The sequence below is a fragment of the Lissotriton vulgaris genome, chromosome 2_1 (assembly GCF_964263255.1).
Source record: "Lissotriton vulgaris chromosome 2_1, aLisVul1.2, whole genome shotgun sequence".
Classification (NCBI taxonomy): Eukaryota; Metazoa; Chordata; class Amphibia; order Caudata; family Salamandridae; genus Lissotriton; species Lissotriton vulgaris.
Genome location: NC_141687.1, coordinates 1,888,444,127 through 1,888,516,215, shown reverse-complemented (window position 1 = coordinate 1,888,516,215; position 72,089 = coordinate 1,888,444,127).

Here is a 72,089-nt window from a genome sequence, read left to right as displayed (position 1 = left end):
GAGTGGACCACAATTCCCAGCGTGCCTAGCTGAACCCACCGCCCACTTCCTGCACAAGCGCCAGGAGGCGCTACAAAAGGCGTCAGCTCCCGGAGAGGAGCGGGGGACAGAATCTGAACTTACCGGCTCCAGGAGGGGTCGCTTGCTTCTACACCACCGCACAGCGCCACTGGGTCCCTGACGTTGTGGCCACCCCCGCCGCTGTGCAGCACCATCGCACGGCCGTGGAGCGGAGCGGACCACAACTCCCAGCGTGCCTAGCTGAACCCACCGCCCACTTCCTGCACAAGCGCCAGGAGGCGCTACAAAAGGCGTCAGCTCCCGGAGAGGAGCGGGGGACAGAATCTGAACTTACCGGCTCCAGGAGGGGTCGCTTGCTTCTACACCACCGCACAGCGCCACTGGGTCCCTGACGTTGTGGCCGCCCCCGCCGCTGTGCAGCGCCATCGCACGGCCGCGGAGCGGAGCGGACCACAACTCCCAGCGTGCCTAGCTGAACCCACCGCCCACTTCCTGCACAAGCGCCAGGAGGCGCTACAAAAGGCGACAGCCCCCTCCGCATCGCGGACGCGCGCGGGCGGCGCCGGGCGGAGCCCGGGTAGAGGGCGGGCCGTCTGTGGCCGTCAGGGGACGACAGAGGACAGGACAGGCCGGTCCTCTAACATCCACAGTCCAGAAATGGGTAAGAGAAAACTCCAGACATCGCTTACAGGGGGAACTAGCAAAGTAAAAATTGCACGCAAAACTAGTGCTCCTGAGAGCATCCTGACTTACCTAACATCTGCCGTGGGGAAGCTCAATAAAGAAATCGCCGAGAAAGAACGTGAACTCGGCTTAGAGGGTGTTACGATTGAACACAATAAGTCAAGGGTACCTTTAGAACCCAATATTGTCATTACTAGTGCCTGTGATACTCTACCCAACGATCAACACCCAGTGCATCATGAGCACCCTACAGTGGCACCTGACTCCCCTGTGAGTGCCCAAACCCTGGTGGGGGATGCCAAAACATGTAAAAGTAGGAAAAGAGTAAGATCTCATAAAACTCTACCCTTTCAATACAGAGCCAATATTAAATCACGACAATCTTCAGCTAAGCTCGAAGGCTCAATTAAAGACATGATAGAAAGGGTATTAACAGACACCATTGAATCCACACTCATCAAGATCTCGAGTGACATAGTCGAAACCCTTAAAGACTGTGTAGCAGGTATTATGACCCGATGTGAGAGGATGAACTCCATGTTGCTCCAAAAAGTGACAGAGCATCTAGCTTTAGATCCATCACATGCCACAGGGCAAGCTAGCCAACCTATGGAGGTGACCAACAATGGAAATACAATGTCCAACGCAGCACATTTGCCACTCATCCCGACAGTGATCCCTGCAAACAATCCTACATCTGTCGGAAATACTTTGCAATCTAGCAGACAGATCAACTTGGATCCCAACACAAACAATAGCGAGGCAATGGACGAGGCTGCTGATAATACATCCCACAAGAGAACGGGGAATGGATTGTATCCCAAGCCTATGGTAAACTTACCCCCTGAGGCAACTCCTTTTGTGGCAGTTCTGGTTAATGTCCCAAGACTCAACCCGGGAGTATTTGAAACACAATTAACTCTTATGGAAAATGTCAAGAGCTGGTGCGACAAAAACTGCACAGGTCCTAGTGATGTTTCTACACATATAAGCTTGGCGAGAAGAGTTACTTGGCTGGGCCCGACGGCCAAACGCTTCTCTGATGATTGCGTCATTATCAATTTCAGGAATCCACACGTCTGCACAAGACTTTTTTGGGACGCAACTGACATTATCCAAGGGCAAATACGTGCGGTCCCACTGGGCTTTTTCTATCCCCGCCCAATAAAACAAGCCAACCGGGACATAGCATACAGGAAAAATACCCCAAGACATAAAGTGCAACTAGCTAACTGGGCCACTCAACCACTTAGCTCTCAACTGTCCCTAGACTGCAATCACCAGGTGGCTATGACTCCTGGCCTGGAGCTAAGAAACCGTTTTGATGCCCTTACAAACCTTGATACTAACACCTGACTGGGCACCAAGACGGGGCTGCAGGAACCCCCAGGAACTAAAGGGGCTAACAGAACAGTGAAGCTAATGACATGGAACATTTCCGGCCTTCAAGCCAAAAGAGATGATAAAGAATGGCTTGAAATCATTAAGCAACAGGATGTGATTGCACTTCAAGAAACTTGGGACACTGAATGTAACTTCTGGGTAGAAGGATACGTATCCTACTTTAAAGCTGCTCAAAAGACCACTAGGGGCAGAAGTAAGGGAGGCCTAGCACTATTAATTTCAGTTAGCCACATGGGGGCGATGAAAATTATAAATATCAACTCCCCTAACTGTTTAATTCTAGAGGTCTCGATGAATATGGGGGAAAAACTCTTATATGTAAATTTTTATAATTCAACAGAAGGGTCACAAGGAAGTGAAAATATCCTAATGTTGGCTGATTTTTTAGATAATTATAAGAAGAGTCAATCTACTTTGGTTCACTATATTGTTTTTGGTGATTTTAACACACACCTCTGTCAACTCAACTGTTTTAACGACAGTTCCCATGATGATGACTATTTGACTCATCCGCACTTCGAACACTCTGCAAAAGGGGGCGCTTTAGAAGAACTGTTGATAGATATGGATATGTCTGAACCCGCTTTTGTGAACCCGAGAGATAGAGTGGTAACTTATAGTGCAAGAGGTAGTAATACTATCATTGATTATATCTTTGGGTCACCTAGTGTTCTCACAAATGTCATCTCATACAATGCCATTATAACGGCATTCAGTGACCATAATCCGGTCGTTATGGTACTGACTAATATATAAATCCAACCATAATAAACCATGACCAACAGTTAACCTACCCCACTGTAGTCCGGGCCCACGACCAAGGTAGACGAGTTAAATGGTCTAGGATTAACTTTGCGAATTTTTTACTAATTTGTGTGATAAACTAAGTGTTGAACTAAATATATGCAGGGACCCTTTGACCACAGGAGGAAATGTCACAAAAGCCTTTGAAACCATATGTAAAAATGTCGCTGAGGCCCTTACAAGCAAACTTGCTGATAAGCCACGAAGGGCACAGGGATGGTTTAATGCCGATTGCTCAAAGGCACATAAAAAACTTCTAGAAGCCCTAAAACGTAAGCCACGTAACATAATTGAAGTGTCACAACTAAGGAAAGAATATAGGAGTACGACCGAGGCTTGTAAAAGAGAAATAAAACACAAAGCCTGGGAAGCACTTTATGACAATCTTACTTTAAGGGATAGTGCAAAATTTTGGTCTATAGTGAACTCTCCTTTGTTTAGTGGCAAAGAGAATGAATCAGAGGTTAATATCACCGAAAAACAAGGGTTAGATCACTTTGAAAACATCTACGGAAGTAAGACCATCACTACCCCTTATACCCTTATAGATCCTTTACCTACAGACACTCCATTAAGGGTAACGGTAAAAGAAGTATTAAATGCAATTGAGAATACTGCCGGCGGGAAAGCCCCAGGCCCGGATGGGGTCCCCGCTGATATGTATAAAGCACATCCCTACATATGGTCTATAGTACTTGCGAATGTTTTTAACTTAGCATGTATGAATTTGTCTGACACTCCGACCACTTGGTCACATTCGGTTATCATTCCAATTTTTAAGAAGGGGCAAAGGGGTGACCCCAGGTGTTATAGACCAATATCGCTACTTGATTCCTCATTTAAGATTCTTGGTAAAGTCATTTTAAACAAAATTAACTTGTGGGAAAAGGAAAATGAAATTTTATGCAACACTCAATATGGATTCAGAACAGGGAGGGGTACTGAGGAGCAGTGTCTTAATTTATACATGACTGTTTGTAAATATACTGTCGCTTCCAGCGGGTCAATCCACCTAGCTTTTATGGACCTGTCCACAGCGTTCAACCTAGTAAATAGGTCGAAGCTGTGGACGATTCTCTCGGAGCTGGGTCTGGACCTTGCTTTGATAAACTTTTTAGCTTTCCTGCATAGCGACCTGACAGCATCAGTACGGATGACTATAGGAGGCAAGTGCACCACTGGGTTTAGATCAGTAAGAGGGGTTAGACAGGGGTGCATTTTGGCCCCCATGTTATTTTCTTTGTATATTAACTCTCTGTACTCCGTCCTAAAAACAGCTACCCCAGATATACCCAATATGGGAGGGTCACCGTTGCCGGTGCTGATGTACGCCGATGACACGGTCCTCATTGCCAGAACCCCCAATGGTTTACAGTTGCTCCTTGACTCGTTTGGGGCTTTTATGCAAAAACTAGACTTGGTTGTAAATATGGAAAAATCGCACGTTATGTCCATTGGGAAAGGAAAAAACACCACAAAAACCCTACGATGCAATGGAGTGATTTTATCCAAAGTCAAAACATTTACATACCTTGGAGTCATCTTCGATGACACGGGCACCTGGACCCCACAGGTTGTAAATAAAGCAATGGCCATACGGCGGTCATTTGCAGCAATACAGAGTTTCGCTAAAAGACTGGGGGGTAAACCAACTGAAGCCATTCTCAACCTGTATAGAGCCAAAACCCTGGCTCTGGCTAGATACGGGGCTGGGATTTGGGGTTTCAGGACCTGGCCCTGATACAGAAGGAAGAGAACAGGTCCATGCGCTCACTATTAGGCTTACCACAGTCAACACCCATCTTCTCTGTCTTGACAGAATTAGGGCAAGGATATATTGAGGATACTCTTAACCTGGCCCCACTACTTCTTTGGGTGAAAATGTGGCTGAACCCGAACCTGATGCTAAATCGCCAAATTATTACTGACTGCATGGGGAGAGACAGAGCTAAAGATATTAAATGGCTGAGCTATATCAAGTCTGTTGCTACTCATCTGGGCCGTGCTGACTTGTATAGTAATCCCGAGAGGCTATGTAAAGAGGATGTCACATGGATTAAAACACAGTTTATAGAGTCTAGGAACATGCTTCGTGAAGCCCAAGAAATAGAGAAAACAACTGTTAGGGCTCACTACACTGTTGTATCAACCATGACCATCCAGCCTTATTTGAGGGTAGTGAATAGGCCATATCATTGGTGGCTTCTCACAAAATTCTGTTTCAATCAGATGCACCTCCTTCTGGGTGATTATCCGAAATGGAACAAGCCAAGGGATCATGCCCCATGTAAATGCGATTCTTTCTCCGACCAAGACCAGACCCATTTTGTATTTTTTTGTCCCTTTTTTGCGGAGGGGAGAAAAAAATATATACTACCACTTTTGAGAAACAGGGGATTCATGCAAGTGAAGCCCGCATTGTTGTTTTTACAAACTATGGAGACCCCTATTGTAATGTATGGGGTTGCAAGTTTTTTGGTAGCAGCTATGAGAGCTAAACGACTTAGATCACTGAATACCTCAACAACTGAATGAATTATGTAAATATTGAGATGTAGCATACTATACAACCTATTTCCTTATGATTTGCATAATAAATTTGCTCCGTATAGTTTTAAAGTATTCTGAATATGGCAATGAACTACCTATAGAACCTAAAAGTGATGTCTTAATCAAGGGGTTTGATCTACCCTACAAAATAAAAAATAACACCTGAACCCGATTTATCCTACATAAATGTTCTTTTTAACGTCTTTTTTAAACATCTTTTTAATTGTATACTACATGCTGTACTGTATTGATCGAAAAATGAATGAAATGTATGCTTACCCCATTCTTATATGTGTTTGTAGTATACTTTTATGATTTTAATTAATCGAATAAAGTATTTTTGACTTGACTTGACTTGAAACTCTCCTGTGCGTAAACACGAGTATATGCCACTTTGCCTGAACATGAAATAGTCACATGTCAGGATACTCTGTAATGAAATCTGTTATGATATAGTTTGCATCACACACCACTAGGATGATTGAGTGGATGAGGGCTTTTGCTGTTTCAAAATGGGACCATGGGTTCTATCAATACATCCCATTACATGACGAAATTAGGCAATCTGGTAAAAGTTCAACTTGGATAACTGCAACTCCTGTAATGTGAGCATCCAGGAAAGTCTTTAAAAACCTAGAAAGGGCACTCTGTCATATCCAACCTGCAGCAGCAATGACATCCCTGTAAACTCCAAGAGGCAAAAAAAGTTAGTGAGGGTAGTACCTGCACATGGGTTTGGTGGTTGTGGCACAGATTGATTTTCTCAAGCTGAGTCCTTATTTCCACAATTAGATCTAAAATAACTGCACTACTCAGCCTGCATTTATCTTATATTTCCTTTTCTGTTTGTTGATAAGTGTAACCCTCACTCTGAATATCCACTTCTGTCTCCTCGTTCTTCTTCTCAAAAGGCCATTGAGAATCTGCATCATCCTTCCAATCACATACAATCCTGCCATAAAATTGCGGATAGGTATTAGGGAATCGGTGAAAAAGATGCCAAACTCTGGTTGCTGAAAAAAACAATTAAGTAACACGTCGATTTGGTAGAATAGCACAACAGATGCTTTTAGTACGTTAAAAAACACAATTTTTGCAGTCAGTAACGAGTTTGCGACTGGTTGCTGATTCGTTGAGGCTTCATATATCTATCCAAAATTATCCAGAAAAACCAAGTATAAAGATGATATCTATATTCCTACTGAAGCAGCACTACGGCTGATTTGCATATAGCTGATTCCTGTCTAAGGTGGGGTTGTGGGCAAAAAAACAATGGTTTGGAATGTGTCTTGCGTAATTACCAGTGGCTGAGAGTAGTTCAAGCATTCATCCCATCACTTTTGAATATGCCTCAGTGCAATGCCCTTCGTGTGACAGGTATTCCTAGATGCAGATCCTGTACTCACTGTGCTACTGGAGCCAAGCTTCACACTTCTTAGAAGTTGAGTTGGGAGTAGCTCACATAATTTGCTGTAGCATAATTACTTGAAGTTACAGCAAAATTACACGTGATTCTGGTAGGAGCGTAAACCAGCATTAAACTATATTTTCTTGGTGCAAAAGGTGCCCTTGTGTCCAAAATGGACCCAACGATGCATTTTGTCCAAAAACAATGGTGCTAAATACAACAGAACATGAACAGTATCCAGCAACAGCTCATGCTCTGTTTCTGTACTCTTGTGGGAGACATTTTTCCCCCATACTCTAAAATACACGAGCCAGGATAATCGTGTAATTTTCTGTAATTTCCACAAGATTAACGCAAAATTACAATTACTAAAGTTACTTTGATTTCTCCAGCGTATTTAAAATTTCACACAGACTTACTGAAAAGGCTCAGCAATGGCGAAACTGGTCTTGGGTTACTTGTGTTGTGAAGGACCTTGCCTGGCAGTTCAGATTGGACTGTTCATATTGGAGTAGGGCCAAGTCTGATTTAGAATGTGGCTGGATCCTGTCTGAGGTGGGATGGTGGGCAAAAAAATGATGGTCTGAGATTCGGCAGAGTAATTACCAGAAGCTGAGGTTCATTCAAGCATTCCCACCAAACGCGTTTCTGTATTCATCATATTGTAGAGGGAATTGGCTAGAAATCTCAGCATTAACTGTGTTAAGAAAAAATCCCTAGTGAGGTTACTCCTTAACTTTTCCATCCATACAAAGGCAGAAGCTGAAAGCAAAGAGCCAAGACATTTCAAAACATGAACTACTTGCTGGTTTTGAACATAAAGAAACTCTAAAGAATCTATAGCCACCATGCGTCAACTCTTTAATGCCATTTCCAAAATGTTCTGAGTTTAAAGTAACATCTGCTCTTATGGCTGGGCTATGTGAACTGGGCTTGGACAACAACAACAAAAAGACAAACATTTATTAGTGAACAAACACTGTTGTTAAGTTTTCGGGAGGTCTGAAGTTAATGGAGCGCCGGGTAAGCCAGTCATGGACCACTTTCACGATACACAGTTGGCAAGAGGAATCTAGAGATATGTGTTGGAGCCCGGATACTCTCAATGGTACGTCCTACTATACACAATCCACAGAAATGCCACACATACATCACCAGTTATGTACAGCGGCCAATCGCAAGAGAATGTATTCATGCATATTGACAAAAAGGTAGCATCTTCATAATATGATGCTGCTGAGCGTTGAATGGCAACACAATTGTCCTTAAAGTGGCACTGGTAAAAATTACTTTGGCACTTTCACTACTAAAACTGTCAGCGTTCACTTCCAATCACACATGCTTCGACCAAAATAACACTGTATTTCAGACATGCTAAGGATCACAATGCGGATGATTGTCTGCCTTGCCTGTAAAATTGTGTGAAAATAGAGGTCATATTTGAGAGATAAAATAACGCCTAAAAGACACATTATGAATAATTACAAAGTAGTGAAGTGACAAAAGGCAGAAAGGTGCTTGCATTGCTGATAGTTGCTGGTGGTTGCTAAAAGCAAGAAAAGCTGCTGCCTCTACTTGAATGAAGAAGAGGGACTTACTTCCCAACTTCACAATTTACTTTTAGCAGCCATCTTACCAGGGGCGTAGCTTCAGGGGAGTGTAGTTGGGTACAGGTGCTTTCGGTTCGGTATGAAGAGTTGTCTGTTGGATTTCACTAGGACTGTTTACATTCACACAGACGAAAACGCACAATACACTCTTTCTCGCCATGTTTTGAAAGTCCACGGAAATGTTGGTTATTTTGCAAAATATTGTGTTCTCTTGCTTAGTACTCCTATTAATCTGCATACCTCTCCCTTTCCACTGCCCATAAGGCCCCTGCCATGTACCCGGCTGGCCCTATAATCTATTATATGCCAACGGGACTGTTGGGAAAATCTGAAGCTCCCCCCCCACCCGATCTTACTACCAAGCTACGCACCTGACCTTAATGGAACATATACGTTTTTTTTTGTTATCAGCCAATACAATGTCACACATGCTAAAGGCACTAACAAATAAAGTGGCAAAGCAAAAACAAAACTTTTTTAAATCAATGCAGCAAGATAGAATTTTATTGCAGAAGCATGACGTTAGGCACATTAGAGCTCTGAGTCAAGCGTGCGCATTTATTACATATACACATTTTTAGGTCAAGCCTGGGCAGCGCATGTGCTGCTCTGTGAGCCATGCTGTATTGGAGTATGCACTTGAAGACCCACCCACTTTCCGCCCATATTTGTAATTGGCTTGTGCCATTGTCCTTCGTAAATGCTGGCATCTGATTCATTATTAGGCTTGTTACTCCCTCCTAAGTACCTCCTTGTCTTCATTTGTAACCTCCCATGAGGACTGGCCCTTTTACTTTGGTTGTTACATGGTATATCTTATTTAGTCTGTAAGCACTATTTTCTTTAAGCAGTTTTTCTTACTGCAGGAGGGTCTTGTGCGCAGTTGTGACCACCAGCTTGTTAATTTAACTCGTAGCCAACGAGGACCTCTGCAGGGACCACGGCAGACAGAGGGGTCAACTCAGGATGCCTTCAAGCATTTGAAATGCAATAGGTCTCGCATTTGCGAGAGTTTAAGCTAATGGCTTTGTAAATGACAACGCCTTTTATTTACGTTTTAAAACCCAAACATAAATAAGAGGCATTATCATTTACAATGCCACTAGATCAAAATCGCGTAAATGCGAGACCTGTTGCATTAAAGATGCTTATTCTTTTTGTTATCAATTGTTTGGGGGAATTGGAGGTCTTGAACTCGGGTAGGCTCTATTCACGCTTCCACGCTGTGAACAGTTTGGCACATTAGCATACCTTCTCATTATTATATGCAATATGCATTCAACCACTCATCTGTGCAATTGATATCTGTGAGTTTGGGGGGGCGAAGAGCATATTTCTGGCTCGGAGAACAGATAAGTACAGCAGCATCTCTAACGCATCCTACTATGCATGTTTTAAAGCACCTTCGCCTAAGACTGTCACGTGCCAGGGTCGGCTCTAGGCTCATGGCGGCCCTGGGCAGGGAGCATTGGTAGGGGGCCCGGAAGAAGGGGTATGGGCGGGGCGGAGCGCGGAGGCCATTGAAGTGGGGGGGGTCAGGGTATTTAGAAGTAGAACAGAGCTGGAGGCCACCGCCACGCAAATATGTATCCATCCTCAGAGGATTATTATATTAAGGATTTATATTGGCGTGGTGGCCCCTGGGGTTTGGTGGCCCGGTGCAGGTGCACAGCTTGCACATGCCTAAGGCTGCCCCTGCACGTGCGAAGGCATTTTAGAGATGCTTGGTGCTTTCATTTGAGCCACATGATTCTCTTACATGGAATCTTCAAAACGAACATTAAAACACTAATTTAATGTATCGCTGCAGACGGACAGGAAATCTGAAATTATGATGTGAAAAATCCTCCCGGAGCAGAACCGAAACCTTTTGTCTGATAACTTCAGCCGTAGCACCGCAGTTTTCGCTAATACATAAAAAATGTGTTCTCTCATCAGAATTATCGCAGTAAATCTAAAGTGTTTGTAATGGAGTATTCCATGTCCTCCCCATAAAGGTCTGAAACATGACAAGTTCTCATCTTTACAGTCGGGACTGGCATGTTTTGCTGGCGGAATACTCTCTCCTCGTGAAATGTTACGCCCCTGATTTATGGCCCATTGTCTCATACTGAGTGCTCGAGAAACCTTTCACTTACCAGACACAAAAGGCGAACGTGCCTCTGCCAGGAAGGAAATGACAAAAGTGATGTGATGCACACCATATTGGTATTAGGTGGTGTTAAAAAAAAAAAAATTGGCAGTTGCAGGGTCTGATGTCTCAGTGGACTAATACGTCCCCTGCAGGGGCCTGTGTTCGACCTCATGCTCACATTTTCAAATCCTGGCAGGTCCACTCAGCCTTTCATCCATCTGAGGTCCATAAAATGAGTAAAATTGAGTTGGGTAACAATAAGCATATGTTATTCAGGGCCAAGATACATACAGGTGAACATTCGCTTTGCAAATACACGTGTTTTGTTATTTAAACAGTTTCCTTAGGGTATGACTCCAAAAGATAGTTTGTTGGGAAATCAAATGGTACAATTTAACCTAGATTTTTTTTGTTTAATTTTGAATGATTATAGGCAGAGATAAATTGTGGATCATTAACGAGAGAGTGAAGGAAAGACTGACAATGGAGACTTATATATAACTTTTTACTTGTTTTGGTTAAAAATATCCATCTTATTACTTTTGAATTGTCTGCCTTTTGGTGCGACAAGTTGATTGTGTTACATTATGCAAATTAAGTGATAGTCATAATGGAAGCTGCGTTTGTCATGCTTGGATTTGACCTATTACCTGCTGGTTACACACATATCACAGTAGCATAAGCCTAACCCACTGAGTGATCTAAGTAGGACATATACAACACTGTGAACGTGATTGACGTTGCATCATATAAATGGCAGTAAGGTGCTACACAAATCAGTAAATATAAAATAAAAGTCATTGACTTCTACTTTCCTGGATATAGCACGATGTCTACAACATGATGGGATTTAATAAGTTATTCTCATGTTGTGTTATATGAGGGATTTTCAGTGGGTGCTATTGGGGTAAAACAGAGGGGCATATTATCAAGCACAGCGTTAACATTATCGCCGCTTTAGCGGCAGAAAACTGCTGCTAAAGTGGCGATAATGGGCTTGATAATACCCAATAGAGAATTCCCATAGAAGCCATAGAAGCCCATGTTCACACCAGGTTGGCTTACATGGTATTTCACTTTGTAAGTGACAGCGTTGTGTTCTACTATTTGAAAGACACATCAGGTTTCACATTTTTCATTCATCATAGTCATAGGAGTGCGCCGTCTATGGACTGTGTGATAGATGCCGCTAGCATTTGAGAATTTTCTGAAGATACGGACATAACTTTGGAGCAAGCTTTTATAGACCACTGGGACTTGGAATCTTCACGCTGTGATTAGTTGCCTATAGGCACAGGAACTCGTAGAAATAAAGGGGGGTCACAGAAATCCTGATCCACATTACAGTGCTTGGATACTGTGCACATCTACTCAGGACCCATTGAATACTTAGAGGACGAAGATTGCAAAACTGAGCTTGGCTTCATAGACTTTCAGACTCTGTGTGTCCATTTGTACTTTCGCTACACTGTTCTACGGGGTGACGGTTTACATACACCCTTGGATTGTAGCCTTAAAAAATCATGTTGGGCGAAACACGTATCAGTTGCCAGTGTGTTTTTCTATTTGGATCTTTAAAAAAAGAAGAAAAGAAAAGAAATATCTAATGGACTCATTTTGATTACTGTTGGGGTTACTATCTACTTCACATATTGGACAGGCTTTGAGTGCCTCAGCATTTGTGCATGTAAGAAGTAGGAGAATGTAAGCTGTAGAGAGTAACATTTTGCATTGTGTTACATATCCAGGGCGGACAGCTAATACACATGAATCTATTGTAAAGATGCAATACTCTGGAATCAGAATAGAAGTGGTTTATTAGCCCAACAGGGAGGCAAGTCATCTACATCCAAGACCAAGAAACAACTGACACAAGCATGTAACATTCCAAGGTGACATGGCTGCATTCTCAAGAAAGAATGCACATAATTAAAGACATAGATACAACACATCTCCCTTATAATAATGACAAAATAAAACAAGAAGGAAAATGAAAAGAAGAAAAGGAAACAATAAGCAAAGATCCTGTGAAAGAAAGGAATTATTCAGAATAATAATCTTGGAGATACAAAGGAGGTCTCCTAATTCTAGAGTTTGTCCCACGAGAAGAGACACGCACATCTTGAGGAGGTGCATGCCCACCTTGAGAAGCACCCTTTCCAGGAACAGGCTTCACAATACATTTTCCAGGAGCAGATCTCACTGGAGCAGCAGGTTCCACAATACCATTATCCCCCTCCACACACCTTGACAAACGTGACATGCTCCAGACATCTCCCCCCGCAAGCATAACCACATTCTTCTTGACTTTAACAATACGCCTAGGCCCAAGGAACTTGGACTCACCCTTGGGGGACCAGACAGCCTTTTTGATAAAAACAAAATCACCTACTTTCCGAAAAGGATCCTTCGCCCCCTTCAAAACATCAAATCTCCGCTTGTACCCATCCTGGTAGTTTCTTAACCTAGAATCGTTGAGCAGCGAGCCTCTATCTTTAATAGACAACCACAAAGGATTAAGCTTGGAACCAGCAACTCTACCTTTGAGTTTCTTGAAAGGTGAAATACCAGTCACACTATTGGGAGTGTTCCTGTGCGCCCACAGTTTTTCTCTAAGGATGGGTTTCAAAGGAAGTCTTCTCTCCAAAGCAGTCTGGGCACACGCCCTAATCAACCTATTCATGCTTTCCACCAAACCATTCGCCTGCGGAGAATAAAGGGCAGTCCTATGATGGGTGATAGATAGATCCTTGAGAAAATCAGACATTTCCTTGGAGGTGAATTGGACACCATTATCAGAGACCAAAATGTCAGGAACCCCTTCACAGGTAAAAGCATCCTTTAAAAACTCAATTACATTCTTACTTAAAACAGTTCCCATACAAGAAGCAGACAACCACTTTGAAGTGTAATCTACAAGAACGACAACGAATCTCTCAGAAGGTCCGAGGTTCTCAAAGGGTCCAATAATATCAACAGCAACTTTAGACCAAGGACGTTCAGGTATGGCAACAGGAGAAAGAGGGGCGGTGTTCACCTTCCTTGATTTGTCATTACCAGCACAAATGTGGCAATCTTTGACAACATTTTCAACTTCTCGGTCCAACTCAGGCCACCAATAGGATTCTCTGACCCTTGCTTTGGTGAGGCTACGATTTAAATGTCCCTCATGAGCTAAGTTAATTATCTTTTCCCTCATACCGAAAGGAGGAATCAGTCTGTCGCCTCTAAACAATTCACCCTGAACAATGTTCAATTCATCCCTTACATTCCAATAGCCTTTAGCAGGATCAGGAACTTCTTTCAAAACAGGCCAACCATTGACCGTTGCTTCCAAAACAAAATTCCTAGCTGGATCATCAGAAAAACAGTCTCTCCTTTCCGCTTCATTTAAAGAAGACTCTCTTACCCATGAGACAGTGGGAGAATCTGGATCATACGTGACCAACTTATCAACGGGTAACCTAGAGAGAAAGTCAGCGGGAACATTCTTCGGACCGGGTAAGTACTCAACACAGAAATTGTACTCCATGAGTCCTTCAACCCATCTCTTAATCCTAGGAGTTGTATATTCGACATTCCTACATGAGAACAACTGCATAAGAGGTTTGTGGTCAGATCTTATCACAAATGGTAGACCCCACAAATAAAACCTGAAATGCTTGATGGCCCAAAAACAAGCTAAAGCTTCACGCTCAATGACCGAATATCGCTCCTCAGCACCCTTCAAGGAACGGGACGCGAAACCAATAACCTTTTCCGAACCATCCACAAGCTGTGATAAAACAGCCCCCAAACCACGTAAACTGGCATCAGTGGACAAAATGGTCTTCTTGTGCACATCAAAATGCCCCAAGGTTGGCATCTTAGCAATCTCTGACTTGACAGTATCAAAAGCATCAGAATACTCCTTGTTCCAATTGAAAACAGCACCCTTTTTGAGAAGAAGTCTGATAGGTTGCATAACACTAGCAAAATTTGGAATAAACTTGGAATAATACTCCGACAAACCATTAAAGGATTTTACGTGATCCTTGTTAGAAGGGGGTTGAGCTTGAAGAATGGCCTCTGCAAGGTAAATCTTAGGACTGATGCCCTCCCCAGATATATTGTGCCCCAAATAAGACACAGATCTAACCCTGAATTTGCATTTCTCCCGTTTCAAAGTTAAACCAGCTTCCTTGAGTCTAGACAAAACAGCAAATAAGATATCATCATGCCTGCTAACGTCAATCCCGTGGACCAAAATGTCATCCTGGAAGAAGAGGACACAATCAATACCTGAAAGGACATTTTTCATGATTCTCTGAAAACAGGCAGCTGCGCTGGCTAAACTGAAAGGCATCCTGATGAACCTGTATGCACCAATAGGAGTGACAAAAGAAGTCAAGTGTCTTGACTCCTCATGCAAAAGGACCTGGTGGTAAGCTGCTGACAAATCCATAACGCTAAACACAGTAGCACCACCCAACGTGGTCAAAATCTCATTGATATTAGGCAAAGGCTGCCTGTCCACCCAAATTGAACTGTTTAGACTCCTGAGGTCCACACACATCCTAATTTTGGTACCCTTGTCCTTAGGTGCCAAAACAATTAGCGCAAGCCATTCTGAGGATTCTATCTCCTCAACAACACCAAGTTTCAATAACCTGTCAATCTCAACTTGAAGAGGTTTTAACATGAGATTGGGCACTTTCCGGACCTTATGTACAACAGGCTTAGCATTCCCTTTCAAAACTATCTTGTGTTTAAACCCTTTCAGTAAGCCCAGATCTTCACTAAATACTTCAGGAAATCTCCCAAGAATGTCTGAAAAATCCCCCACATCAGAAACCAACATAACCTATTCGGGTGCATTAGGATTCAAAATAATCCCTAGATTCCTTTGATGATGCCATCCTAGGAGATTATCTCCCCTCTTTGCGACATAAACCTTACCAACAGTTTCTCTGCCTTTAAAAGCAATGGTTTGGATGGAGTATCCTAATACCTCAATCCTTTGTTTAGCATACCCCACAGGATTGATATCAGGAGCCATAAGTTTAATTTTGTCTCCATCAAAATTTGCAAACCAAAACTTATCACTGATAAGAGTAAACAGTGAACCAGAGTCAGCAAGTACGGGAACAACTTTGTTGGCAATTTGAATGTCACAAGAAGGCATGAATACTTCATCATCATCAACTTGACCCACACCATTAATAACATCATCCGTAATGCAATTAATTGAATCCTGGGAATAAACTTCACCATCATCAATACAATTAACTTTGTTACTCTTACACATCCTAGCATAGTGACCCTTCCTCCCACAATTTCTACAAACAGTACTTTTAGCAAAACAATTCGGATAATTCGGTCCATGCTTCTCACTACCACATCTGGGACATCTAAATTTATTCTCTCTATTAAAACTATTAACATTATAGTTTTGTTTAGGCCCTTCAGCTTTAAACATGGTTTTTTCATGTTTGGGAGAAGCTTTACTAACAGCAGCAACACTACACTCCAGTTGAAGAATTTGTCGTTGTTCATGACCCACACTGGAAACAGGAACATTTTGAGAAGGACCCTTCCTAATCTCCTTGACCCAAGTAGAGGTATGTTCAACACTCTCAACAATAAGCATGGCCTCTTTTAAATTAGGATATTTAGACAACAATTTCTCTTGGATTTTGAGGTCATTAGTGCAACGAACGAGTTGATCACGAATGAGAGAGTCAGTCAAAAGTTCAAATTCACAAGTTTGTGCAAGGGATTTGAGTGCTGCAACATAGTTCACAACTCTCTCACTTTTAGCCTGAATGCGCATGAAAAATTTGTGTCTCTCCATGACAACGTTAATGTGTGCACCAAAATGATTTTTAAGGAGAAGTACACTCATTTCATACACATCCGAAGGTTCACCAGCTCCCCTGCCAATAGGTATCGGATCTAGACTGTCATAAATATTTCTTCCTTCGATACCAAGGTTGTTCAATAAAACAGCCTGTTTCCTGACGGCAGAAAACTTCTCTCCACCAATTGCAAGTAAATAAGAGTCAAAAATAGGTTTCTATTTTTTCCACGGTAAAATAGGTTCACCTTGCTCACTTAAAAACTGGGGAGGTTGATTCATTCCACTTGCAGAAGACGACATGCTGAAAGGAAAACAACTAAACAAACTAACACAATAAGTTAACTAAATAAGCTAACACAACAATCTAAAATAATAATTCAAAATAAAGAATTAAAATAACAACAAGAAGGGTTTCACTGCAGCTTCTCTTTAAAGCGTATTGCTTTGTTTCACTTGAATACTTCTTCACTTGAATACTTCTTACAACTCCACTGCAGTTACTCCATACTGCGTACTGCTATTACCACTTGCTTTACTTGGAAATGGTACTACTAAACTCCACACGAACAACAGTAAGTTCCAAAGTAAAGGAAATGATTACCAGCTGATTCCAATCTGGTTACAAAGATCCAAAGGTCAAATTGCATTAAACAAAATAAATTATGACTTGCCTCGAACTATCTGTAAACGTGGTAACATCCGCTAAAATGAAGAGACAAAAGCATGTAAAATCGAAACCACAATGCACTTCAGAAATTGCTCAACGCACTTCCATAAATGCTTGAAGATCAAGCGCGTCGGGACGGCAAACACGCGGCTGCTAGGTGACAGGATATACGCGTCAAACAGCAGAGACGCGCTTGCTAATCACCAAGGCAACGCGTAGTGTATGACGTGTGGCTGAGCGATGACGATGAACGTTCCAGAGAAGACACGTATCAACAATGGCAGGCATGCTCCAGGCACGCTCCAACAGAGCCTGGACACTTCGCGTGCAGGATTCAAAAGATGCAGAGTAATGAAGGTAGGGACACCTCGACAAATAATCCAAACAATGAAAAAAAAAACAAAGTTGTACCTGCCGCTGAGTGCCGCCAACGAAATTCACCACGTAGAAATCACGTAGAACACGTGAAAAGATGTAAATAAGAAAAACGAGGGTTTGTTTTTTTTAAAAAAACAAATGAAAGTCTTAGTCACGTGAAAATCCTTGTCACGCTGGGTTCATAATCGCCTGCTGGGCTCATCGTCGCCAGTATTGTAAAGATGCAATACTCAGGAATCAGAATAGAAGTGGTTTATTAGCCCAACAGGGAGGCAAGTCATCTACATCCAAGACCAAGAAACAACTGACACAAGCATGTAACATTCCAAGGTGACATGGCTGCATTCTCAAGAAAGAATGCACATAATTAAAGACATAGATACAACAGAATCCAAGTGTATACATCAGACAAACATTAAGAGCCCTAGCCCGCTGTGTGCCAAGCCTAAGACAACCCTCTTAAGCATAGTCTGGAGTATCCAAACCTTAGTACAGGGTTTGCATGCTGCACAAGGGGAGTTGATGCAGAAAAAGGGAAATCTGTAAATAGAAGATTTTTTCACTCACTCACTAAACATTAGTCATCAGGCACTGGCTTAGAGTGTCTTGCAAATGCACAAACAGATTTATACCCTGTACTGCCACCTAATTCTGTCCATGTGTATGTTATATGTGCGACTATTGTAGTATGTGCAGTATTTGTCTAAGCAAACCAGAGTGATGAAGACCTAGGGGTTCCATTTGGATATCCGAGACATTTCTGTGCACAGGGCGGGGGTGAAGTTGTTTTCCCAGACAGTGGCAGTGTATCAGGTTTATCAGGATGCAGGAGAGAGGAGACCTAGACAGTAGAGGACAAAGGAGGCAAGGCTCCCATAGAAATTCAATTAGGTGCACTGCCACTTGATAGATAGTGGGGATAAAGTGGGCTGCAGTCTGTTGTTCAGGGTGAGAAGGGTCCATTTGGTGAAACCAGCCTTTTCTTTTATTGCTGATTACTGTCATTGTGGCAGTCCATAGCCAGATGCAAAAGGTTCACACCTCTTTGTGCCTCTGCTGTGGGTGCTCCAGGCTGGAGAGTAGCCTGCTGTGAGGAGCATTGGCCCACACAAAGGCTGTGTCTACAGAACTGCATCGAGAGCTACTTGAATAGGTAGCCTGCAGGAACTAGTTCTCTTGCCTGCTCCTCTTGTTTTGATACTTTTAAAATCCTTGTCTCCATCACACCTCAGAACTACAAGCAAAATGAATCATTCCCAAGCCTGTGAATGTGTACAAACCACCCACCTGCACGACATTCTGCCAGAGGAGCCCGCAGGCATCAATTCTTATGTAAAAAAAATAACCAACAGGTAAATGAAATAGTAAATTAAACCATGTTGAACATCGACTCCATGTCCAATTCAAGCTTTTCTCACTTTCACTGCGCAGCAACAAAGCCACTGTTGAAACCTCACGGCAAAAAAACACAGATGAAACCTCAGGTATGTTTAACAATGTTCCATAATTGCCGAACGCAATTAAATTGTGTGCTGGTAACAGAGCAAGAAAAGTTGTGTCAGGCCTAATAAACTGTGGAAAACTCACGCACTTCGTGCCTCACCGGAATGGAAAATAAACGTGTACTGCGCACCTGACTGGAAAATAAACATGCAATGCAAGTGCTTGTGAATAAGACAGTGACTGTCAATAGCAGAAGTAAAGGTTTAGGAAGCGACTGATATCACGGGCACTTTTTTTTAGGTATGTTGCCCAACTCATTGCAACTATGCCTGGCATATGTAAAGCGCGGCGCAACAGCTTCAACTGCGATGGGCACTGTGCTGGGAGAGCATCCATCAAAACACCATGCGGTGCATCATGGATGCCTGAACTAAACGCACTTGATTTTAATTGTCAAGAAGCAGGCATTAGAATGTGGCTGATAAGAGAGTTTTTAAACATGAACACAAGGGGCTGTGAAACTTTTACATTAGGGGGCAGATTTACCACTTCTGGCGCATCTCTGCTAATCAGCAGAGATGCGCCAGAAGAGTTGCAGTGCATTTGCTCTCCAGTGTGCCACACAATGCGGCACACCGTGTCGCACAGATGGGCAGATGCGTGCCGCATCCCCCGTCGGAAAGCAGGCGTATTGCTCCAGCAAGGCTCGGGGGTACCCTATCCCGAACATGCTGCGTCAATCCTTACGCCTGCTTCAAGCAGGCGCAGGGATTTGATGCAGCAAGGCCTTAAAAGTGACTGAGTGAAATCTTGTAGGTTTCACCCAGCCACTTTTAGGAGCCGTTCCTGTGCCGGAACGCACCCCCCCGCGCCGGAACGCCTACATGTGGCGCAGGGCTTTGTGGAGAAGTGTGGCTCAATGGTTAGAGCGGCAGACCCTGATGCAGAGGTCTAGCCCGGGACCAGGGTTCAATTCCCCGCCTCGGCGGGTCTTGGGCTCAAAATTTCACGGACCTGATAATTCTCGCCTCGGTGCCTATTCCAATCATGGAGTCCCACTCTGCAACTCTGGGCAATAGCTAGCTTAATCTCCACAACGGCCCCCACAACGCTAAGGATGCCTGGCCTCCACCTTGGGGGTGCCCAGGAGTGGACGCCTCACAGGGAAAGCCAGGATGGGTTCCACTTTATAAACAAAAACAGGGCTGACCCTATGTCCCTCAGAACCTGGTGATTGATAGTTCAAAAGAAAAGTTGGTTCTGTTGGTAACCAACAAAACTTATTTTCAACGTTATTATTTGATTTTTGCGTGGTCTTGTAAACCAATTCAATTAGACAATCTATACATATATACAACAATTTACAAAAATTCTTGTTTTGCAAAGGCCATCCACTGGTGTAAACTTCTTGAACCCTTTTAATTTATTTTATTTCATTGGAGTTCTAGAGTTAAGGGGCCTGTGGGAAGTGTCGACGTTTCGACCCTATCAAGACGAATATGTGCACGACAGTCCTAGATTCCAAGTGCAAGAGTATCACCTGAAGTCGCGGTAAAATCGTCTATTCGGCAATGTGCGATAACACTGTCTCTGTTCAGTCCGGCACAGTGGTTTCGTAAAACTGCTAACAACCGGCTGGTTGTGACTTCTGACGTAACCGCTCGGATCAGTCAGCTCAACAAGAATTTTTGTAAATTGTTGTATATATGTATAGATTGTCTAATTGAATGCATTGATTGTGTATATATTGCCTTTTGTATTATTGTTTTGTTCTGTGATTACTATTCATTGTTTTCACTCCGTTTTGCACTATATTGGAGATATTGACAGTCTTTGTACAGACAAAATTATTTTGTAAGAGTGTGATTCATTTAATATAAAGAGAATATAGAGTCACTTGTAGGCTATTCTTTCATTGAAGTTGCCCTTTTTCTTTCAGAGGGGGTACCAGTTATTCAGGTGGTATTGTATTTTGGTTTACAAGACCACGCAAAAATCAAATAATAACGTTGAAAATAAGTGTTGTTCGTAACCAACAGAACCAACTTTTCTTTTGAACTATGATGGGTTCCACAGCGGTATTCGTACAAGCACCTTGAGACCCTTGCGGGTGAGTAGTGCGCTGTACAAGTATCAATTTACAATTTACATTTACTACGTGACGCATCCCCCAGATGCGTCACGTTGTAAATACCCCTCAGCATGGCGCTGGCTATGCGCTGCCGTTGCATCACAAAAGTGACGCAACGGCGGCGTAAAAGAGGTGCTAGGGGCTTGTAAATCTGCCCCTAGGTCTCTTATTGTTCAGTTGCAAGGGACAGTGAGGAGTCAGGAGTGGGTTTCTGTGGGCGAGTGTGTGCCTGTTAAATCGGTGTCTATGGCTTGCCTATGGCTTGCCCACACCCCGCCATCTCTATAATCTACAGGCTTTTCTCACACCGGCTCACCGCAGACAAGCAATGTATCTGTTCCTCGGAAGGGCTCAACCCTGGCCAGCATTTCTCCTGCATTAGTTAGAGCCACAGCGTGTAGATCATTCATGCTCAAGGGCTGCAGAGTGGTCCGCTGTGAATGTTCCCGGATCTGAACTCATACCTGCAAGGTTCTATGCCGTCCGGCCACTTGGGACTCAGAAAACATCTGTCCACATCACCACACAAACTCAACACATCGCAGCCTGCTTTCAGTTAGCTTACTTAGCTGCAGGCTGCAGCTGAGGGCTTTCCATCACCAGCACTTGGGCATTATAGATTACACTTTCAGGAACTATCACGGTTTCTCCCTGTCTCTCTCCGGCCTCACTCTCTCCTCAGTACCTCTTTGTATCTCTTCAGCACCACTCTCCCTCCAGCCCCCCTCATCTCTCTTAAGCCCTACTTTCTCTCTCTAGTCCCTCTCTCTCCAGCTCCCATATGTCTCTCTGCCCACATATCTCTCCAGCCCTCTCTAAAGCCTCTCTCTGTCTCTCTCTCTGCACTCTGTCTGTCTCTTTCCAGACGTTCTGTCTCTCCCCGGCCCTCTCTATTTCAATCTCTGCCTCCCCGCCTCTCCCCAGCCCCTCTCTGTCTGTCCGGTCAATCTCTGTCTCTCTCTCTCTCTCTCTCTCTCTCTCTCTCTCTCTCTCTCTCTCTCTCTCTCTCTCTCTCTCTCTCTCTCTCTCTCTCTCTCTCTCTCTCTCTCTCTCTCTCTCTCTCTCTCTCTCTCCTATGGCTCTAGCTCATCTCTGTCTCTCTCCAGCCCCACTGTTTCTCTCCCATATCAATTCCCTGTGCTCCGATGTGCCCATTCTATTCCTGGTCCCTCTCCCATCCCTCCACATTGCCCAGTCCTTCCCGTTGCACAGCCCCTCTTTCCCTCCTTCCCGTTGCATGGTCCCTCCTCATTGCCCCGATCGCTCTCATGTCCCCCCTCATCGCACTGGTCCCTCACCTCTTCAAACTGATTATGTCAGTACAGAAAGGTACAATTCTGTGCCCTGGTAAGGTACATACTTCTCACCCTGTACTAACTCTCTAAGTGTAACCAGGGCACAAGTCCTAAACAAGATCAACATCTGACCTGCTCAGAAATATAAGATGTTAGTTCAGACTCCAGGCCCATTCACTGCTTGGACTGTCTGCTGAGAGCGGGGGCACGTGGGCAGCCCTGATTGCACTCAGAGGGGAGTACCCTCATTTCTAATAGAATTTCACGATTCAAATGATGGAATCTCGGTTTTCCCGGTTGTCTTGAGGTAACGTAGGAGTCTATACCCAAATCTATAAGTTTCATTTTCAATGATACCAGAAGGTCTTCCTCACTACAATTTCCCAATAATGTTTTCATTATTTGTCTTTTTTGACCTCTAGTTATCTTAATGAGAATGCTTAGTTGGGGCAATTTGTGTGTCTCTTTTGTTTTCCTCAATACTGAACTATTCAGCCCTCTCTTTATACCCACATTTATATTTAAGTCTTCTTCAATGACCCATGCTGTCCCTACTGCAGTCGCCAATATAATTATTTTATCTTTATCTGTTGTATGGAGAGTCCAGAGTCTTGGGATGTCCATTTCAAAAGGTCGAAAACATACTTTGTAAATTAAACAAAGATTTTATCGCTTGCCCTTGTATTGTGCTCATATTTACTATTGTTGTTAAATTAAAGACCAGTGAGCCGTATAGCAATGATGGTGTGAGTTTTGCATTGAATACAATAATGAAAGGATTGATGCCCCTTCCTCTGTAGATCCTTGAGAACCTTTTAATATAATTAGTTGTTATTCCGACTTTATGTTTCCTTGCTTGAATGTGATACTTTCATTTCAGTTTCTCATTGGTGGATACACCGAGATACATGTAACTCTCTACTTTATCAATTGATATATTAGCAAATTTCCATTATTTTTCCTTATTACTTATCCCCAGGCACATTACTTTTGATTTAGACTGGTTACCCAAAAGAAATTTCTCAGTAATTTATAAATGAGAATAGATTGAAGGGCTTTTACCGTTAGAGAGGAAATTACCAGTTGTGTTGTTGGTTGTTGTTAGACCTGGCCCCATTGGCGTGTCACTGGGAGCTGGAAGCGTGTCTCAATGTCAAGAAGTTTGACACTGCTACAGCAGTTGCCGTCGCATAGCCGAAGAAGCGAGCCGCCACTGCTGATGTCACCATCGCATCGCCGAAGCTCGTCGCATCACCAGAGAAGCGTGCCGGCGCCGCAGAGGTCGCCATCGCATCACCGGAGAAGCGTGTCACAGGGCCTCAGAAGATCATCGAGTTGCTGCACGGCCATCGGGCGGGCACACATCACTTTTACGTTGTCGCACCATAACCAAGACAACATTTTGTCGCATCGCACTGGAACATCATCGCATCGTACCGGAGAGCAGTAAGAAACCAACGCATCACCTCCCCAGACAGTAAGGAAGCACGCATCAACTCCCCTGCCCAACAGTAAGGAATCAGTGCATCCACTCCCCTGAGTATGAGTAACTGACGCATCACCTTCCCTGCAACCTTTTTTGTGGCTTTGCGTTACGCATCCAAGGTATTGTGAGAGTAAAAGTGTTGCATTTGCATCTAAAGTGAACTAAGCTATTTCTACCATTTTAAAGACTTATTTGGATTACGGTATTGTGGATGTTTGTCATTTGATCTTGTGTTAAGACTAGTAAAGATTACTTATTTTCCTAAACCTGTGTGGTGTCCATCTGTAGTGTTTTCACTGTATTACTGTATGTGTTCACAAACGCTTTACACACTGCCTCTGAGATATGTATATATCTGTATATATATAGATAGATATAGATAGATATGTACATATATATATTTATGCACATATAAATATATACATAGATATTCTTGGTTCCAGTGCATGGACTGCACAATGTGGCGCCCCCCGACCTGGAGTGTTGGAATAGGTATCGGGGAGAGGGAGCAGATAGTCTGCTTAAAGGGCTGCCTGACAACGATGAAATCCGCCAAGGTGATCCTGCTAATTTATAGAAGCGACATATTGGAGAACATTATTATATGTCAGGGTGGGTCACTGTACCTTGCTTGATCTCCAAAAGGACATGCTTCATGCAGCGGGATCTAAGCGCAGCATTTGGGGACCTCAGAGTGGGAAAGCGGTGAAAACACTTTAAAGATGGATCTTTCCCTGTCCGCTTTCCATTGCTACAACATCCAGCCAATGATAGTCCTCGTTAGGACTTACAAAAAAGCCCTGCGAAAGACTGTCATCTTGGAGCACACATCAGACCCCCGGCACTGAGAAAGGCAACCGACGAAACGTGTCTGCCTGGGGCTAAGAACAGTGTGTACATCACATCATTTTCTCTGCTGTATCCTGGTGGCAATAAATCAACGTTAAGCAACCCGAGCATGTGTTGGACCCGTTCTTAATTGGGCGGGGTTGGAGGAGTATTGAGGCGGAGGTCGGCTCCGCATTTCCGACACGCCCCTCGTTCTAGAGCTCCTCGTATGCCGGCAACTTTCTTGGTTCCAGTGCATGGACTGCACAATGTGGCGCCCCCCGACCTGGAGTGTTGGAATAGGTATCGGGGAGAGGGAGCAGATAGTCTGCTCAAAGGGCTGCCTGACAACGATGAAATCCACCAAGGTGATCCTGCTAATTTATAGAAGCGGCATATTGGAGAACATTATTATATGTCAGGGTGGGTCACTGTACCTTGCTTGAACTCCAAAAGGACATGCTTCATGCAGCGGGATCTAAGCGCAGCATTTGGGGACCTCAGAGTGGGAAAGCGGCGAAAACACTTGAAAGATGGAACTTTCCCTGTCCGCTTTCCATTGCTACCAGCCAATGAGAGTCCTCGTTAGGACTTACAAAAAAGCCTAGTGAAAGACTGTCATCTTGGAGCATACATCAGACCCCCGGCACTGAGGAAGGCAACTGCCGAAACGCGTCTGCCTGGGGCTAAGAATAGTGTGTACATCGCGTCATTTTCTCTGCTGACACCTGCAAGGGATGTCAGACCACTGTGTGTCGAAGATTCAGCATGCGGGACCCTGTTACAGCTTGGAAGGAATTCTCCTCTAATTTGCAGGGGGAAAAAAGGGTCTTATATCTTAGAGTTGTCACTCCAAAGGTTGCTCCTAGAATCAAAATGTTTTGAACACAGTCATAAATGTTTTTCCAAACAAATGTGATCATGCACAGCTGGCTGTTGGCCAAGGATGAAAAAAGTGGTGACCTTTATAAAGAAAAATTATACTGTGCCTGAGAACATGTTTATGTACGTCAGGTACAGGGATTATGATAGAGTACTGAGAGCCTGGTGTCTAAGAGACAGGAGCAAGCTACTAGGTAAAAGGTCACCTGTTCATAACCGTTATTGTTGTGTGGATGGGATAATGTATGTAAAAAGTGGGTATACATGACAGGACTATCCTAAAGGACATGACACTTCAACCAGGAAGTGTTGGCAGCCATATTAGGACCTGGCTTGAGACCCTGACACCCCAGATATGGTAGGGGGTCCCACAGGCACCCCGCCAGGAGCAAAAAGTATTTGTTTCATTACATATTGCCTCGACGGTGGATGGATCTGCTGATTTGTGGCAAAAATAAATAAATAAAAAGACAAGAGGGCTCCCACACATCTTTTTTTTAAAGCCCCCGGGTAGGCCAAATCCCAGGGGCATGAAAAAGGAGGGCTCATTGGGCCCCCTCCTAGGCTTACCTAAAGCCCCAGGGACAGCCACCTCCTGGGGTATTGTACACAACATATGCTGGGGGGGGTCTTGGGTCCCCCACTGCCCCAGGGACTGCCAACTACCCGGGGCACCCTGTTTTTTTTAAAATAAATGTGGAAGAGGCCCTACTGCCTACCCCGCTGCCTCAGGAACCGTCATCTCCCCAGGGTGCAAAAACAATAATTAAGGGGGTCAGTTACGGCTCCCCGGGGTTGACGCAAACCTTGGAAGGGGCCGCTAAGCCCCCTCCTGGAACCCAGGGCCAACTCCTTCAATGTCCCTGAGTGCCCTCACCTGGGACATTGAAGTTTGCTTTGACTTGGCAGGAGCTTCTTGCCAAGTCACAGCACATGCTCCGCTTTTAGCAAGCGAGAGCCAAAAGAATGCTCTCGCTTGCTGAAAACGGAGCATGTGTTTGTTTCCCTGCCCTCTGTCAAATGAACATGAAACCAGACAAATTGCTTTGAGATGCAGGGAGCTACATGTTTAGCAGCTCCATGGGTCTCAAAGCAATGCCAGCTCCGGCAGGAGGCGAGGAACTGGCAGGGAACGCGTTGGCCTGCAGGATCCTCTGTGGTTGGCAGCAGAGAGACCAGGCCCAAGGGAATATGATCCCTGGGGCCAGAATCAGCCCAGGTAAAGGGGCTGCGTCACCCTCCTCCCCTTTAAAAAAAATATATATAAATGAAGGCCGGGGGAAGGGGTCCCTGCAGTCAAAATCTGCCCAAGGAGAGGGGTCGCATGGGCCCTTACAAGAGCGAGTGGAAATGTGGGCTGACATTAAGCGGGTGGCTACAATTTAACAAGGATATAAGTATGTATGTCCAATTTGGAGAATACTGCTTGTGTAGTAGGGATTTTTCACTGGACGATTTGTAAAACATGAAATGGATTTATGGACTCAACCAAAAAGAAGGGTAAGTCTGACAACTACAGATCCTGCCCTCATAGTGAAAAACAAATAGGTACTGCTAAGCAGGTGAGGTCTGTGCAGGTAAGGGCAGTGGGACGGGCAGGGGTGGGGTGGTGTATGGGGTGGAAAGAGACAAACAACAGGTTAGGAAACATTAAATAAATAAATAAAACCATTTACCTTGTGCTCGCTGCGTTGCCGACTCAACGATGCAGCAAGCACAAGGTAAGTGGTTTTATTGGCCCCGATTTCATTCCTGGGGAGGTGTATAAATGTTTTTTTGAACCACTGAAAAAGGTTATGCTGGAAACTTTTAGAATGGCACAAATGGGGAACGCTCCAAATACGTGGAACGATGCCTCAATCATTGTATTTAGTAAAAAAGGGAAACCTCCTGAGTTACCCGGATCTTACCGTCCAATATCTCTGCTTAATTGTGACAGCAAGCTGTATTCAAAAATGATTGCGAATCGTTTATCTAAGGTCATTACACCACTAGTTGCAATAAATCAACATGGTTTTATTCCAAAAAGAGGTACGGTCAAACATATTAACAGGGTTATCACTTTATTGGATATAGCGGAAGTGGAAAATAGAGATTTAGCATTGATATTGCTTGATGCTGAGAAAGTTTTTGACCGGGTGTAGTGGTTATATTTATGGGAAGTGATGAGAAGGATGGGATTTGGGAAAGCTTTCATGACAACAATTCAGGTTCTATATATAAGACACCCAACGCTAGAATAGCTGCTATGGGTTTAAAATCCAAAAAAATCATTATAACGAGAGGGACACGGCAAGGTTGCCCGTGTTCCCCATTGTTTTTCGCTTTATTCATAAATCCTTTTATCATTAGTTTGCGAAATTCACCTCACATTATACCATTTGTAGTTAAAGAAATCGCATATTCAGTATTCGCATATGCGGATGATATCGCGATAGTAACAATTGATCCTGGAGAGGCAATAGTGGTGATTGAACAATTAGCTAGGGACTTTGGAGTTATGTCTGGTTATAAATTAAACTCAGCAAAAACTCAAGTTCTCTGCACTAAGAATATACAATTTAACGATCCAAGGGTAACAACGGAGGTCACATATTTAGGTATAAAAATTAAAACTCAAATGCAAAAGATAGTGGACACTAATTGGGAAGAGATAACATAACAGGTTAAGCAATCATTAGAGAGATGGGGGCGACTGCAATTATCTATAATAGGAAAAGGGAACATCATTAAGATTAATGTTCTTGCCAAGATATTATATTTATTTCGGAGCATGCCATAAAAGAAAAGTCTCCTTAGCTTCCTAGCTTTGCAAATGCTGAATGTGAACACAGAGCATAGGTTCTATCATTTGTCAATATCTATAGACTGCTTTAATAAATGGTAAAGTGATAACAAAATATCATCTCTAGATTCAATTATTTTTAGGAGTTTTATAGTGCACTTTGCATCTTCAGAGTGCTGGAAAGTATAACAATGAGATGTTCTGGGTACTTTCTCAGTTAAAGACCAGTCTGATGCATACAACAGTGCTTAATCTTTCATTCAATTGCTCTCATGTACACCTAGAAATTAGTGGACAGCTTGTTTGAATAGATTTGCTTTGTGGCATTTCACGAATTCAACGCAACCAGTAGATATGCATGTAATGGTATTTATTCACAGTGAACCCATGGGAGCAAGAACGTGCTGTACATTTTATGGATTGGAACAGGTTTTGAGACAGTTCAAGATCATGTACATCAGTCAAAATTACACAAATTCATTACATTTCACAAATGTATTAAGCACATTGCGATTAAGGGCCTGATTTAGATTTCGGACGACGGGTTACTCTCACAACGGGACGGATATCCTGTTGACCAAAATATGAATCCTAGGAATTTATACTTCGGTGGACGGGATATCGCTTACTGTTTTGAGAAAGTAAAAAGTCTACCGAAATTTAAATCAGGCCCTAAGTGGTTTGCCCAGGATCACACAATGTGTGTAAATGGAGAGCTTCGACAGCAGGCTGTTGCTCCACAGAAATCAAACTTGTATTCCAGAGGTGGCAGTGCTCGGAGCATATTGTTTTTCCCATGTGTCTTTTCTGCGTGTAGCAAATGATATGCCCACCTAATTGTGTTGGCCAGAGTAATTGTATAAGCACTCATCAGTGACAATTCTAATCAAAGAGCCTGAACTGGAGTATCCTGACTAGTGTTAGTTATTTTCTGTAAAAAAATTCCCTTCACATTTGTCCACACATAAAAAATATTTCCAAAAAATATTCAAAGGCATATGTCAGGGTAGGCGGGATCTTTATTCAATAGATTTCTAGGAGAGCTTGAATATGTCTCTTTAATGAATATGTGTAAAAGATCTTTAAAGCACTTACGTGGGATGTAGTTTTTGATTCTAAGTGGCGTGAAAGAGATTTATTTTCCAATGACTGTTAAAATATTCACCCTAAATATACATACTCCTTTACGTCTCTACTGGTTTACTACCTAGTTTCCAATTAAAGTCAATGTGATGCTTCTTTCTCCTAAAAGGGACCACTTTTGTCTTTAAAATATTTATTTTCAAGAGGTTTTTTGAAGTGTAAGCCGAAAGAGCATCTACGTTATGTTGTAGACCAATTGGGGTTATGTCGAAAATGACAAGATCTTTGACATACATTTAGGTTTATACTTCATAAGAAGCTATTTTAGGTGGAAAATTCTTTATACCTACTAGACATTACGGTAAGTCACTTACATACAGGGAAAAGAGTAAGGGGGCTAACAAATAGCCTTGCTTAAGGCCGTTTGAGGTAGTGATCCTATCAGTTAATTCCTTTTCTCTTCCCATCTGCACTCTACACCATGTAGCTGTATATTGGGCCACAATTAATCTTAATAAGGCATCAGGGATCCCCATTTTCATCAGCTTCCTCCATAGGCAAGATCTATCAACTCTGTCAAAAGCTGTAAAGAAGTCTACAAATAGACTATAAATTATCAGTGATTTCATTACAAAGTATTTATCAATTAATGATTGTAAGAGTCCAATATTATCGATGACAGAGTGCTTTAGATTGAATCCTGCCTGGGCCATTGGAATCACCTGCCTTGAAAAGGCCCAGTCCTTCAAATGGTTCAGAATGCCTGACGCGAAGATCTTCCCAGTTGCGTCCAATAAAGCTATCTGTCTGTAATTGCTCGGAGAAAGTCTTGAGCTCTTCTTCAGAATGGGAAAGACAATACTCCCAGTCCATGATTTGGGGATTTGACCATTTTTATAAATGTGGCAGGATAGAGGCTCCAAATACTTGCTCCAAGCTTCAGGGTTGCTTTTGAGGACTATAACTGAGATCATATCTGGACCAATCGCTGATGATGTTCCAGACCTCCTAATGTATGATATTATTTGTTCCTCCATCAGAGCACTTATCCCATCTTCTGCTTCTTGACCATTAGTCAATCTACAAGAAGCTCTTTGGCAAGATTATTCCGGGTTTTCTTTATAGAGCTCTAGGAGATACTTTTCTAAGTCATTCTGAGAGACCTGGGAAGCCATAGGAGGTTTTTGAGCTCCAGTCCCTTTTGCTAATAAACACCAAAACTGTAGCTTATATTTTTTTAGATTACTAACTGCAAACCAATCCAGTTTTTATCCATAGATTCTCTTTTTTAATGGTATTCATTTTCTTCCTTTTTTTATGTAAGTTAGAAATTTCTTGTTTCCTGAAATCACAGAAACTTAAAAATCGCTGTCTTTTAAACTGTTTAACTGTTTTACGATATTTTCTGTAGGATTGCAGGTTTTATTTGGCAGTTTTAATTTTAAATCGGGTGCCACTGAATTCTGAACGGCTTGTACTACCTCCAAAAGAGTCTGTTCAAAATTTAAGACTGGATTATTTTTCTTTTCTGAATGGAGCAGCTGTTGTGAAGTAATCAAAACATTCAGCTTATTCAGTCCGGCTGTATTACAAGTAACTCTGCCCTTCTTAAGAGCTATTCATTTGTAATAAGGACCAGGAAGAGGGAGAAGGTAGAAAAACTTAATTTTCAATATCAGAGTTGCATGCTCACTACTTTGTGTAAAATGCACACTTACGTTTTGTGTTCTCTGAAAAAAAACATAGCTGCAAATGATGTAATCTAAAATGGACTGTCCAGTAGCTCCCATTCCTGTGAATTGCGCAGGGACATCTCCTTCTATCCTACCATTTAACATTACTCCATTAATTACACCGACCAGTGGTAAAAATAGTTTCCCTTGTTTATTGCCTATTTTTGCTAGAAGCTGTTCTCAGGTTATTGGAAATGTTCGCACTAAAATCTCTCAATAGGAGGAATTGTGGATTACATTTTGAGTCCCAGATAAAATCGATTAAATCTAGGATATCAACCAGCATTGTATCGTGTTCTGTGCCCGGGGAACATAGATATTAAAAAGGAGAAGTATTTCTACAGAGGTGGAATTCTCCTTCTGTATTTTCAGCTTGAGGCACTGGACATTTTTACTAGGTAACATAATAATTTCAAAGTCCCACTTGATTTCCGCGGATAACAAAATGGTTAAACCACCCTTTGCATGACCTCAACTCACTCTTGCAGCTTGTGTTTCAAAAATAAAATAGCTTGTTCGATAAAAATCTTTCACAGCCCAAGTCTCTTGCAGGCTGACGATTGCTGGGGATGTTTGTATTAATTTAGATAGTTTTTTGGGTTCAAGCACTGCCATATTTCAGGAGACAATGTTAATAGTATTATTGAAAAGGAAGTTTCAAACCTCTTCCCAGCCTATTGCCATTTAGGGAGCACGCAACCATAGGCCCAACCATTTTTTCTTGTTGAATCCTCAGACTGCAATTGCTTATTAGTCCATATTATCCTGTCTCCATCTTCAAGATAGATTGTCAAGTTTTCTGCTGATGTGGCATGTCATGATACCATCTGGAAATAAATTTGAGGCTGGGATAGCCTCTACCCGGTTCTCACTCGATTCTTAAGGAGATTATATTGGAATTTACTCTGAAAATATCCAATGCTTTTTTATGTAACATTTCGCTTTCTTTTAACACTAACGATGGTATCACATCAGAACAAATTCCACCCTTACTGTTGGCACATTAGATTTATCCGGAAAAAAACTAGTTTTATTTCAGGAGATGAAAAAGAAGGGAGAGAGGTATGGTTCTGTTGAAGGTTCAGGATCCGTCGGCGAGTCAAATGATCATTGCCTGTCGCAAAGAGAACCGTATTCTCTAGGGTGCAAGAAATGTTCTGAAATGCTATGTTTTCTACTGATGAATCTGTAGAATTCAAAGCTAAGATTTATTAAGTTGTTGAAAGATTGATATTCAGGAAAATGTGTCTTATAACATTTTCAACACAGGAGTTTTGAGTTTGGAATACATTCTCCCCAGAAGGTTTTTGTGATGAGCCTTTTTCCTGGATAGAGTTTTGTTTTAAGTAATTTATTTTCTTCTTGTGGAACGATTTCCAGGGGATCTAGCTATTGGAACTTTATTCTCCGGAATTTCAATTTCGAGAATCGTTGTTTCTTTTTGTTACCTTTCTTTACTGGTGCCTTTGTTCGCACTGACTTTTTTTCTTCAGAAATGTTTTGAGATGTAGTACGCTCTATAACTTTGGACCTTTATTTGTAGAGATTAAAACAGAAGAAATAGGTTGCTGTTGCTCCTTTCTCTAGGTGAATATATGAAAGTTTGGAAGAGATGGATTGGAGTCGCTCTCACCTTCAGAATCCTGAAAAAGTTTTCGGAGTGTTTATATATTATCTCCCTTTCCTTTAATGTTAGCCACTTCCTTTTTATTTATATTAAAGTTTGCGTTACTCTGGAAACTTTTTTTGATTCAAAGGAAATCTCCCTCCCTCCTGTATTTATCAACGTTCAAGTTTTTCATCCAGCCCTCCGTTGTGCTTTTCTTTACTGATCTGTGATAACAAACTGGGTTTTTTAGTTTTAAGAGTAACCAGAAATAGCAAGATTTGAGTTACTGTTTCCAACGATTGATCAGAAATTAATGTTGTTTTGTCCAAGAGTAGGAGAATTTAATTGAGCACTCTTTGCAGGGAGAGAAGCGACTCAAAAAGAATATTTTGATGAGTTACAAATAGTGGGGATTAAAGTAGAGGGTAATCAGGTAAATGGGATAAATTGTCTTTTGACCCTTGTGAGTGACTAGGAGTGCTGTTTAGTAACTGAGGGGGCTCCTTCAGTTCCTTGGCCGTAGCTAGATGTTGCAGCTGGCTTAGGCTTATGTCTGGGAGTGTGAAATCCGTATATGCAATGTCTTTCAATGGGACTTGTAGTAGAGATTGTTGCTGATCTGCTAAAATGTATAAATTTAGTTCGTCCTCACCATCTTGTGAAGGTGCAACTGGCTGTCTGTTTGAATTTATTTTCTCTTTTTGTGCTGCTGTGTCATCCAACTTGGTGCCTAGACTTGTTTTTCCAGGCGCTAATTTTACTGGGAAAAACTCAGTTATGGGAGGTATCCCTACAGGGACACTTAAATTTGCCGGTATTTTGTTAACTCTTTATGAGTCGGCTGAACAGGGAGAGCAAGTAAGCGGTTTTCTTTTTTTTATATTCTATTTTCCCTATTCCATCATCTGTCGACTGCCCCCTACCCCTGCAACTTGTCCTATCACTCTTACCTGCACCAGTCGCTACTGCATGAATTATTGTTTTTGTGCAGGAAGGTGCCCCTTCATGCACAAAAACACGCATTGCTGCCACGCAGGCACCCTTGCACCATGGTCAAGGGTGTCTGTGTTGGCCACAGCTTCTGTTTGTGCACCGGCGCAGGGGAAAATAACAGGAATGCACTATATCTTGTAGATACAGCGCATTCCAACCCTTTAATTTTGATGCACGGCAGCGCAGCAGGAAGACTTGCTGCACTGCTGTGCGTCAAAATATAGTAAATTAAACCTTTAATTTTTGTATTGACACTGGTATTGCAGATGACTGCCAGTTATAATTACGCTGGAGAAATTCATGCAATTGCCGAATTTTGTTACATACAATTTCACAAAATGTAGCATTACCAAATTTCGAGTAATGTCATGTATGTGGGAGGCTCGTTCGTGTTGAACATTTCTCACAGAGATACATTTTTTTTCCAAACTAGTCTCTTGTCAGTATCTCAGGATGCTTTTTTAAGCAAAGCACGCTTTCACTTCAAAAAAGTCAAGCAAAATACATGCAGACTGAATTTTGCTCTAAAAGTATAATTTCGCAACATTTGATCATTGTAGATTTAAAGAGCTCTATAGAGAAAAATAAATGCAACAATAGTATAACATATACAAACAGCAATGCATTCCTATAATTATGGAAAGTGCATTTGAAAATATATCTTATTTGCAAAACCTTTGGGCTAAAAAGTATCAATGCGGTTTGCCCCTTATTTTGGGCATTTGAAGATTTTTTTATCGGGTTGTGGTTTTTTAAAACACTTTCAAGGAGCTCTATTTGGCACTTTTATGTCCGCGTTTATCTTATTGAAATATTTATCTATCCATTTCACTCTGAAGCATTAGTGTGAATATAACAAAATAATTTTACCATGGCAAAAGATCATTTAAGCTGTATATCTTTGCTATTTATTATACTAAAGTGTATGTTTTTTTCTGCCTCCACTGTGAACATTCCCCACCAAGTCGGATTTGTATTTATCGTGTCCCCGCTGCAAAGACCTCCAGGCACATATGATGCCTTAAAGGAGGTGTCAATTAGGGTTTTGGTTCTCGTTCTCCCCGTGCACAGAAAACAGAATGACACACATCATCGTTAATCTTAAAAATGGACTTCAACTACTTTGCCAATAACATAATCATGCCAATGGCAGGACTCCCCGCAGAGGGGATTTGTCACCAGACGTTGTTGTACACAGCTATCTGTCTTGCATTAAGTGGTGTCACTGCAACGAACTATTTTGCCTCTGAAAGTCACTTCACTGAAAGCAGTCATTGACACGTGGATAGGAAGACCTGCTCTGAGAATAATGCTGCCCTTTTCCACCCTTAATGCTCAACCTTTGAGCAACTGCTGGGCAAATCCTTAAGTGAGAGCCAGAGCCTTTACTGAACTCTTCCACAGATGTGCCTTGTGGGTATCGTTATGCTTATGGATGAGATCCCATCATTCTGACCTTCACAATCTTAATATCTTTGCACAATATTTCCCCATAACTTACAAGAAAACACACATACGACTCTGAGTTTATGACGTTCACTCTTTCTCTCCTCATTATTTTGTTGAACATTCCAATACTCGAGCCAAGAGCTAGAGCCCCGAATCTAAAAGGTTTCACCTAAAATATATCTGTATCAACCCTTGAGCTGACGATGCTAAAACAAGAGAGTATATGAAAGGATGAAGATCGCATTTGCTTTTGGAAACCCTGTGCAACACTCATTGCTGCGCTATCAAGGTCCAGTGGTGGTGTTCTGAGTGTGTGGAAAACTCCTTCGGAGAAGGTTCTTTATTGCAGTGGCGTAGCAAGTGGGGGCGGTCCACCCAGGACGGCACGAGTTTTGGGGGCGGCGGCTCACCCCCGCTCTTACATGAGTTTGCCGTAGGGGTGGCAACCGCAGGAAATATCACCAGCACCCCCGCCCCTCCACCTCGCTACGCCACTGCTTTATTGCAGTGAGCACCCATGTCATTTTACATGTAATGAAGCTGAATCTAATACATGGAGCTGTGCATTGGACACTTGCATCATAGGAGATCACGTTCTCCAAACAAAGTTGACATCATAGATGTGGACAAAATTTACCTTTATGAGGCTATCCTAATGTGGTACCCTCTGTGGAAAACTAATACATACTTCACACATATTCGCATTAGAATATCATAATATATAAGGCTATCCCTTGAAACAGTGGCATTTTAACTCTAGGTCACTTGGATTCTGTGGCCTGCACAAAACATACAAACAACAGTCCTAAATGGTGCATGGGCCTAATTAGATTTATATCTGCTTGTGCAAAGTTCAAATTCACATTTAAAAGGCAATGCTCAGGCCCCCAACATTACACAAACCAGGTGTAAATTTCCTTCTTGTGTATTTGCTCATCATCATCAGAAAATCTTCATTCGGTTGACCAAATCAACCATGAAAGAATACTACATACTATAGGCTAAGAATACTATAGCACTGCAAAGGTGATGGCAGCGGGGTGGCAATAGTCCCCTTGCTCTCTCCTACAAAAGATCAATGATTTATTTATTTATTTTCAAAGTTTTATATAGCGCGAACAAGATCCTTACAGATATCAGAGCGCTTTACATAAATACTAGCAGCCCGCCGCAGCATTGCCCGGGGCAGAAGGGGGCTGGGGGCAGCATTTCAGGCTTGCGTGCACTCCCGCCCCGGCCCCCGCCCAACACGACATTGTCTGTGTCCCGGACAATGTTGTGGCGGGCGGGGGGCGGGGCGGGAGTGCACGCAAGCCTGAAATGCTGCCCCCAGACCCTGAGCCTTACCGCAGTTGTTCCGGGCCAACCTCCCGCACCGGCTCCCTCCCGTCCCGTGTCCTAGAGCCTTACCTGAGCCGCCGCTCCTACCCGAGCTCCTCACTTCACCGCCGCTCCTCCTCGTCATCACGTACGTTGCAGCCAGCGCTACGTCGTGGCCGTCAGCGTCGCGGCCGGCGCTACTTTCAGGGCACTACTTTTTTTTAAAGTTATATTTTTAAATTTACGTTTTATTTTTATTTTCTATAGCCTATGTTCATCTGCACACCCTGAGGATTACAACAATGTATTGGGTGTGTGGCTTGGCGCTGTGGTTCCCGAGTTTACCTTGCCAAAAGGTTTGTGTTCTTCTTTATAATAGTAGTATAGATGAAATGAGAACAAAAGGAATACTTCTGTTCTTTCTTTTTAAACTTCTGGAGCGCCACAGTTTACAAAGTTATGAAGTGGAGTAGCTTTCATGTATACAGTTCCTAAAACAGTTGAAAAGATATGCAAGGTTGTAAAATACTAGCGATGTGCAACTTCGCACAACCTTAATTATCTCATATTACGTGAGAGCTAGTCTCCCAGGTGCAGGGGAGGGCATTTCAGGGCGTTTATGCCTTGGAAAGTGTGAGCTTATGTACATTCTCAAATATTTTTAGATCACATTTCTACAATTAATATAGTAGAAAATTACTCCCATCAACAGCAAGAGTGAATCTGTATCAGGGCTGAAACGTTGACGGAACTCCCTTTAAAATTATGTTGGTGTGGGAGAAGGGGTTCCATGGTATTTTCCTTGTGAAAGAAGAAAAATGGTAAGTGCAAGCACAATTTTTGATGAATTTTACACTTATGTAATTTGTACCATGCACATTTATGGATATTAATAGGGTAGGTACTCCTCAGGAGCTGTGACTGTTGCAGCTTACCATGATTCCTTCTGAATTTCTTTTTTATATCTGAAAAAAATCATAAACCATTTACTTTAAACATTAGAGTAACACAATAGGATTAAATGTACATCTTCTGCAAGTCTGGCATATGTAGTGTCCACTAACTGCGTGCTCATTAAATTACTACATATATAATTTAGTAGAAGTTAGAGAGATGCAGTACTAAAGTGCCTTAGAGTGATAAGACTCGAGCAAAAGCCCCTTGCGTCTTTTTTGCACTGCCGTTGCATCACTTTTTGTGATGCGGCGGCTGTGTAAAAATGTGGCGGATTTACAACGTGAGAGATGCTTTTCATTGCAAAGCTCTGCGTCATATTCTACCTGCGTCAGGCATAATTTATGCAGGGTGAGCGTTACCACGCAAAAAATCCTTGTAGAAGTGACGCAGTGAAATCTACAAGATTTCACTACTCCACTTCTAGGACGCCATTGCGTCCCCTTGCTGCCTTTTCTCTCTCCTACAAAAGATCAATGATGCTTCTGTTCTTTCTTTTTAATCATTTTAATCATTCAGAACAAATAGCGTTGCGTGAAGACCATGTACGTCCGGAAATCAGGGTAGGATTTCCGGACGTACGGGCACTTTCTGGTCGAACACTGGTCTTCAAGCAACGCTATTTGTTCTGAATGATTAAAGACATACAACGCATGGAAGGTTGCACTTCTGCTTGATACGAACGTTTCAGCTTGACTTTAAATAAATGCACGCATTATAAACTTCAGTGTCAAAATTGACGGCTGTGACCATTGATCCATCTGATGGTTTTTGGCCTCATTCGATTATCCATATAAGAGTCTCTTTTAGCAAATATCATTGTCCTGAAGTTGGTCTGAGGGACTGAAGCCACAAGACCGAAACGTCGACTCCGCCTTCTATTCCGGAGAAATTGTGTTATTCTCTTGCGACATATATTTTCATTAGGAGATTTGTTGTGTTATATTTTGTTGGAAAAGTTGTTGGTCATGATCTGTTAGGATAATTTGATTTCACTTCCTTTCATGATTCTTGGCTGATTTAATTAATGTTTTTTTACTCCTTTTTATCATTGCTTTACATAAACAAATTTGTACTTTCAAAGAATTAGGATCTCCCGTGTTTTTCATGCTCATCGAGTTCATTGGTTGAAGTTGTCTATTGACACGTTGGTGTAAGGAGTGAAGCAGCACAATGAGTCTTGCTTGCGACACGACTCTAGCAACGTGTGACCTTTGCACAAAACGATGCGTCAGAATGTCTGACGAATTTGTCAGTCTTTGTGCCATGGTGCGCTGTATTGTAAATACGGCGAATCCATGGTGGCGCAAGGGTTTCTAAGGCTGACACAGGCAAAGTGATGCGTCTCTACAAATACGTCACTTTTTTGTAAATCTGCCCAGATAATGTCTCTATTTTTTTAATGTTTTTATGACACCATGTCATATTAAAAGGAAGCATTATAACCAATTCGCTTATGGTGTTTCCTCTGCATTACTCATCAAAAAGAGTGGTCGTTTACTTGCCTTCTTGTCATAAACGTCCATTTATTCCATATCTGTCAGATACTGGAACATGCATTTCAATTGGGTGTGCTATCTTTTCAACATTTGGAGGTGCAATCATTTTGCGCAGTGCTCCTTGTGAGCTAGAGAACAATGACTTCCGGTGTCAATACCCACATAATAGCCTGTTTTAAGACTGAATGCAACAGCCGCCTGGATGATGTATGAGAGGCGTGATTGTGCAGTGCACCAGTATTGCGTGAATCTCCAAAGGATAGTCTTATAGCGGCCCAGATTGTGCTTTCACGAACAACCGCTAATTCCAGTTATTTAAATGATCTGCGCAGACTTCTCAGTGGCTGCTGGGACGGACGCACGCACGCACGCGGCGGCAGAGAGGCAGCGTCGTTGAGACGCAGCACTGGTTTAAGTATAGCCCAGGCCGGCAGTGACAGGATGTCATTACAGTAACGCTTGGCGGCTGCTCTGTGACTTTATTAGTGGTTTCAGGCCCATTCCCAGCGGGCACGTGTCCACATCACAGAAACCCAGTCAGGAGTAGCTACAGACGGACTGAGTTTTGCCAAGGGAGTTTCTTAATTATCCCGATGGTGGTGTTTGTAGAAGAAGGATGATCCACATTGGCAGGCCAGAAATGGAACGCTTGTCCCTTCTTGATAAATATCTTGTTTGAGTTAAAGGGGGGGCTTCCAGTTCCGAGCAGCATAAGCGAAGTTATTCGCTGGTGCTAAAGAAACATACTCCATAATGCACACGTGTGTTCGCACATTTGCGTGTGTGAGTACTGTTGTACAAGTAGGTTAATACACAATGCACAAATAGACTTGAAACAATTAAACTCAGAAAGGTCGCAAGTCCCTCATTTTGACAAATATGTCACTAAATATTGAGAATTAATTCATCACAATGAATTGTAGATTTCAACCAATGGGAAAACTAGAAACTATTAGAATACGGTATTTTTTAGTATAATATTATACAGCACGGGGTCTTAATGTTTTGCAAAACGCCCTTGTAGTTTTATTTTTGCAATGGATGGACAGATGTCATGACTCACGAGAGTCAAAGCTCTGATCGAGTCATGATGTTCTTTCCCTCCCTCAACAAGGGTAAGAAATAGAATATTTTACTCTGCACATCTGAATGCAATGTTTATCTCAAAGTATTTTTCATGAGTGCTTGCTTAAATAAAAGATATTTAACAAGAATGCAAGGGGTTACATTTGCACAGCATGATAAAATAACATGAAGAGACACCCTGTGCGTACTTGTACTGAGTACTTTGCACATGAAGTATGGTTTCCTTGTGCAAAGTAATTTGTAATTGCAATCTGTAAGTCAGTAAAAACTATTTTTCTCATGCTACATTTGCTATGCTGTGTCAAACGCACATTTACCTTTACACTGTAGTGACGTGCGTTTATCAAGACATAAGCAGCAAATAACGTATTATTAACCACCTTTATTTTTACTGCCGTGGCATGTGTGTATGTATTTATCTGCCGGTGTATGCAGAAGGGGAGAGTGAAAAATGCTTTTTATTACCCTACAAAGTCATTGTAACATGCAATCTCTGGATCCTATAAACAGTGCTTTGCTGGTGTCGGTATTGCTGTGCTGTAATGCTAACATTGAATTTGACCATTGCACTGTTGTAATACTTGTCCAAGTTTGTGTTTAATACCACAGCTGGGCTAAGTGAATTATATATTTATGTCATGGCAGTGAAAATAAATGTGCACCAATACCACGTTATTTAAAGAACTGTCATAAAAAGCACATGCATTCAGACGTGTATTAATACAGTGTAAAGGACAAATTCACGTGTATAAGCTGTGTAATAGATTGATCGATCGATAGATCCATACTTTAAGTAAAATAAGACACCAACGTTTCACTAGAGAAAATAACGTGTCTTTCCACCCCAAATTTATCTCTTCCAAGACTTTATATGGCCTGTCTCCAAGAAGCAAAGGCTGGCATTATTTATTGCTCACATTCTGGCAACAGACATGTTCTTCACAAGCTCGCTCATGTGCTTCCAAAATAGAAAAAAAAACGCAAAAAAATCTCACCATATCAAGGTGATGTGAGATTGAGGAGAGGACCTCTGTGAGATCACCCAGGGCAGCCCTGGAGCACCGGCTTCATTCCCTGAAACATTAGCCCTAACCTTCCCCTCTGAGCACGCCTTGGGTGACATGATGGAGTGCAGAACCTCTTCTCTCTCCTTTTTTCTTTTTTTTTTTACTTCTGGGACCAGAAATCGATCATGTGCAGAACTCCTAGGTTTATCACATAATCGTGTCAAGCTACATGCGGCCTAACCCTCGATTTTCTGAGCAGTTTAACTGCTAGGTTGTGTACTGCTGAGCAGATCTGCATTTTTAAATGTAAGGCTCATATCTGAGGGCGGCGCCCACAGTTCAAGCCACCACATTGTTCTTTTTAATTACTGACAAAATTAGCAGTCACCCAAATAGATAAATATAATTTGTTAAGTGGCTGCACATGTGCAGTGAATCTCTTTTACTGCGCTGCAACAAATATTGTTGTTCCATAAATTACCGCCACCTTACCATAGAGAGGAACACACGGGGGCTTTAAAAATATGTTCTTATTAGCGGAATTCTCTTATAGCGGGAGCTGGTGTAAGTGGGATCCGCGGTATTAATTAATAGAACAGACAAGGGCTTTTCATTGCGGGCATCAAAGGGCTTTAAAACCCTTGGTTTTCTGCTATTAGCCATATTGCACTTTCTTTTTTCCTCGGTACAGGATGCCAGCCCCTGTCTTCAAATTAAGACAATATGCTTATGGCGACGAACCTTATTGGCCATTTATCTTTCCTTTGTAATCTGGCTCTCATCAAGCTGAAATGAAGCCATTCCTTGTGACTGTGGCTGATTAAACACAGAGTAAACCTGGATGTCCACAGAGGCTCCTAATGATTCTCGGCAGAGCTAATGTCAGCCTAGCACCTGCAACGTTCGGCATCCCCTTCTCCATCATAAAGCGCAGCATCTGTTACAGGGGGAGCGTTATCTTTTTATAGTCTGTGGTGCCTTTCTCTTTGAATTCCCCTATCCCATTTGGCATGAGTTACCGCAGTTTTTTTTTGTTGTTGATTTTTATTTATTTATTATTTATTCTTTTTTTTTTCTTCTTTTCATTTCTATCATGGGGCTCAGGAAGGACGTTTGTGGTGTTCTGTGCTGGGTGTGGAGGTGCAGGCAGCAGCTATTGGGATGGGCTGGAACAGATGTCACTGCAAGTGTCCAGCTTCCCATTGTGAGTATCGGAATCACTAGAAAGCAATAGCATTTTGTTTACAAGCAAAGGGAGGGATTTCAGATTGCAATATGGGATACATTTGTTTCACTCTGGCAGAGATAAAGTGAAAAGAATGCAAACATGTGAGGGCTAACAACTATCTTATTGGTCTTGCACTTTCTTGGTTAGAAAACCTCCAAAGGAAGCAATACACTCTTCAATTCCATATTTAGAGGCAGCCTCTATTCACAGAGATGGACAGGTTTGTGTGGAGATTGGGAGCTCTTCAGCAGGCCACTGTCTCAAAAGGACTGCAGACCTGGGACAGTCCCCACTTCCGTGAACCCATTCTACCCCAACCCTTACCACACAGGGGTTCAGATCAATTATAGAAAGTTTGTAGGACACCACCAGCAGTAACAGTTCGTTGCCAACAGCACCCCTTGAAAACTCTTTAGCGATATTAGAGTGGGAGGAAGGTGCCCTTTTATAACCAAATGCTTAATTCTGCAGGGGATGCTTTCTTGCAAATGTTGCTGGTTTACAGAAAAGGGGGAAGGGGTATGCCAGGGCAGCCTGACTTCTTCATACATAAGACAAAGGATGTTGATGAAGGAAGTTAATTGTGCATGTGCTGCTGTGTCACTCGTGTGAAGCTGATACGGTTTTCATCAACACTGTCTTATGTGGGGTGAAATTGAACTCCTTAACATGGCAGTAAAACAGACAGGGGCATATTAGCAAGGGCTTTATCGCCACTTTAGCTGCACTTTTTGCCGATAAAGCGGGCGTTAGCGACAGCTTTCTGGCGATAGTGGCTGGTTTTCCCATCGCCTTGCATGCCAGCGATGATTATCGTTAATGACATGCAAGGTAGGCGTTCCCAACTAGAAGCGACTGAAAACAGTCACTAACACTACTTCCCACTATTACCAACACAGGCGAAGCGATAAAAAAGTTGCACTAAGAGCAATTATCGCTAGTACTTAATACCTGCTGAAAACCTAACTTACCGGTATTCCTCAATGGGAGGTGGATTTTCAGGCTAAGTCCACCATGGCATCAATGCGTGAATATTGCTGGATTTCCAGCGATGTTCAGGCCTTTTGCCGCTATCGCTGGATATTTTATCACAGTGGAGATAAACGTTGTTACTGTACTTTGTGGCTTTATCGCTTTTATGAAGTAGAAGCTTTTCTTATAAACTTACCATTCTAAGGACTGCAGAGATTGTATTCTTGCAATGTCCAGCTCTAACCAGTTTGCACAAATCTGGTTGTTATGTTTTCCTCTCTATAATACTCTACATACTTGGAATTTTGATATCCTGTTCGCATTATCTCATGGCAGTCGAGCAAACCTACGTCTTGTTCTGCTAATCAGTGCAAACCTGTGTCTTGTTCTGCTAATCAGTGTGTTCATTATCCCTAATGCATGATAAAGAAACAAATGAAGGGAACATTACAGAGCTTATCAATATTACATAATACACCTTTTCCACCAGGCTCAGTCCTCCATTAGTTCATTTGCATAGTACCGCAATCTCAAATCAGCAAGTATGCGTTCAAACCCATTAGTAAGCCTGAAATAAGATCCTTACCATTTTCCCTCCTGCATCATTGTGGGTAATTTAGTTGCCCATATGAGTTCTGGGAGACTTTGATTTTAGGAATTTACCATTTTTAATTGAACTCCATTATCCAAAATTAAAATGTAGAAGGAATTTTACACTGCATTTATACTGTACATTTTGAAAGAAATGTTTAATGCAACATTTTTTTAACTTGTTTATTAAACGCTGAGGCCGTATTTCCATTTGTATAGGTTTATCTCATGTAGACAAGCTATAGCTGGAGTAGTAATGGGTCAGAAGTTTCTACCCTCATATTGGTGCATCAGACCTGCTGCTTTCAGAGGAAAACATCAGCAGGTTTCATTTGAAAAACCCATTTTACACCCAAATACCACGTAGTGTGCAGAAAATATGATCACCTTTCAAAATGACCTGGTCTTTATTAATTGAATAACAATTTGTAGATTTTTATAACCTGAAATGCCTCTTCACCACATCAAATATTGTGCCTATTTGACAGACCTTTTTACATGAGTACCTTTTGTATAGCAGGAGGGAAATAGTTAGCGAATTGGTCTTATAGGAAAGATGCGGGTATGCCGATTTACAAAAGGGGGTTGTGATGAACAGAGTGTCTGAGTTAAACAGACCACTCTTACCCAGTCCAAAGATCAGGGCTTGATCCATCACCGTTATTTATCTCACTGCCCCATCCCAGCTCAGAACCTGGCTATATGCAAATCAGTCTGTCCCTGGCCCAGTGCATCATGGGAACAGGGCAGACTAAACTACCAAGCCAATTCTTCACCAGAAAGGAGACAAGCTACCGGGGACCGGTTTCTGGCATTTCAGCCTTCTTCGGCCCGGCTTGCTTGAATCCTGATGGAGCAGTGAGAAAGGGACTCATGTCTGAGTATACCCTGCCACACCTATAGTGGCCAAAAACGATTTACAAAAGGGGGTGGTGATGAACAGAGTGTCTGAGTTAAACAGACCACTCTTACCCAGTCCAAAGATCAGGGCTTGATCCATCACCGTTATTTATCTCACTGCCCCATCCCAGCTCAGAACCTGGCTATATGCAAATCAGTCTGTCCCTGGCCCAGTGCATCATGGGAACAGGGCAGACTAAACTACCAAGCCAATTCTTCACCAGAAAGGAGACAAGCTACCGGGGACCGGTTTCTGGCATTTCAGCCTTCTTCGGCCCGGCTTGCTTGAATCCTGATGGAGCAGTGAGAAAGGGACTCATGTCTGAGTATACCCTGCCACACCTATAGTGGCCAAAAACGATTTACAAAAGGGGGTGGTGATGAACAGAGTGTCTGAGTTAAACAGACCACTCTTACCCAGTCCAAAGATCAGGGCTTGATCCATCACCGTTATTTATCTCACTGCCCCATCCCAGCTCAGAACCTGGCTATATGCAAATCAGTCTGTCCCTGGCCCAGTGCATCAAGGGAACAGGGCAGACTAAACTACCAAGCCAATTCTTCACCAGAAAGGAGACAAGCTACCGGGGACCGGTTTCTGGCATTTCAGCCTTCTTCGGCCCGGCTTGCTTGAATCCTGATGGAGCAGTGAGAAAGGGACTCATGTCTGAGTATACCCTGCCACACCTATAGTGGCCAAAAACGATTTACAAAAGGGGGTGGTGATGAACAGAGTGTCTGAGTTAAACAGACCACTCTTACCCAGTCCAAAGATCAGGGCTTGATCCATCACCGTTATTTATCTCACTGCCCCATCCCAGCTCAGAACCTGGCTATATGCAAATCAGTCTGTCCCTGGCCCAGTGCATCATGGGAACAGGGCAGACTAAACTACCAAGCCAATTCTTCACCAGAAAGGAGACAAGCTACCGGGGACCGGTTTCTGGCATTTCAGCCTTCTTCGGCCCGGCTTGCTTGAATCCTGATGGAGCAGTGAGAAAGGGACTCATGTCTGAGTATACCCTGCCACACCTATAGTGGCCAAAAACGATTTACAAAAGGGGGTGGTGATGAACAGAGTGTCTGAGTTAAACAGACCACTCTTACCCAGTCCAAAGATCAGGGCTTGATCCATCACCGTTATTTATCTCACTGCCCCATCCCAGCTCAGAACCTGGCTATATGCAAATCAGTCTGTCCCTGGCCCAGTGCATCATGGGAACAGGGCAGACTAAACTACCAAGCCAATTCTTCACCAGAAATGAGACAAGCTACCGGGGACCGGTTTCTGGCATTTCAGCCTTCTTCGGCCCGGCTTGCTTGAATCCTGATGGAGCAGTGAGAAAGGGACTCATGTCTGAGTATACCCTGCCACACCTATAGTGGCCAAAAACGATTTACAAAAGGGGGTGGTGATGAACAGAGTGTCTGAGTTAAACAGACCACTCTTACCCAGTCCAAAGATCAGGGCTTGATCCATCACCGTTATTTATCTCACTGCCCATCCCAGCTCAGAACCTGGCTATATGCAAATCAGTCTGTCCCTGGCCCAGTGCATCATGGGAACAGGGCAGACTAAACTACCAAGCCAATTCTTCACCAGAAAGGAGACAAGCTACCGGGGACCGGTTTCTGGCATTTCAGCCTTCTTCGGCCCGGCTTGCTTGAATCCTGATGGAGCAGTGAGAAAGGGACTCATGTCTGAGTATACCCTGCCACACCTATAGTGGCCAAAAACGATTTACAAAAGGGGGTGGTGATGAACAGAGTGTCTGAGTCAAACAGACCACTCTTACCCAGTCCAAAGATCAGGGCTTGATCCATCACCGTTATTTATCTCACTGCCCCATCCCAGCTCAGAACCTGGCTATATGCAAATCAGTCTGTCCCTGGCCCAGTGCATCATGGGAACAGGGCAGACTAAACTACCAAGCCAATTCTTCACCAGAAAGGAGACAAGCTACCGGGGACCGGTTTCTGGCATTTCAGCCTTCTTCGGCCCGGCTTGCTTGAATCCTGATGGAGCAGTGAGAAAGGGACTCATGTCTGAGTATACCCTGCCACACCTATAGTGGCCAAAAACGATTTACAAAAGGGGGTGGTGATGAACAGAGTGTCTGAGTTAAACAGACCACTCTTACCCAGTCCAAAGATCAGGGCTTGATCCATCACCGTTATTTATCTCACTGCCCCATCCCAGCTCAGAACCTGGCTATATGCAAATCAGTCTGTCCCTGGCCCAGTGCATCATGGGAACAGGGCAGACTAAACTACCAAGCCAATTCTTCACCAGAAAGGAGACAAGCTACCGGGGACCGGTTTCTGGCATTTCAGCCTTCTTCGGCCCGGCTTGCTTGAATCCTGATGGAGCAGTGAGAAAGGGACTCATGTCTGAGTATACCCTGCCACACCTATAGTGGCCAAAAACGATTTACAAAAGGGGGTGGTGATGAACAGAGTGTCTGAGTTAAACAGACCACTCTTACCCAGTCCAAAGATCAGGGCTTGATCCATTACCGTTATTTATCTCACTGCCCCATCCCAGCTCAGAACCTGGCTATATGCAAATCAGTCTGTCCCTGGCCCAGTGCATCATGGGAACAGGGCAGACTAAACTACCAAGCCAATTCTTCACCAGAAAGGAGACAAGCTACCGGGGACCGGTTTCTGGCATTTCAGCCTTCTTCGGCCCGGCTTGCTTGAATCCTGATGGAGCAGTGAGAAAGGGACTCATGTCTGAGTATACCCTGCCACACCTATAGTGGCCAAAAACGATTTACAAAAGGGGGTGGTGATGAACAGAGTGTCTGAGTTAAACAGACCACTCTTACCCAGTCCAAAGATCAGGGCTTGATCCATCACCGTTATTTATCTCACTGCCCCATCCCAGCTCAGAACCTGGCTATATGCAAATCAGTCTGTCCCTGGCCCAGTGCATCATGGGAACAGGGCAGACTAAACTACCAAGCCAATTCTTCACCAGAAAGGAGACAAGCTACCGGGGACCGGTTTCTGGCATTTCAGCCTTCTTCGAACTTATACAGAGGTGTAGGAGCTACATTTGTTCTTGTCGCCCCGGATGAACATGGAAAACTGCTCCAGCAAAAGGCAGGAGGACGTATATTTGCATGATGGAGCTAGAAAGGAATCTCAAGTATACATAACTAGGAAGCAAAAGTATTTTGTAGCTGAAGAACAAACTAATTTTACAGACGAGTGTGAGGCAATGTGTAAACCTGTTCCTTAAGGCAGTTTTGGTAAACGTTTTCTAGGGCTAGAGACAGAATGCGATTGCATTATCCTGGACACCAACGAATGCTAGTGGTTTATTGATTAGTGATTCAAATCCTCTCTATTTAGAGGGTGGGCAATAAGGGCCAGATGTAGGTCGGCAAATACCGGTCAGGATTTCGGCCGTTACCGACCGGTATTTGCAAATGGAGATGTAGGGGCCTTCAAAAATACAGAATCTGTACATTTACCGATTCGGTAAATTTACCGATTCTGTAAAGTACCGAATCTGTAAATATACCAAATCGGAAAATCCAGATGTAGGTGGCACTGAAAACAGTGCCACAGGCCATTACGGATTCGTTATTTACCATGTAATTCTATTGCATGGTAAATAACGAATACCTGTGTACACCTGTACCATGTGGCACACATACATGCCCTAAGGGCATGCATGTGTGTCACATGGCACACATGCCAAAATCAGGGGTGCAACAGGGTGTCAAAGTGACACCCTGTCACCCTTGTAAAATCGGTGATTTTACCGAATCGGTATTTACCGATTCGGTAATTGACATTGATTCCTATGGGCCTGTAGACCCATAGGAATCAATGGCAATTACCGAATAGGTAAATACTGATTCGGTAATTACCGAATCATACAGATTCGGTAAAAATTACCGAATTTTTACCTACATCTGATTTACCGAATCTAGAATACCGAAATGGTAAAATTCGGTATTCTAGAGTCGGTAAATCAGATTTACCTACATCTGGGCCTTAATCTTTGGCAAATGTGATCTCGTCAAATCTAATACATTCACTAATCCATGCACTCCATCATTTAGAATATAACAAGCAAGCACAGGCGTCATGGTGTGCTTCCAAGGGTGATTCTGATTTTTTCAAAAGTTTCTGTCCACTGAGCACGGAAGGACATACACACTGAGTTACAGGGCTGGCAAGATTCCTTGTCTTACTGTGTCAGTGTGTAGCCCTTGATGATTTTATCAAAAATTCAACTAATGATAGAAAATCCTGTGATCAAGCAGTGCTATACTTCCAAAACCTCAAGAAAATGATTACCTCTCTGAGACAGCAGTTCTAAGTGTGGTGGTAATTATAGCTTCTGATTTGTAGGGACAAAGCCTGACTAAAAGAGTCTACCTCCTGATAATGACCATGATTTTTCAGAAAATATGTTCTTTCTTTACAAGCCAATATGAATTTCGGATTGTTCAGAAAATAATCTGAACACTGGCTGGTGTTTGACATGTGGCACTTGCTTTACCGTTAAGTGGGACTGTTGCATGCAGAAGTGATGGGGAATCTCTGATCTGCTGTCAGAAGACACAGAACACTGACCCGGAGTGTACAAACAAGAGACACCGGCAGGAAATAGTAGATACATTTTTACAATACAATTATCTTCAATCCTCCTCTGCATCTTTCTTCACTGATTGAAAAAGAAACCCAAGAGGAAGGTTCAACCAGGAGGAAGGCACAACTATGCCCCTGTATATTTTAGACTTGGTGTTAGAAAGTGGGTTTCTGGTTGGCTAGGGTATGCCCCTAAGCCAGACAGAACCCACCACTTTAGTCAGGGCAAGTAAGTTACACACCAAAGATAACCTGTGCTCACTCTTTGATAGCTTGGTGCAGAGGAGTCAGGTTTATCATCAGAGGCAATGTTCAAAGAGGTTGCACAACACACTCACACAGAAACACAATGAACACACAACAAAAGAGATTCCACACATGATTATATAAAATGATATAATGTATATTATACATAACACAAGACCAAAAAGAACATGAATCATAAGTACTGTGCATACTATTCAAATCCTGAGATAGTACTTGTTATCCTGACAATGTAAGAATCAAAATGGCATGCATTACAACATCAGGGCATAACATTCAGCAGTGGATCATAAATGTTTATTACATTATGCATGAGTCATACATGCTTGGTTTGTTAGGCATGAATCATAAATAATCTGCAAGTAATGCAATTAGAAAAAAACATGAGTCTCAAAACTATCATCATGGACCACAAAGTACCACCATAAGAACCTGGGACATGGAGTACCTGCACGCCTAGTGCATATATTTTGATGATTCATGGACTTCCAAATGCATTTCTTGTGGTGGTACTACATTGTGCCCTGGGGGGCCACGTCGCGGTTTCGCCTGTAATGTGAGCCAAACAATTAGTGCCCCCAAAGTAAACCATTTAAAGAAATAGGGGTGGGAGCACAAACTTCAGGGCCACACCAGAGACCTTGTTGGGTCCCCTGCTCTGAACTCACACATGTAGCTGCCACCAGAACTAAGCCACCCATGCTGGAATGTGGAAAGGCTCCTCTAAAACCTCAGAGGCTCGATCTTAGCACTCACCAGAGGAGAGCCGCTGCAAAGAAATGCAGGAAACTTTCCACTATCCCCGGCACCAGTTAACCTCACCATACTGTGAGGGGGCTGGGACCGAGTTCCAGAAATGACAGCAGACCTTGGGAGGGGGACCTGCTGGATTTCCCCAGGCTATGTGCTCTTCAAGCTGGATCTGCGGCACTGGGCCCACATTGACTGGAGGACGTGTTAGGATTGACCCATCTCCAATAGATGAGTTGTAGGGGGAGGGCCATGCCGAATATACAAATGTTTGGCAGTGCAGCTACAGGGGAAAAACAGCTGATCACTGCCACTCAAAACCGGCAAAGAAAATACGGCTAACCAGGTTTCTTTTCCCAAAGACAGCTGAATAGCTGATCCCTGAAATTTGAGGTCGCAAAGCAGGGGAAGTCTTCCAGGGCCCAGAGACTTCCTGCAGCAGTGGAGTCAAGCCAATAAGCCCCTGGAGAGAACCAAAGGGGCACCAAAGCAGGGAGCAGGGAGCAGGCTAGCACATAAAGGCAGTTTGTAAAGTGGCAGTCCCTCCTGCAACTCAGAAATCAGTAGGCCAGTACAACAAACAGGTAGTCCAAATGGCGGTTCCTCCTGGCTGAACAATAGTTGTCTGGCAATGTGTGGTTGATAGAGCTCACAGCGTCTGGTTACAAGTCCACTCAGTGCCTAAAAACATGGGGTCAGGGTCCCTGTACTTGTACAAAAAAAGGTCCGGTTTCAATGGGTGAGTTCAAAAGGAACCCTTTCAAGTGCACAACAATCCCTTTCAACCCAGCCCTGGCTCCAGATGTCAGTAGGGTTAAATCAGCCCTTTGTGTGAGGACAGGACACAACCTATACAAATGGGAGGTGGAGCAACTTCTCCATCTTTTAGCCCAGAAAGACCATGAGTATGCAAATGAATGCAGATGTAACCCCTGACACACACAGCCCTTCATGTGTTGTGGCTGTCTGGAAAGTATCACCAAGTGTAACTGTCATCCTAGCACAGTCATGGTTTGGACTCTGGCTGCAAAGCACATAGAGTCATAAGCATAGAAAAATGTCCACCTTTAAAAGTGGCATTTTTGAAAAGGCAATATAAAATCCAGCTATACCAGCAAGCAGGATTTATCACCACTATTCTAAACATACCAAAGATGGCAACAGCACTACTTTCTGATCAGCAATTACCACTTAAGTATATGTAAGGGTATTCCCCCTATGAGGGAAGTAGGCCTCACAGCAGAGGGAAAAACCTATTAGGCTGTTTGTCACTATCAGAACGTGCCACAGACAAAGGCACGTGCCCAACCTTATACTTACACAGGACCCTGCAAATGGTCACATAATGAAAGAGAAAAAAGATGTAACTTTCACCATTACAGACAATATTATATATAAATCAACATCTGATAAAGACCAACTCATTGTGCCCACAGCCCACCAAGGATGTCTTGGCCCGCATGAGGGAGGATGCTATGAATACCACACTGGGGAAAGATGAATTTTGTGGGGGTAACTTATGAAGGGAAGTAGAGTGGATATGTCTATGAGAGGGCAGGAAGCCCCATGGCTGGCAGCCCATAAAAATGTGTGAGTGACTTTCTCGCATTAGGTAAGGGGTGGAAATGTTCTGCACAATGCAACATGATAGAATTCAAAATTCAGAGTTAGTTTGTATGGGTGGGAGAAGGCATGGACTGCTGCAAATCTCAAGAACATTCATTGCTGTCACACTTTGAAAAGAATATTGTAATAAATTGCATTTTAAAAGAATACACCCCCACCATTGCATGAACAACCAGAGTGAAATATGGCTGTTAGGGCTCCAAGGCCTAGTGTATGTAAATGAGAGACATCAGATTGGTTCAACTGTAATACTATGATACAAAAAATAAAGCACAATTCTTAATACCTGCAATGGTCACAATTGCCCAATGGAAATAATATAGTATTACAGTCTAGCAATAGTGAAATTATTTCCTCTCAGTGTTGACAGCAAGTCAGCACATTACTGTTACAAGGTGGGTACTTTTCATTCATGTCCATTACAGGCTTTAAGGTCTGCCTCCCTAAGTCTTCTGGTAGTCACTGTCATAGCATTTGGACCAGAGAAGGACACACACTCTTCATCAGTATGGTACCAGAAGCCAGATCTGTAGATAACTTGAGGACATCAGGACCACAGAGCTACATGTGGAGGCCTCAGCCTCCAACTCTCCTGCCTTTCATGTGCAGGGATCACCACCACAATGTGGAGATCTCCGCACATGCATGCCTACATTTTTAGAGTAAATGTGTGGGGTGGAGGGAATTAACTGAAAAATGGGGAATATTTACTACTGTGAGGAAAGTGGTTTATTATATGGCATGGTTGGGAGACCGCACAGTGTAATAAACGCACTGTTTCATTTGAAAAACCTTAACTAACCCCTGGGTAGCTGTGCCTCTGAGCAGTCAGGCTTTATCAAAGTAACATGTGTAAAGTATTAAGGACACAATACAAATGTGACACTGACTTATAAAAATAGGTTGTATTTTTATCTTCAAATAGACACATTGAAAACAAAAATACACCAGAGAGTCCTGAGATATGAGTTTTCAAAGGAACAATAAATCATTGCTTTTTCATTCAACCCAATAAAGCACTGTAATTGCTATCGCTCACAGTCAGACATTATAAATTTGGAAAACTTTTATAAAGTTGTAATTTCTACTTCGGACAACATTGGGAGACCAAAGAGTGAGGCATAGAGGCCAAAAAGGCTTGGTTGAACAATTACCTTGCAGTCAAAGCAGTCTCCAGTCTTGTTCCAGGTTCTATGAGAGACCCACTACAGACTTCAATGGGATGGTTCTGATGCAATGGATACAAGATGCTGAAAGATGCTAAGGATGCTGACCCAGTAATGGGGATCTTTCTGGGGCTATTCTTCAGTCCACAAACATGGTGGAAAGACTTTGACCACAGGCATCAATGTCCCTCAAAGTCTGGTTGAAGCCCAGCCAAAAAACTGTTGCCCCTAGTTTGCTGGTCGCTGGTTACAGCACAACCAGTGATTCCTTTTAAATGTGAAAACTTCTGTCTTGGGTGATCAAATTGAACTCTGACAACTCTCCCGACTCCAGCAGATTTGGGAGCAACTTATGAGTGATGGATCACGGTTTCCCAGGATGCCTATTGTGTGTGTACCTGTCAGATATGTAACTGTCAAGAGTCAGAACATTGGCACAGGGGTCTGATTAGAAGGTCTTGTGCCGCTTCAGAGTTGAAAAACCAGCAGTATCAGTCCAAACACTTGTAAATGATCATGCAAGCAAAAAAGGCATTTCCTCGCAGACACTAAATGGAAGTAGTTTAGGAAGGGGTAACAAGAAAATTAAGCCAGTAGTGTTGAGGGTTTTACGGTCAGACATGCACTCACACTAAAAACAGTAAGTACATGTCTATTCCGAAATGGTAATCCTAAATTATTTGAGCTGAAAGGATCCAAAACAGTAGTAAATATACTTCAGCTTGACCTGGAATAAGTCCAGCATCACACATAGCCTACCACGGACGCTACAACACATTCCTATAGATAATCATAGAGGTAGGGACATTAAATAAAAGCTCATAGGGAATAATATTAAAATGAGTTAATTACTGACAAGCGAATACTCCACTTGTGCATTGTCAGATGCGCTTTTCAGAGGAAAGATTATTTTGGTTTCTTTCAAGGTGCCAGGAATTAATCCTTTGGCTTCTCACCATCTCAATCACCTTCAGTAAACTTATTGGGTTAACCTTCTTACTCATCCCTCAGATCACCTACTTTGCTAAGTCTGCAAACTTCTTCCTTCAGTCACTCAAAAAACTAAAACATTTAATTTATATATAATGCCTAAACCTTTTTTTAAACCTAGTTTTAGCCATCTCCAATCTAGACATAAAAAAATACTATTTTAGTGTGACCACATGTAAATGTAAATGTGTAAATGTGGCGTATTTGTATAGCGCAAACAGTGACCCGGAGGCATCCCGGCGCTTGTACTCCTACCACAAGGGAACCCCTCCTGGCTTTTCCTTGTGGGGTGTCCACTCCTGGGCATCCCATGGTGAAACCAGGCATCCCTTGTGTATCAGGGGGCCTTTGTGGAGATTAAGCAAGCTATTGCCCAGTGTTGCAGCGTGGGACCCATGCTTAGAATCGGCACTGAGGCGAGAATATCCGGTCAGAGGAATTTAAGCCCGAAACCCGCCGAGGCGGGAATCAAACCCTGGTCCCTGGCCAGCGTTCTGCATCAAGGTCTGCCGCTCTAAGCCTTGAGCCACACTTCTCCATGACACATATTCTATGTGATTTGCATTATCGGCCCATTCCAGCAAGAATACATTTCAAAGTGTGTTGCCTCACAAAGCTGTGCATCTGACATCTGAAGAAACCTTCATATTTAACTAAATTCCTCACCTTTTGGACCATGAAATAGCCCAGACGTCACAACTCTCACAGCTGGAAGTTCTTTACTTGAAGATCTCCTGCAAACAGATATACTCCTTTGGTGTAGGAACCTCTGCTTGAAAAACCTCTGTCTCTTCATATCAGAAATAAAGTCTCACTGTTCACATTCGGAAAAGCACCCGAAAACCCACGTCCTCCTGAATTACTGCTGACTAACTGAATTACAACTTATTTCTCCTCCCCTTAACTTGTATTACAACTGACATATAGCTTTCCCAATTAATACGTTGGCTTCTGTAATCTTCTAAGATGCTTTCCTTATTTATCACTGTAACTTTATTTGCACATGTATTTTTTATCTGTTTCAATCTATTCAAAAAAATTGCTTTCTGGAAAGCATTCCAACACATTCCAATACACCTAAAGGAGCAGGTGAACTACAAACAAACATTAAAAAAATGTATTAAAAGAATGAATCATGGCTGTGAGATCTGCTTTTTGTTAGGGCAAATAACTTTCACCCAATGTGTTGATGGTGGATTGAATTGGAGATGGTATAATGGTGAAACAAGCTGGTGTTTCAGAGGTACTATAGATGGAATTTCAGCCTTTGGTGAAATTGGACTTGAAGAACGGCAGAAAGCCTTTGAGGAACTGATGGGCCACACTTTCAATCTATTTCTGGATGTTTGAATTGGGCAACTACAAGTACTATTTTTAGATGACCCTGGAATACTTTGTTGCCTATTTAAATTGTATTGCAATGAGGGATCTCTCAAGACCTTTGTGACAGATTTCCCAGCATCTTTTGCATTGCATCTTGCCCAACACTGGTTTGCACCTAAGCGTTCAAGGCTGTGACTGACTCTCTTTGCCTCAACCTGTTCCTAAATGTAGCACTTAATTCTGGATTTATTACCTATTGTTGTTGTTTCCTGGTTTTGTGACTGATTAGCTTGTCAAGTAGTGTTGAATTATCAAAGTAGAGATTTTCAAGCAAGACTTTGGGGTCAGTGACTTTCTGTAACATAGTCTTCTTTTGTAATGTAGGATTCCTCAATCAATCAAGGTGTTTGTTAAGTGTAACTACTCACCCGTAAGGGTCTCAAGGTGCTGGAGGGGGGGTTCACAGGTTCCAGTCCATCAAGGAGGGGTACTGTCGAAGAGCCAGGTTTTGAGGTTTCTTGCGAAGATGGGGAGTGATGTTGTCTGTCTAAGGTGGAGTGGAAAGGCGTTCCAGGCTCTGGTCACGAGGAAGGAGAAGGAGCAGCCTCCCAATCTGGTCTCTCTGGTGCAGGGGACTGCGGCATAGGAGAGCTGGGCTAATCATAGGGTCCTTTGGGGTGCGTGGAATTTGAGTCGGCTGGTCAGGTATGCTGGTCCAGTGTCGTGGAGGGCCTTGTAAGCGTGGGTGAGCATCTTGAAGGTGACTCTAGCTTGGATGGGGAGTCAGTGGAGTGTGTGCAGGTGCTGGGAGATGTGACAGTGTCTTGGCAGGTTGAAGACCAGTCTTGCGGCGGGGTTTTGGATGTTCTGCAGCTTGCACGTGAGGTTATGTTTATTTCTGCATAGAGTGTGTTGCCGGAGTCGAGTCTGCTGGTGACCATGGTGTGAGTGACGGTGTTTCTGTGTTCGAGGGGGATCTATTTGAAGGTCTTACATAGGAGGCGGAGGGTGTGGAAGCAGGAGGACGAGACAGAGTTGATCTGGCTGTCCATTTTGAGCTCTGAGCCCAGAATGATTCCCAGGTTGCGTGCGTGGTCCGTGGGGGTGGGCGAGCTTCCAAGGACGGGGGGCCACCAAGTGTCATTACTCAACCTCTTCCACAACTACACATTTAAAATACATGCCAGTGATGCCTTTCAATAGAAGACTATTACTAGGATTTGCAAAAAGAAATAGGATTGAGAGGTGGAGAAAGTTAAGATTGGTGTGGTCATAACTACAGCTACACGGACACTTAGAATAGTACCTTACTATACAATAGGTCCAAAGAGTAATTATCTCTGTGCTCTGTACTATATACTACACGAATCATACCCAAATCCTGCAAATCAGCCAGATTTTACTAGGGGTGCTGAACCCAAAAAAAAGAGCATCAGACTGTACGCCCTGAATATGATGGGTGGCCTGGGAAAGTTCTATAGGTGCGTTGCTGCCAGACCTGGGGTCCGGCAGCTATGCTGTAATAAACTGGAACCTTTACTAACCTGTGTGTTTCATTTCATCTTTCAAAGGAGAAATTGGTTAAATATTTTGTAAAACCATTACATCCTATGTTTAAGTTTATGTAACGCACATAAATAGGCAGGGTTGAGTGCAAGTACAATTTGGGAAATGTTTTGTAGACAAAGCCAGAATTACTTAGGGGCTCTGAAGAATGGAAAGGTATATCACTAAAGCAACTTGTGTCAGCAAGAAATTGACAAAATCAAGTGTGGCCTTAGGATGGACATTGTTTCTTTCATAATTAAGATATGAAGTGAAGCTCCGTGCTTTCCACTGATGCAAAGACAGTTGCTATTGGATGTTACTGAATTAATTCAAATGAGGCAATATATTGTCATAACATTTGCACCAAGAGCTTTGATAGAAACTGTTTGCAGTGACACTGCTTCCACCATTGACTGTCACCTGCGTCTCATTACATTTTTGGGATACATTGGTGGCTTCTGCCATACTGGATTGGAACTGATCGCAAAGTTCTGGTACATCTTTTACCGCAGGGTTTTAAATCTTGCCCACATACGGCATAGCAAAAATGTTAGCCAAATATCAAAAATATAAATATATTATGTATGGTGTGGCTGGTAGGAGCTACTGAGTGGCAGACTGTTGGGCTGATAGAAATGAGGATGCGAAGATGCAAGAAAAGTTTGAAGATGCATTGTTGGTTGTGGCTGAAAATCTGATATATTGCAGCCACTGATGTAGTTATGTGAAAAATGGAAGGTAACCCATGTTGGAGATGAGTGTATGCACAAAGGGATTCGTGACTTTTCAGTTTAAAAAATACTAGTAATTGTATTTCATTTCATCAATATAATATTTCAATGATTATCAATACCGTGCACAGGTTCTATCGAATATATTAAGCACTTTGTCAAAGAAGCTAGGAAACATGTAGGAGAGTGAAGACTGTGAGAGTTTAGTATGAAACAGCAGTTACTGAACATCCTGCAGCATATCTCTGTCCTCGTGATGCTGAACGTGAGGTGACGCGTTGAAAAGGAGGAGCTTAAACTAGAGGATTTTGAGTGATTTTGTATGTTGTGAGGGAGGTGGTATCAATCAGAATGAGCCATAATATATTCTAGCCTTGTGCATTCAAGGGGGAAAGGGACCTGAATTGCAAAGAGGCGGATGACAAGGAAAGGGTAGTTTACATGTGTTAAGGGAGTGCAAGCGGAAGTGAATGCAAAGAATGGATAGTTGTGAGCACTAGACTGAGACCTTTTCAGCCACACTGTGAGCGATCTTGTGTGATGTGTGATTGGGTGAGCTGTGGTAGTGGATCCAGGAGCATTAATCAAAGCATTTTTGTGAAAGTTAAGGATGTTTTTATAAGTATGTGGGTTGAAAGATATAGATACAGAGGATGAAACCCCTGTTCAATAGTAGTGTAATATTAATATTGTAAACAAATGTAATCTGCAACACTATTGGAGAGCTACATGTTTTGGGGAAGAAAAGATATTAGGGGAGAAAAAGAATTTCCAGTGCAACACATTTTTGCTGTAATCGATGAAGGAAACATGTGCACCCTGAGAGGCTAATGACAAACGAAAATTCTCTCTAGCGGAGGAGCCCTTACCGAAGTGGAATACTACATTTAGTGGTTAACCTGTCTTTTTATAGCATTCGAAGACTAATTTATGCCAATTTTAGTATTCTGTAGTATTCTTTTTGGGAAGGCTAGTGCATGAAGACTACTGATATTTGAGTGGTACTTCTTGAATACTAACAGAATACTAAGCACATACTTCTTTGTAATTTCATAGTCTTCATTTACAATGCAGAACATTTAGTGAATACAAACAATTTGAATACTACTGGACTTTATCCAGACTACTATTAACATTCTATTCAAGCTGCATGCTGAATGGTAGATTACTGGTGCCTTATTTAATATACTATTTTTATGCCTTATTTATTATACTATTGTGGTGTTTGTGTAGAATAGGGTAGTGTTTTAGGGTTTAGGTTAGTGCTGGGGGATCGTGCAGTGTAGTGTTTGAGTGTAGGGAACAGACTGAGGGTCGTGCTGGGGGTAGTGTTTTAGGGTTTAGGGTAGTGTTGTGGTGTTTGTGTAGTGTAGTGTAGGGTAGTGTTTTAGGGCTTACGGTACTGCTGGGGGGCCGTGCAGGGCAGTGATTGAGTGTAGGGACCGGACTGGGGGTTGGGGGAGGGTCTTGATGGGGGTCGTGTTTCTGGGTTTAGGGTAGTGTTGTTGTGTTTGTATAGATTAGGGTAGTGTTTTAGGTTTTAGGGTAGTGCTCGGGAGTCATGCAGGGTAGTGTTTGAGTGTGGGGACCGGACTGGAGGTCTGGGGAGGGTCATGCTGGGGGTAGTATTTTAGGGTTTAGGGTAGTGTTGTGGTGTTTGTGTAGTGTAGGGTAGTGTTTTATGGTTTAGGGTTAAGGGTGGGCGTAAAATCCGTTTCGCGGGCGAATTTGCGGATTTTCCGCGATTTCGCGATCCGCGAATCTTGCGAAATCGCGGTAAAATCTGCAAATCAGCGGGGACGAATTTTCAGCCAAGCAAGGGTTACAGCAGCAGGTGCAAAAGTTGAACCTAATTTCTTTGTAACCTTTTACAAAAGGGTTACAAACAAATTAACTTCAACTTGGACACCTGCTGCTAATTGCTTCATGGCGCCTCGTTGCCTACTTGCAACTATTCTCTGACCCTGCTCTGACCCTTGAAGCAGGGTCAGAGAATAGTTACAAGTAGGCAATGAGGCACCTGTCCAAGGAATTAAACCTCATCAGGAAGCACTTACAGATATAAAAAACAGGAAGAAGGGAGAGGATGGCAAATACACCCATTTTGAGTTGTCAGGAGGGGTTAAACTAAAAGAGACCTTTACAGCACAATTTTCATATGCATTTTGCTAAAAATAAAAAGCTGTATGTTCTGTAGGGGCAACTCAGGAATCTGGCCCTTCAGAGATCCGGCCTCTCTTTCTTTCTCTCGTTCTCTCTCTCCCTCTCTCTTTCCCTCTCTTTCTCTCTATCTATCTATCTATCTATCTATCTATCTATCTATCTATCTATCTATCTATCTATCTATCTATCTATCTCTCTCTCCCTCTCCCATAAACGACTGCATGGGTAATTTCGCTATGCAAGCGGCTCGCGAAGACGCAAAAATCCCCGCGAACACGCAAAAAACCCCGCGAACACGCAAAAAACCCAGCGAACACGCACAAAAACAAAAATCCGCAAATTCGCACAAATTCGCGAATTTTGCGGATCGCGAATTTGCAAATCCGCAAATTCGCGGATCGCGAATTCACAAAGTTCGCCCATGCTTATTTAGGGTAGTGCTGGGGGGTCGTGCAGGGTAGTGTTTGAGTGTGGGGACCGGACTGGGGGTCGGGGGAGGGTCATGCTGGGGGTAGTGTTTTAGGGTTTAGGGTACTGTTGTGGTGTGGTACCCCACCCAATGCCACCCTGTTTACTCCATTTAATACCTCTCTGCTTTACTCCACTCCAGTCTGCTTTACTCCACACAACTCCATTCTGCTTTACTCCACTCAACGCCACTCTGCTTTACTCCACTCAACACCGCTCTGCTTTACTCCATGCCACTCTGCTTTTTTCCACTCCACTCAACACCACTATGCTTTACTCCACTCACTCTGCTCAATTACATTCTGTTTTACTCCACTCCACTTTACTCAATGCCACTCTTCTTTACTCCACTCAACGCATATCTGCTTTACTTCACTCCACTCCACTCTGCTTTACTCCACTGAAGATCACTCTGCTTTACTCCACACAACTCCACTCCACTTTACTCCACTTCATACTGCTTTACTTCACACCACTCCATGCCACTCTGCTTTACTCTGCTCTGCTTTACTCCACTCAACGCCATTCTGCCTCACTCAACGCCGCTCTGCTTGTCCACTCCACACCGCTCTGCTTGACCACTCCATGCCACTCTGCTTTACTCCACTTCAATCAACGTCACTCTGCTTTACTCAGCTCTGCTTTGCTTTACTCCACTCTGTTTTACTCCACACCACACCACTCTGGTTTACTCCACTCAGCTTCACTCCACTCCACTTTTCTCCACACCACGCCACTCCACTCAACGCCAGTCTGCTTTACTTCACTCTGCATTACTCCACTCACCGCTCTGCTTTACTCCACACTACTCTGCTTGACTCCTCTCCATTCAACGCCACTCTGCTTTACTCCTCATTCCATAATACATAGGTAAAAGGTATTGCCATTTATAATGCAAATAGCTCTAACACCAACAAATGCACGACCAATTGAATTTTCAGTGCTTGTTGAAAGGTGCATTATAGACAGTATCCAACTTCTTGCTTTGTGTTTTTTTTTGTTCCTGATATGTAAGGCACCGAGGCTTGTTTTAACACTGTTTGCATTATTCTATATACTTGTTTTTTCATGATATAATACTCTTGTGTACTGAGGCAAAACATAGGTCAGTCATGAAATTCACTGAAAACACATCTTGACATCTGGTGAAATAGTCAATCACAGAAAACATGTTTCATCTGTAGCCCATTTTAAATATTTGCATGAATACAGTACTACAGAAGCGCAGTGGCGGCTCCTCTATAGAGGCATTTGGGCGCCGCCCCCCTGCTTTCTCGCCGTGCGAAAAGGCAGAGACATAAATGGAAATAACTACCATTTGTTTCTGCCTTCTCGCATGGCGAGAATGCAGAAGTTCCTGGTTGGGGGTGGGCGATCCTGCTCGAGGGCAGGGGTGATTGGCTTGCCCACTGTTGTTCATACTGACTGATTGGGCAGCCTCAGGCCACCCAAACAGTCAGTATGAACAACAGTGGCCCCCTGCCCTCGAGCAACACCGCCCACTCTCCCTGTTCTTAATGTATGCTGTAGCATACATTGAGAAAATGACCCGGGTGTGGCGCGGCCTCACCAATCACAACGCTGCCATTGCAGCGTTGTGATTGGTGGAGGGGAGGAGAGGGAGGCTGCCTTCCTGATGACGAGCGCTGCAGGAATTCAAAACACAGGACGGCAGGAGTCGGGAGTCTCAGGACTTAACCAAAAGCGGGACGGTAAGTTTTACTTTTATTTTATATATTTTGTTCCTTTAAACCCCTCCCGTCTCCCCCCATCCCCTCCGCGGCGCGACAACCCCATTTCCACCCCCCCCACCTGCCCGTAATGCCGGCCGCGACTGTTATCGGGAATTCGACCTTTCACCTCCCATGAATGATGTGTGAGTGCCCAGTATAAGACGTGCCACAGGCCCTCTGTACTCTGTAGTTGAATTTATACAGAGCTTCATAACAGTGTTTCTACATAGCATGTTTTAGGATTATAATATTGCCTTGTTGGTTTGTACGCTATATGTATTGCATGCAACGTGCCACAGGCCCTCTGTTCTCTGTAGTTGAATTTATACAGAGCTTCATAACAGTGTTTCTACATAGCATGTTTTAGGATTATAATATTGCCTTGTTGGATTGTACGCTATATGTATTGCATGCAATTTCTTTTTTCTTTATGCTAAATCTGGTTGCATAATTTTCTCACAGACGAGACTTGGCTCGAGATACAAATGTCTCGCCGAAAATGTACCCCATTCCGTTTATGGAAGAGCGTGCCTGATTTATTTTTTCCTGTTACTAATCTCTGTCCTGTGCCTATTGATCTCCTCTTCGAGCCTTTTTTCTTCTTCAACTATAAAACCCCTTCCCTTAATTTTCATACTCCGAGTGCATAGTCTGATTGCCCATCGGCAGACGCATATGGCAGCTGCCACTGTGAAGCCTGTGATGGAGCTAGAATGTGTGGCATACTCGGCAGCACTCACCTATGGCTGCGGCGTGGCGCTTTGTTCCTGCAGGCTTGGGTTACTGCTGGCAGGCTCACAGTGCTACTATGTATCAGCATGTTCGATTCCGCGGCACGGTGCGGCCGCGCGGCTCTGAGTCAGACAACCTGACTTCAGGGCGGGGCCCAGTCAGGTTGTTTGAATGGATTGGCCGGTGACACCGTAGGTGTGACATCATGCCTGATGCCAGAGCGCAGCGATATGTTCGTGGGGAAGGCCGGCGCCGTGGGGGCTTACCTCACTAGTTTGCGGGTAGCTCTCGTTGATTAAGAACTGGTGTCTGCTCACAAGGGCCTGGCCGCCCATGCCGTGGGGCTTCTGAAGGCCGCCGCACCTGTGCCGATTTTAATATTCTAGGGAGAGCAAAGTCCAGTGGACGTTGCGTCGTCAGAATCTTAGTTCATGCAGCAGCTGCCAGGACAGAAAGGGCTCACACCAGAAACTGCTGGAATAAAGAGGCCTGCGGCATTCCTAACCAAAATGATTGCCGCAGGGAGGTGAGTGCTCTCAGTCTGACCTGAGCCTGCTGCAGAGTCACCAACACCAGTCACGGTGCCCTGCCTCCCTGCCCTTACATAAATATCTCTACTTTGTCTCTCACGTACTCTGCGAGGCTTGCCTCTCCCACCTCTTGTGACTAGCAGACAAGAGGCCTCAGAGTCCCAAGGACACACTCATCTCCGGGCTTGCCCTGCATACCTTATGGATTGAAGGGAAAAAGGGACACATCTCTGGAAACAAGATGGCAAGATGGGGCACATATGCGAAAAAGTGAGCCAAAAAGGAAGTTACCACAAATAAATACTGCCACGAAAATACCAGGGATTGCTGATCATGCAATCCAGAGCAACATTAGGAGTAAAAATGGTTGCAAAAGCCATACAGAATAACTGGCAATGACAGCGCAGCTCCTCGCATGACGACGGTAAATGATCCCAGGACTGGATCCCACGCCGGTGGCAGAGTGAATCTGTAGATGACATTGGCCGCCACTGCTGGGGTGTTCCTCAGCAGAACAGAACACATACAGCCAAAATGATGAATCGTTGCCGCCCATGGGAGTCCACGAGGTGCACTCACCAATTGCCACCGTCTCCCTTCGCAAACAGTAAGTGCCTGAGGAGTGACTTGTATCCTCTCGTAGGCTAGTTAAGTTGATAAAATCCAAAATATAACTTCTCGTTGCTCACTGGTAACCCCCATTCTTTGATTCACTTGTGTATTCACAAACATTTACCCACTTCCATGCAGCCATCAATTCGGCTTTTCACAGGAAGGAATTTATCACCCGATTATTTATGCGCCTCTTTGTAAAGGATCTGTGTATTCGGTTGCATTGCATGCAGTATGTTTTCTGGTTGCGCGTCTAGATATTTCACACAACATAAGATATTTACTAAAAAGAACCTTTGCACATGAAATAATTAGCCAACTCATGCCTTTTCCAGTGCTTGTTTCTGGGGTAAGAAGAGATTATGTGCATGACGTGTAGTGTCCATTTCAATCCACCTTTTTACAATACTTTTAAGTACTGTTTGTACATTATGCGATTTTATTGTGTCCCACCAGGAAATGAATGAATATAATTTTGGATATTTATATGTTTCCCTCATCGTCATTGCTTGATTTTGCTTGCAAGAATGTGTCACTCGTAGTCATTCAAATGTCACTCATATTTAGACTAAAATTATAATGTCACACATGGAAAATTAAAACCTTGGCAGCTATGAAACCTTGGCAGCTATGCTGCAGGCAGATCGTTGGTAACATTCTAGAAGAACACTGTTTGTCATTGCCAATGCTTGATGGCCACAAAGTTAAAGAATGCACTGTGAATGTGTCTGGTCCCTCTTTTGTTTCTCCCATCGGCATGGGATTGCTGGTCTAGGAACGGAAGCTTAAGTTCAGTTGTGCCCGATGGCGAGGGGAAGGCGAAAGAGTTGCTTCTGCGAACCGTTAACAGCGTGGACTTTGTGCAAAGTTCGTTTAAAAGGGAAAACATTCAGTCGGTATGTTTTTTGGAGGGGTGTGGACTTGGAAGAGGAAGAGGTGAAAAGTGAGGCGGTTTTTTCCTGCCTCTCGTCTCCATTTCGGGTTCTCTAGTGCTGCGCTTTATTTGAAAGGCGGGAGCCCGCCTTTCAAATGCAGCCAAAGAGTAAAATCCAAGTACAAGGCGGGGCCGCTGGGAGATGAAGGTGGGCGCTCTGGTGCCAGAACCGGGGGTGCTGGACTTTTCATCTTAAAGATTGGGGGTGCATGGTGAGAGCCTGCTCGTACTTGGGCATACATGCCAACATTTCAGGAGAGCAAAGTGGGAGATTTTAAAAAAATAATCGGGAGAATGGGGCTTTGAATCGGGTTACTGGAGTGTATGGGCTTTGGAAGTGGCTGCTGCAGGATCGGACATTTGAAACATAAAGGCACGTTTTTTTCTTACCTTTCGGAACCATGGAGCATAATGGCAGGCAGAGAGAGGGCGATGTAAGTGTTGGGCACTGGCCTGGCAGATTGTTGGTAGTGCAGGTTTGCAGGTTTTTGAAAGACGATTCCCAAGTTAATGACGCTTTGTTTGTTTTTCACCCCTTCAAGAGCCCCTGCCTCGCCACTCTTTGTTGGAAGTATTAGCACTTTACACATTACCAATCCCTGTCAGCTGGAACCCCAGACGAATCGGGTTTTTGCTTGTACGAATCGGGAGGCGGGAGACTAGCCTTCAAATCGGAAGTCTCACGCCTGAATCGGGAGGGTTGGCATGTCTGCTTGGGCAGGACTCACGTTTCCACACTCAGTCTCTCAATCTTAAATTAAGTATTGAACGCTACGGTGCGCAGAGAAGTGCCGAATAACATGGAATCCTGGCGATTGGCGATACAGATTATTTACACATAGAGTATGAGGCCCGCGCGCATTTTCTGTCCCTAAGATATAGTTTAATGTAATTTTTTTTAATAGTGATACACTGTTTGACTCCCACTTTTTATCATGTCCCACAGCACCTTCCCGTCACTGATGCATGAGCACTTTTTCTGGTTTAATCAAGTAAATATAAAATCAGGAAATTCTGTGCAATAAATGCAGTTTTTTTTGCAATTGAAACATTTCTCTGATCCTGTGTTATAATCATCTAAAAATAATGTTATGCATGCAATTTGCGTTTCCCTGATGGTGAAACATCACAAAGAGATTTATTTCCCTGTGAACCAATGTTTTTGTAAACCTATTATAGTCCCCCAGGTTCTCAAAATGTATGGGGTTACCGTTGTTCTCCTATTCACATCGAGTTTTGTAACACTGCAAGAATTAGTATTGTGATTGGCCAACTCCACAGTGTTGATTTTGTTTACCCTGGTAGGATGAAAGTCTCATTTGGCCCCACCAGATTGGAACAGGTTTCCTTCAGGTTGCTCGCAGATGGCGCTTGTCTGTGCTACTATCAGTCTTGGCTGGCCAAGTGTGTCTGCTGACACGATAGCTCACTGATGCTATCTGCAGTGATCTAGAGGTCACCGATTTTAATCATTGTGAAAAGAAATGTCTATTAAGTGCCAATAAACAAATGCCAATGGTTGTTTCATGTGTCAGGTTTTGGATCATTCAGCAGTTGTGGTTGTAGGACACAAGCTGGGCCAGGAGGGCACGGCCCCCATCGGGTTCCCCTCTAGAGACGCCAGTGCCTCGAAAGATAAAGAAGCGCCCACCTTTCCTCATGATTTTGTGTACACACAGATGCGGAGCGCCCTTTTTACAATAACATTTCTAGTATGCTGGGCTTACAATCAACATAACTGTAGTAGGAAGAGCTGTGTGGCTCTTAATATTACACAGCCATATCGAAGTGGCAAGTTGCATACAAATCTATTAATCGAGTACATTTTAACAGGCCCTGCGCCACCAAATTAACTATCAGTGCTTGCCTACATCTACACTACAACCGCAGTGCACACTGACGCACAATGCATCCATGTATTAAAGGTGTTGCGCTTTGTGGCTTCTGCTGCTTACCTCCCCTGAGATATGCCACTCATCCTGGGCAAGTGAACAAGAACAGACTTTACTAGTGCACAATAATGGTGCTCAATTTACCTACCCCAAAAGGTATAGAGAATGTGGCTTAAAGGCTAGAGGCCGACCATGAAGCTGGGGAAGTAAGTTTGCGTCTGGTGGGAGGCTCAAACATCCTGTGATTCTGGGCAAATCGACTAATCTCCCCGTGCCTAAAAATGAATGTGCCCGTCTTTAATGCAACTGGGTGCCTTCTGAGAATAAGTGGGAGAAGAAGCCAGAAGGGTGAGATGTCACCAAAAGATTTACAAATGATGAATTGGAGCGGTCCAGGGAGAGCCTTCATTGGTATTCGGCAGTAGCAGAGTGGGCACTGAGTACAGCGGTACAGAAGAACTCGGAGGGGGCATTGATGTAAGTTCAAAGCTTGCAAAACATGACCAGACTTTGGCTTAATGTGGTGTGTGAAAGGTAGCACAGAAGTCAAGGAGGATAGGGACAGATGAAAGATGGGCAGAGATAACAGAGGGTATGCAGAAAGGGAGGATGCTGAGGAGTTTTTAAATGTACCCTTCTTGGCTGATCATAGAGGACGTGAAGAGATGCTGGCGGTAAGGGAGAACAGGCCCCTGTGGAGGGCAAATCTTTGAAAGGTTTCAGTGAAGAAGGTTTGGGGGGGTTACAATGAGCGTCAGTGAATGCAGTGGTGGTGACATTTTCAAAGTAGGGATGAAAGGTGGACCCAAAAAGCAGTGACTGTCAGCTAAGTGAGATTGATTGAGATTGTGACGGGCCACTTTCTGCTGGCATGTTATGGGTATTAATGCAGCCATTATTACCCCTGAAGAGGTGCTAAAGCATTTTGTGGATTGCTAGAATAAGGGGTCAAGTTTGTCATGGTGTTTCCATTAAGTGTCATTCAACTTGTAATATTCCTCTCGTACTGACTTGTGAAATTTTGTTCACACTACATATGTGGGCGCTAATTTGAGTTATTGGGATTTGTAAGAGTCATGCCTATGAATGCCAGCTGTCATGCTGTTTGTTATCTAGTTATCATGCCATTCATGCGTAGCTATCATGACACGTTCATAGGGATAAGTTCCGCAATATACAAACAGCATAACAGTGTCATTTAATCTGTTAAGTACGTTGTTTGAAACTACAGGCCTGATTTATATGTTAGCGGGAAGGGAACTCCGTCACAGCGACAATGGTGTTCTGTCTCTGCAAATATAGTGGTCTGCCTGCCCGACCTATATGCGGGGGACCTTTCGTTTGGCCATGGCAGAGACTATTACGTCTCTGCTGCAGTAAAAACCTCTCCGATGGCCCTGCAAAGTAAGAGCCATTGGAGAAATGGCTACGTGTCTGCCAGCACAGCATCACTCAGGGCCACATCAGTATCACTCGGGCCACATCAGTATCACTCAGCGTCACATCAGTATCGCCTTTGCACTAGTACACCACCATATCATCATCACTCAACAAGACCCGAGTATCATTCAGTATCACCTCAGCATCGTCTCTGCACCAGTTACCACCCCTACCACCTCAGCATCACCACAGCATCACTCGGGGCCAGTGCAGCATCACTCGGGGCCACCACCGCATCACTCGGGGCCACCACCGCATCACTCGGGGCCACCACCGCATCACTCTGGGCCACCACCGCATCACTCGGGGCCACCACCGCATCACTCGGGGCCACCACCGCATCACTCGGGGACACCACCGCATCACTCGGCGCCACCACTACCACCTTGGCACCACCTCGGCACCACCTCTACCACTTCAGCCCTACCTCAGCCCAACCTCAGCCCACTCTCTGAATCTGGCATCTATTGATTCTACCCTAGCGTTTGGCCGCTGCTAGTGTTATAATACAGGTACTAGCTCCCAACCTTCACCCTCCGATTGTTTATGCCCCCTCCAAAAAAAGCTTTAACAAACAATCATTGGTATAAGCAGAAACAAGTTGCCAGCATTGCAAGGACAAAAGAAAACTGAGGACATTTTTTATTGTAAATACTTTTTTTAATGTGGTTGTTCAGTTGTACATAATGCCTTCTTGGTCATATATAAGATAACAAAATTGCTTCTGTCACTCCCCCCTGCGCGAACCCCCCCATTCCCCCCTGCGCGAACCCCCCATTCCCCCCTGCGCGAACCCCCCATTCCCCCCTGCGCGAACCCCCCATTCCCCCCTGCGCGAACCCCCATTCCCCCCTGCGCGAACCCCCCATTCCCCCCTGCGCGAACCCCCCATTCCCCCCTGCGCGAACCCCCCATTCCCCCCTGCGCGAACCCCCCATTCCCCCCTGCGCGAACCCCCCATTCCGCCCTGCGCGAACCCCCCATTCCGCCCTGCGCGAACCGCCCTTCATTGTTTACACAGTTAATTTATAGCGCACCTAAATGAATACAATGACAATCTTGGTCGCCTACCAGCAAGTCCTTCGAAAACGTGTGCTTACCTCCATACAAAGTAATCAGAAGTGGATAAAGCAGCCAACAACCCAACTGTGCAACACTGTTTGTACTATGAGCTGCATGGCAGGAAATAGGCAGGAAGTAGGCACATCGCTATGTAAATCCCCACTATAAAAGCTACCCCTCATAGCATTGTGGGAACAGAAACACCACCAAAAACTTGTTTTAGCAAAGGCCCAAAAGTGCAGTTCTACCCGTCTGCCATCCAAAACTGGGGTATCTGATTCAGACTGCCTACCAGTGTCTGAGCTGCACCCTTGCCCCTCCACCATATCCACCCATACGAGTCCATATCAACAAGCCCACCTCCATTATGGAGTGTGTAAAAAAAAAAAAAACCTTTTGCATTTTATGAGCTTAGTCTTAAAACCCATTCTTTAAAACAACGGAAACACTTGACTAGATTAAACTAGTCTGTATTTTAAAAGAATATGCAAGACTAGAGTGGGTGTTCTTGGCGAGATTAAGCCCTAAACGTGAGCTGCATGGGACCAATAATCTGAAAGTATTCCTTGGCAATCTCACTTCTGCTACTACTTGATGTTTCAAAATATTCTACGAAACAGCCAGTGTGCCCTGCTGACGTTAATTCCTAAAACACCAAACTGACAGTGCTCTCTGTCCCTCTAAAAACAAGGCACTAGAGTAAGGTTGGCATTAAATCCAGCTGCAAAGCATGTTGTTAAACACGATTTACTTTGTTAGTAATCTCAAATTTACGAGGTTGAAAGTATACACATTAGCATGTGTAAAATTGATTGGTTGAAAATGTTCAATCAAGAGTCACTGATAACCAACATCTCTGCACTGTTACATGTAATGGGCTCTGTTTGTGTGTTCTGTAATTGAAATGATATTAAAGAATCACTCCTAGTCTGAATCCAAGCACATGGCTTGCACCATGCTGCACGCCACACACTGCTGCACGCCTCACACTGCTGCACGCCACACACTGCTGCACGCCACACACTGCTGCACGCCACACACTGCTGCACGCCACACACTGCTGCACGCCTCACTCTGCTGCACGCCTCACTCTGCTGCACGCCTCACTCTGCTGCACGCCTCACTCTGCTGCACGCCACACGCTGCTGCACGCCACACGCTGCTGCACGCCACACGCTGCTGCATTACTCACACTGCTGCATTACCCACACTGCTGCATTACCCACACTGCTGCATTACCCACACTGCTGCACGTCTCACACTGCTGCATTACCCACACTGCTGCACGCCTCACACTGCTGCACGTCTCACACTGCTGCACGTCTCACACTGCTGCACGCCTCACACTGCTGCATTACTCACACTGCTACAATACTCACCCTGCTGCCCGCCACACACTGCAGCAGGCCACGCACTGCAGCACGCCACGCACTGCAGCACGCCACGCACTGCAGCACGCCACGCACTGCAGCACGCGACGCACTGCTGCACGCCACGCACTGCTGCACGCCACGCACTGCTGCACGCCACGCACTGCTGCACGCCACGCACGGCTGCACGCCACGCACTGCTGCACGCCACGCACTGCTGCACGCCTCTCAACACCACCACATCACTCTGGGGCACCGCCACATCACTCTGGGGCACCGCCACATCACTCTGGGACACCGCCACATCACTCTGGGACACCGCCACATCACTCTGGGACACCGCCACATCACTCTGGGACACCGCCACATCACTCTGGGACACCGCCACATCACTCTGGGACACCACCACATCACTCTGGGACACCACCACATCACTCTGGGACACCACCACATCTCTCAGGGGCCACACACTGCTGCACGCCTCACACTGCTGCACGCCTCACACTGCTGCATTACCCACACTGCTGCACGCCTCACATTGCTGCATGTGGCGCATTGCTGCACGCGACACACTGCTGCACACCTCACACTGCTGCACGCCTCACACTGCTGCACGCCTCACACTGCTGCACGCCTCACACTGCTGCACGCCTCACACCGCTGCATTACTCACACTGCTGCACGCCACACACTGCTGCACGCCACACACTGCTGCACGCCACACACTGCTGCACGCCACACACTGCTGCACGCCTCACACTGCTGCACGCCTCACACTGCTGCACGCCTCACACTGCTGCACGCCTCACACTGCTGCACGCCTCACACTGCTGCACGCCTCACACTGCTGCACACCTCACAACACCACCACATCACTCAGTGACTGACTGTTTTTATAGAGTTTTAGTGTTAAATATAAATACCAAGGTGTATATGGTGAATCGCTGGGTGTATGAGTGCCTGTCTGGATGATTCAGTGAGTGTGTGATTGACTGACTGTATAAGTCTGTCAGTTGGTGTCTAAATGGTTTGTATGGGGTGTGAGTGGGTACATGAGTGGCTGTATGGGCGATTGATTAGTTGTCTGAGTACCTGTCTGGGTGAGGGGGTGTGCGACTGCCTGTATTGATGAATGAGTGGGTGAGTCAGTAGCTGTATGGGTTAGTGAATGCCTGTGTGAGGGGCTGTATGGGTGAGTGTGTGTATGGCTGTGAGGTTGAGTGAATGGACGTGCCAGTGATATATGGGTGGGTACCTTGGTATGTAAAGGGCAGTATAGATGAGCAGTGGGGTATGTAAGTGGCTGTATGGGTGAGTGTGTGCTTGTGTCAGTGACTGTCACTGTATGTGAGTGAGTCCCTGTTAGTATCT